At 45.3% G+C, this 72,089-nt stretch overlaps 1 protein-coding gene across 1 annotated transcript; it reads left to right on the forward strand.

The window, feature by feature from the left end:
- Nucleotides 1–491: 491 nt before the first annotated feature.
- Nucleotides 492–48,564, forward strand: LOC122940421 (oocyte zinc finger protein XlCOF7.1-like; the record flags this gene model as incomplete). The annotated part of the gene is made up of 7 exons (XM_044297095.1): nucleotides 492–603; nucleotides 31,762–31,911; nucleotides 32,041–32,211; nucleotides 32,294–32,417; nucleotides 32,501–32,595; nucleotides 38,244–38,346; nucleotides 47,651–48,564. Coding segments are annotated over exons 2-7 (1,485 nt in total), but the record flags the coding sequence as incomplete, so codon positions are not given.
- Between the last annotated feature and the right edge of the window lie 23,525 nt (nucleotides 48,565–72,089).

The raw sequence follows: 72,089 nt of genomic DNA on the forward strand, positions 1-72,089 counted from the left end.
ATGTGATCTCATGACTCCTCCCACACCTGATCACATGGTCATGACATCAACACAGGTCCTGTACCTTCTCCTGCAGCACAGCCTGACTCCTCCCACACATGGTCACATGGTCATGACATCATCACAGGTCCTGTACCTTCTTCTGCAGCACAGCCTGACTCCTCCCACACCTGATCACATGGTCATGACATCATCACAGGTCCTGTACCGTCTCCTGCAGCACAGTCTGACTCCTCCCACACCTGATCACATGGTCATGACATCATCACAGGTCCTGTACCTTCTCATGCAGAACAACCGGACTCCTCCCACACCTGATCACATGGTCATGACATCATCACAGGTCCTGTACCTTCTCATGCAGAACAACCGGACTCCTCCCACACCTGATCACATGGTCATGACATCATCACAGGTCCTCTACCTTCTCCTACAGCACAGCCTGACTCCTCCTACACCTGGTCACATGATCATGACATCACAGGTCCTGTACCTTCTCCTGCAGCACAGCCTGGAGCCCGACTCCTGCACATGGTGGTAGAAATTACAGCCCAGGAGGCTCCATAGTGAAGGGTTGTCAGAGGAGGACACGCCCGCCCCCAGGTAAGTGGAACACTCGTCACATCCACACATATAAGGCTCCTTCCGCCCTTAAAGGGGTTATCCTATTTATATAAATATATGTCCATGTGACTTATAACCTATCTAATAATACTTTTGTAATTTACATTTTATTTCTATAGTACCTGGATTCTGCAGGGCCGATGCGGTTCACGTGACCAGTGACGTCATTCACAAGGTTCCAGTGGTGACGTCTCATGTACAGGCTTCTCCGGCTCTGTACACGAAATGTCAGAGCCTTGTGTGTCCACCCCCCTCTCCCTGTATCTGGTTGCGGCAGGCTCCTGTGAATGATCGAGCATGCGTGATCCTCACCACTCCAGCAGCCTTGTGAAAGCAGCATCTCCCTTATCCAATCTAGTGCTGCCCCCCTCCCGCTGCACGTGGCTGCCGGTGTAGCGTTACATTACCCTACTTCGTGAGATTTCCCTACCTCCTGACTTCCCGTCGCACGGCTAATGACGTGAGGAGGCGTTCCTGAGTTTTGACGATCTGCGCATGCGCAATCCGACAGTTTATGGAGAATCTCAGCGGAGTTCAGCTTTACACCGGGACACTGCCCATGCGCAGGAGAGCCTCAGTAGAGAAATATTACGGCCCAGTGCGCAAGCGCTGCTAACTCCGGCCGGCGCATGCGCAGTGTCCCGGTGTGAAGCTGAACTCTGCTGAGATTTTCCATAAACTGTCGGTTTGCGCATGCGCAGATCGTCAAAACTCAGGAACGCCTCCTCACGTCATTAGCCGTGCGACGGGAAGTCAGGAGATAGGGAAATCTCACGAGGTAGAGTAGTATAACGCTACACCGGCTCCTGCTATCAGTGCAAACCCCAGAGCCCTGACCCACTTTGGACCTCAAAGCCACCCCTCCCCTCCCCCTGGACAACCACATACAAGTAAGCCTCGCCCATGTTTGAAGCTGACAAAGATTAAAGGCACAAGTCTTCAAATGTGACGGAGGTTTGTTTTTAGAGTAGCAGAGCTAAATGTGTCACGTGTAGTACACCGAGTTGTTCCAATGTAGGAAAATGAGAGCAGAAGGGCTGTGTAGCATGGATGTAGCAGTGCTAAATTTGTCAAATGTAGTGGCTTTCGGATCTTTACATGTGGTGCAAAGATGCAGTAGAGTGGACTTTGTCAAATGAGTTTGTCAGCTGAGATGGTCAAATGTAATGTAGGAGAGCTGAGATGTAGCAGACCTGAGTTAGCCAAATGTAGTGATATTCAGTTCTTTACACATAGTACTGAGTTCTACACATGTAGCAGTGCTTGGTTTGTCAGGTGTAGCAGAGATGTAACTAGGCAGAGACCCTCAAATGGGATAATCAGGGGCATAGCTATGGGGGTGCAGAGGTAGCAGTCGCTACTGGGCCCAGGAGCCTGAGGGGGCCCAAAGACCCCTTTGTACCAGAAGACACTGGTATAATAGAAGGTGGGAGGGCTCTGTTATAGATTTTGCACTGGGGCCCAGAATCTTCAAGTTATACCTCTGGCTGGAGGGAAGGGGTTTGGTCAAGAATTTGGCAAGGAAGGGGGGGCGTTTCAGTTTTCGCCTCAGGCAGCAGGAAGGCTATGTGTTTCCCTGCCCCTGGCCACAAAGCACTGAGGGAAGGGGGACCAAGCTGAACTCTTGCACCAGGGCACATAAGCCTTCAGCTACGCCCCTGGGGACAATGCTGGAGTTTTATTTCAAAGTAGCGGAGACAAAATTTGTCACCTGTAGTAAAATGTTTTCTTCCAATGTAGGAGATTGATATTCAGTAGAGCTGGGTTTGTCAGATGTAAGAAAGCTCAGATGTATGAGGGCTGTGTTAAATCAGTTTGACAGCTGAATTTATCAAATGAAGTGTAGGTGAGCTGAGATATAGCAGTGCTGACTTTGTCAAATGTAGCATATATACAGCCAGGTCCATAAATATTGGGACGTCGACACAATTCTAACATTTTTGGCTCTATACACCACCACAATGGATTTGAAATGAAACGAACAAGATGTGCTTTACCTGCAGACTGTCAGCTTTAATTTGAGGGTATTTACAGGTGTAGGAATTACACCAGTTTGCATATGTGCCTCCCACTTGTTAAGGGGCCAAAAGTAATGGGACAATTGGCTTCTCAGCTGTTCCATGGAAAGATGTGTGTTATTCCCTCATTATCCCAATTACAATGAGCAGATAAAAGGTCCAGAGTCCATTTCCAGTCTGCTATTTGCATTTGGAATCTGTTGCCGTCAACTCTCAAGATGAGATCCAAACAGCTGTCACTATCAGTGAAGCCATCATTAGGCTGAAAAAACACAACAAACCCATCAGAGAGATAGCAAAAACATAAGGCCTGGCCAAAACAACTGTTTGGAACATTCTTAAAAAGAAGTAACGCATCGGTGAGCCCAGCAACACCAAAAGACCCGGAAGACCACGGAAAACAACTGTGGTGGATGACTGAAGAATTCTTTCCCTGGTGAAGAAAACACCCTTCACAACAGTTGGCCAGATCAAGAACACTCTCTGGGAGGTAGATATACAGGTCCTTCTAAAAAAATTAGCATATTGTGATAAAGTTCATTATTTTCTGTAATGTACTGATAAACATTAGACTTTCATATATTTTAGATTCATTACACACAACTGAAGTAGTTCAAGCCTTTTATTGTTTTAATATTGATGATTTTGGCATACAGCTCATGAAAACCCAAATTCCTATCTAAAAAAATTAGCATATTTCATCCGACCAATAAAAGAAAAGTGTTTTTAATACAAAAAAAGTCAACCTTCAAATAATTATGTTCAGTTCTGCACTCAATACTTGGTCGGGAATCCTTTTGCAGAAATGACTGCTTCAATGCGGCGTGGCATGGAGGCAATCAGCCTGTGGCACGTGTCAAAGTCAACAATCAAGAGAAGACTTCACCAGAGTGAATACAGAGGGTTCACCACAAGATGTGAACCATTGGTGAGCCTCAAAAACAGGAAGGCCAGATTAGAGTTTGCCAAACGACATCTAAAAAAGCCTTCACAGTTCTGGAACAACATCCTATGGACAGATAAGACCAAGACCAACTTGTACCAGAGTGATGGGAAGAGAAGAGTATGGAAAAGGAAAGGAACTGCTCATGATCCTAAGCATACCACCTCATTAGTGAAGCATGGTGGTGGTAGTGTCATGGCGTGGGCATGTATGGCTGCCAATGGAACTGGTTCTCTTGTATTTATTGATGATGTGACTGCTGACAAAAGCAGCAGGATGAATTCTGAAGTGTTTCGGGCAATATTATCTGCTCATATTCAGCCAAATGCTTCAGAACTCATTGGACGGCACTTCACAGTGCAGATGGACAATGACCCAAAGCATACTGCAAAAGCAACCAAAGAGTTTTTTAAGGGAAAGAAGTGGAATGTTATGCAATGGCCAAGTCAATCCCCGGACCTGAATCCGATTGAGCATGCTTTTCACTTGCTGAAGACAAAACTGAAGGGAAAATGCCCCAAGAACAAGCAGGAACTGAAGACAGTTGCAGTAGAGGCCTGGCAGAGCATCACCAGGGATGAAACCCAGCGTCTGGTGATGTCTATGTGTTCCAGACTTCAGGCTGTAATTGACTGCAAAGGATTTGCAACCAAGTATTAAAAAGTGAAAGTTTGATTTATGATTATTATTATTCTGTCCCATTACTTTTGGTTCCGTAACAAGTGGGAGGCACATATGCAAACTGCTGTAATTCCTACACCGTTCACCTGATTTGGATGTAAATACCCTCAAATTAAACCTGACAGTCTGCAGGTAAAGCACATCTTGTTTGTTTCATTTCAAATCCATTGTGGTGGTGTATAGAGCCAAAAATGTTAGAATTGTGTCGACGTCCCAATATTTATGGACCTGACTGTGTGTGTGTGTGTGTGTGTGTATGTATATAATTATACAGTTGCAAGAAAAAGTATGTGACCCCTTTGGAATTATATGGATTTCTGCACAAATTGGTCATAAAATGTGATCTGATCTTCATCTAAGTCACAACAATAGACAGTCACAGTCTGCTTAAACTAATAACACACAAAGAATTTAATGTTACCATGTTTTTATTGAACACACCATGTAAACATTCACAGTGCAGGTGGAAAAAGTATGTGAACCCCTAGACTGATGACATCTCCAAGAGCTAATTGGAGTGAGTTGTCAGCCAACTGGAGTCCAATCAATGAGATGAGATTGGAGGTGTTGGTTACAGCTGCCCTGCCCTATAAAAACACACACCAGTTCTGGGTTTGCTTTTCACAAGAAGCATTGCCTGATGTGACTGATGCCTCGCACAAAAGAGCTCTCAGAAGATCTACAACAGGCATCCTCAAACTGCGGCCCTCCAGCTGTTGCAAAACTACAACTCCCAGCATGCCCGAACAGCCTACAGGTATCAGCCTGCAGCAGGGCATTGTGGGAGTTGTAGTTTTACAACAGCTGGAGGGCCGCAGTTTGAGGATGCCTGATCTACAATAAAGAATTGTTGACTTGCATAAAGCTGGAAAGGTCATAAAAGTATCTCCAAAAGCCTTGCTGTTCATCAGTCCACGATAAGACAAATGGTCTATAAATGGAGAAAGTTCAGCACTGCTGCTACTCTCCGTAGGAGTGGCCGTCCTGTAAAGATGACTGCAAGAGCACAGTACAGACTGCTCAATGAGGTGAAGAAGAATCCTAGAGTGTCAGCTAAAGACTTACAAAAGTCTCTGGCATATGCTAACATCCCTGCTAGCTAATCTATGATATGTAAAACACTAAACAAGAGTGGATTTCATGGGAGGATACCACAGACGAAGCCACTGCTGTCCCAAAATAATTGCTGCACGTTTACAGTTTGCACATGAGCGCCTGGATGTTCCACAGCAGTACTGGCAAAATATTCTGTGGACAGATGAAACCAATGTTGAGTTGTTTGGAAGAAACACACAACACTATGTGTGGAGAAAAAGAGGCACAGCCCACCAACATCAAAACCTCATCCCAACTGTGAAGTATGGTGGTGGGGGCATCATGGTTTGGGGCTGCTTTGCTGCGTCAGGGCCTGGACGGATTGCTATCATCAAAGAAAAAATTAATTCCCAAGTTTATCAATACATTTTGCAGGATAACTTAAGGCCATCTGACCACCAGATGAAGCTCAACAGAAGATGGGTGTTGCAACAGGACAACGACCCAAAGCATAGAAGTAAATCAACAACAGAATGGCTTAAACAGAAGAAAATATGCCTTCTGGAGTGGCCCAGTCAGAGTCCTGACCTCAACCCGATTGAGATGCTGTGGCATGACCTCAAGAAAGCGATTCACACCAGACATCCCAAGAATATTACTGATACTGAAACAGTTCTGTAAAGAGGAATGGTCAAGAATTTGTCACGACGGGGAGTGGGGGAACCCTCCCCCCATCGCGCAATGCCCTAAGCTAACGGGCCACAATGCAGGGAAAATGGAGCTGGTCACCTCCTAAAGCTTCCCTCAACAGGCCCTAGTCTCCTAGCTGTATGAGCCCCCTTCAAAGGTAAGAGGACTCATACCCACATGCCTAGAGGTCTAGGAATCCCTGCATTGCCCTACAGATGGTGACAGGGCAGAAAATGCCTGTATATCCACGACACGGATGACAGGCGTCTCCAGAGGCCCAGTAGCTGACAGGGTGCAAGACTATGGGTGAAACTGTACGGCAGGTAAGTGACACAGCAACATAACAAATGCTATCCACACTGCCGAGATGGAAGGACGGCTCCAGGCTGGGAAGCCCACAGTCTTGCTTTTGCTTAAACCCCTCCGGGAAAGAAAGCCCCTTTCAGAGCAGGTACGCCACAACACAAACCTTCAAACAAGGACCACACCAAAACAACATACACCAGGTGATAGAGGGATAACAGAAACACACTGGAGGGGACACACAGACAGAGCAAGGGAAACAATATAACAAATAAGGGGGGCTCACACAGACAGGAACATTCAGCCAGGGAGCAAAGCTCCTACACAGACTGACAAGCAAACGCTGGCCTCAGGCTCCAACACACCAACATATAAGGAGGCCAGAGGTCACACCCACCACACCACTAATCATTAACCCTGTGTAAACTAAAATGGGGAAACACCACAACCAAGGAAAAATGCCTCACATGCAAACCACGTTGCCAACGGCAACCGTACGTGCAGACAGAGTCACAACCTTACCAAGGATCGTGACAGAATTACTCCTGACCATTGTGCACGTCTGATCTGCAACTACAGGAAACGTTTGGTTGAAGTTATTGTTGCCAAAGGAGGTTCAACCAGTTATTAAATCCAAGGGTTCACATACTTTTTCCTCCTGCACTGTGAATGTTTACATGGTGTGTTCAATAAAAGCATGGTAACATTAAATTCTTTGTGTGTTATTAGTTTAAAGGGCTTCGGTCACCCCATTAAACCGTTTTTTTTTTCTTTACTAATAATCCCTACACTGCGATCTCATCATACATAAGCTAATTAATGATTTTCGTTCAGTAGAATTTGTTAAAAATCGATTTTTGAAATATGTAAATTACCTTGCTACCAGCAAGTAGGGCGGCTACTTGCTGGTAGCAGCCGCATCCTCCGATGGTAATGACGCCCCCTCTGCTTGTTGATTGACAGGGCCAGCGGACGGGATCTTTCTCTGCTGGCCCTGCCTGTTTTGATTCAATATCTGGCGCCTGCGCCGCAGCCGTACCTCTCTTCAATCTGCGCAGGCGCACTGAGAGGCGGCCACTCGCTCCTCAATGCGCCTGCGCCGGGTGTAGATGTGACGTCATCGGCGCAGGCGCATTGAGGATGGAGCGGCCGAGCGAGTGGCCACCTCTCAGTGCGCCTGCGCAGATTGAAGAGAGGTACGGCTGCGGCGCAGGCGCCAGATATTGAATCAAAACAGGCAGGGCCAGCAGAGAAAGATCCCGTCCGCTGGCCCTGTCAATCAACAAGCAGAGGGGGCGTCATTACCATCGGAGGATGCGGCTGCTACCAGCAAGTAGCCGCCCTACTTGCTGGTAGCAAGGTAATTTACATATTTCAAAAATCGATTTTTAACAAATTCTACTGAACGAAAATCATTAATTAGCTTATGTATGATGAGATCGCAGTGTAGGGATTATTAGTAAAGAAAAAAAAAAATAAAAAAAAAATAAAAAAAACGGTTTAATGGGGTGACCGAAGCCCTTTAAGCAGACTGTGATTGTCTATTGTTGTGACTTAGATGAAGATCAGATCACAAAGCGTTCACATACTTTTTCTTGCAACTGTATCTATATCATCTATATAACAAAACAAAAAACTTTGTAGGTTGATAAAACATGATACACTACACTTTCCCATCCTGCAAAGTACAAAAAAAAGTACTCAATTAGATGAGAAGAACAACAGAAATAAATAGCGCTAGTGTGAATGGGGCCTGAGGTGGGGATTTATGCAGGGAACCATTACTGGTCTAACAGCAGGCAATCATAGCCAAGTGAAAAAAACAGTGGCCTATCCAGAGCCTGGTCTCGGGAGGGGCACTTCCAGATTATTTTCTGTCCACCGCCACAAAGCAATGGTGCTTATAGAACAGACTCCACAGTGTAGCGGTATACTGTGTATTGTGGGGCACAGTGTAGAGGTATACTGTGTATTGTGGGGCACAGTGTAGAGGTATACTGTGTATTGTGGGGCACAGTGTAGAGGTATACTGTGTATTGTGGGGCACAGTGTAGAGGTATACTGTACATTGTGGGGCACAGCGTAGCGGTATACTGTATATTGTGGGGCACAGCGTAGCGGTATACTGTATATTGTGGGGCACAGTGTAGAGGTATACTGTATAGTATGTGGCACAGTATAGAGGTATACTGTATATTGTGGTGCAGTGTAGAGGTATACTGAATATTGTGGGGCACAGTGTAGAGGTATACTGTATATTGTGTGGCACAGTGTAGAGGTATACTGTATATTGTGTGGCACAGTGTAGAGGTATACTGTATATTGTGTGGCACAGTGTAGCGGTATACTGTACATTGTGTGGCACAGTGTAGCGTTATACTGTACATTGTGTGGCACAGTGTAGAGGTATACTGTATATTGTGTGGCACAGTGTAGAGGTATACTGTACATTGTGGGGCACAGTGTAGCGGTATACTGTATATTGTGTGGCACAGTGTAGCGGTATACTGTATATTGTGTGGCACAGTGTAGAGGTATACTGTATAGTATGTGGCACAGTATAGAGGTATACTGTATATTGTGGTGCAGTGTAGAGGTATACTGAATATTGTGGGGCACAGTGTAGAGGTATACTGTATATTGTGTGGCACAGTGTAGAGGTATACTGTACATTGTGTGGCACAGTGTAGCGTTATACTGTACATTGTGTGGCACAGTGTAGCGGTATACTGTACATTGTGTGGCACAGTGTAGAGGTATACTGTACATTGTGGGGCACAGTGTAGCGGTATACTGTATATTGTGTGGCACAGTGTAGCGGTATACTGTACATTGTGGGGCACAGTATAGAGGTATACTGTATATTGTGTGGCACAGTGTAGCGGTATACTGTATATTGTGTGGCACAGTGTAGCGGTATACTGTGTGGCACAGTGTAGAGGTATACTGTACATTGTGGGGCACAGTGTAGAGGTATACTGTACATTGTGGGGCACAGTGTAGCGGTATACTGTACATTGTGGGGCACAGTGTAGCGGTATACTGTACATTGTGGGGCACAGTGAATGCTATATGTGTATAACAAACATATTCCACATGAAAACTTACAGTTACTTGGCTTGGCCCTTGGGGATCTCGGACGCCACTTCACCACTTGGCCGGGGGCTCGGCGGAGCTGATGTGTTTTATCCTAATGAGAAAGATTTCATAATAAGGATTTGGAGAATGGGCAGTGGGGTCACAGAGTAGGGAGAGGCTGGTGCTGCTACTAGGGGTCATACCATGGGGGAGTAATAAAGACCACCATAATGCCCCCCCAGTAGAAATAATTCTCCTTATAATGTGACAGTGCAAAAATACCCCCTTGTAATGCCCCCAGTTGAGCTATTGTCCCCATAGTGCCCCCATAATGTACCCGTATAAAATACCCCTATATAGTGCCCCCAGTAAATGCCCCCATAGTGCCCCAGTCCCCCCTTCCTTCTAGTGCCTTTATAATGTACCAGTATAAAATGCTCCAGTAGATGCCCTCAATGTCCCCCATAATTTGCAAGTATAAAATACCCCTTCTTAGTGCCCCCCGTAGATGAACCCATAGTACTCATCTCCCCCCCTCCCCATAGCACCCACCATAATGTGTCCCAGTATAAAATTGTACTGTACAGAGCCCTCCATATAACATACCCCTTCTTTGTGTCCTCAGTAGATGCCCTTATAGTGCCCCCAATAATGTGCCAGTAACAAGAGCAACCCCCCAATCATGTGCCATTAATAACAGCCCCCAATCACGTGCCAGTAAAAGTATTGTGTATATATATTTTTAAAAAAAACACATACTTACCTCAGTGTCAGCGATGCAATGCAGGCCTCTTCCGGCCTGTGTCCCGCGCTGCACGGCTCAGGCGGGGCGATGACGTCATCCCGCCGCCTGTGCCAGCCTCTGATAGGCTGCAGGTCTAGTGCCATCAGAGGAAGGGAAAGGGACACGCCTCTCCCTCCCCTGCCTCAGCACAGCCATCTGTATCCGCCTTTGGTGTGGGGCAGCGTGTGATGTGTGCGAGGCAGCGTGCAATGTGTGTGCGAGGCAGCGTGCGATGTGTGTGCGAGGCAGCGTGCGATGTGTGTGCGAGGCAGCGTGTGATGTGCTATGTATACATGTGTGTATGTAGTGCAGATCTTCTGCCTGTGTGAACTAGGAGATAACCATGTGACAGACAGTGTATGTATGCAGGCTCGGACTGGCCCGCAGGGGTACAGGTGAATCCCCCCGTTGGGCCCCTGAGCAAGGTGGGCCCCTAGTCTCCAAGGGAGGATCGGCCATAGGCCTTACAAGGAGATTTTCCGGTGGCCGATGCCCAGGGGGCCTCCTGGGCCCTCCTCACGGTGGGCCATTGTAAGTTTTTGGGATAAATTTTGTGCTGCTGGCAGTATTTGGTGATGGACTGCAGTATTTGGCTCTGATGGGGTGGTATAATGTGCCACAATATAGTATTGATGGCCCTGCCTTCCATCAATTGGGACCCAACAATTTTTTCCAGGGCCACTTTTAGTTCCCATTCATCCCCTGCGGCACATAGCACAGTAGACTTACTGCACTACATACATATTGTAAGAAGGAACAAGGAGCCTTCTTTGACGGAAGATACGTGTCACCGAGGTTCCTGGCCTCGGTGAGGTAAGAACCGGGTTTTTTCCTGAAGTGTCAGGTCTGTAGTGCAATCTGACACTTCAACTGTTAGAATGGCTGTAAAGCCAATCCGGGCCGGTTCTTATTGGGAGCAGCCAAAGAGCAGGGTGGGTGGCTGTTCCCCACGGTGCCAGGCCGGGTTTTGGCTGGAATATAAAAAACCCAGCCAGCATGTTCAGGTGGTGGATTATCCTCCATGACAGAGGAGCTGAGGAGTCTGTGGTTTGAGACACTGAGGCATCTGTTTGTGTGAGCCATAGGCTGGGGAAACAGGCCACTAAAGACTGCTGCGGACTCTGGGTGAAAATCATCTGCTGACCAGGTGACGTCTTTTTGCACTGTGAACTTTGTGTGGTGTGAACAGGCACCAAAACTGAACACTTTATTTTGGCTTGTTTTCTTGCTATGTGTGAATAAACACAGAACTTTGATTTAAACCTTGTTTTTTGCCTCTGTACTGCGTCCGCTTACCCTGCCTACCAAAGCGAATCCCCACATTTGGTGGAGAATGCAGGCAAACGCAGTGAGGCAGGCCTGAAGGCCGAAAAGTTTTTGTTTATCCGGGCACAAGTGCATGTCCTACATTAAGCCGGCAAGGTTACGACCCGTATCCCCTGACAAAATGGAGGCGGTCGTAAAGGCCCTCGTGGAGGCTAACTTGCAGCAGCGGGAGGCTAACAAGCAGCAACAAGAAACGAACCAGCTGCTATTGCAACATGTGATGGCGTTGCAGGCGTCAGGAGCGTCCCAGAATGTCCACGATGCCCGGAAAGCTGTCCGCGCGGCGATTCCGAAGATGACTCCCTCGGATGACGTCGAGACCTATGTGGCGGTCTTCGAAAAAGTGGCCGTGAGGGAAAAGTTACCCCGAGACCAGTGGGCTGAGGTCGTTGCTCCGTTCCTAGCGTCCGGTCCCCAGCAAGTATTGTTTGATCTCCCCGATGATCAGGCGGCCGACTACCCGACAGTAAAAGGTGAGATCCTGGCGAGACTCTGGGTGAATGTATTGGTCCGGGCCCAGAGGGTGCATCAGTGGGAATTTAACCCGGCTGAACCCGCTAGACCACAATATTATGATCTGCTGCACCGTTTGCAAAAATGGCTGCAGCCGGACATGTTGACTCCCACTGCTATGTTGGATCGGCTGTTGGCGGATGTGTTTTGGAGGGCTTTGCCGTACCCTCTCCAGCACTGGATCGGCCAGGTGTCTCCGAATAATGCCCTGGAGATGGTCGACCTGGTGGAGCGCTATGAGGCCACCAGAAATCTACAGGGGGGTTCTTTTGGGAGGGGGCCAGTCAAACCCCGGAAAACTCCACCCCAGACCCGGCGGCCGGTGCCAGCTAGACCCACCCGGGATGTACCCCCTGCCGACCTAAACCCGGTGGTCTGCTGGCGTTGTCAGGAGCCTGGACACATAAGGGCGGACTGTCCCCATCGGGGGGAACCCATGGACACCAACTATGGCTTCCGCCACTCATTATATGCCAGGATGTTGTGTGCCACCAGAACTTCAGAGACTATGGACAATAGCCACCTGTGCCAGGTGAAAGTGGGGGGCACTCTGGCGGTGGCTCTGCTGGATTCAGGGAGCCTGGTGTCCCTGGTAAGAGCTGCCATGGTGCGGCCGGCTGAGTATACTGGCCGAAGAGTCGGTGTTGTTTGCATACATGGGGACTTAAAGGAGTATCCCACCGCCCTGGTCTCTCTGTCAATGGTGGCCGGCAGGTGGATGCATGAGGTGGCCGTCGCCACAAAGCTACCATATGAATTGATCATTGGGAGAGACTTCCCCGGGTTCCCGGCACTCTGGCCGGATACGAAAGTTACCCGGGAGACAGATGTACCCCTAGCAGAGTGGCCTGACTCAGGGGGGAGGCCAGAACCTTGGGAACCTGAGTCAGAAGGCCCAGCAGTAGGGGTGACCGCCACTTCGGTGGAAGAGGGGGAGACAACCCCGTTAAGTGTGATGGGAGACGTAGAGGATTTGCCGCCGGGTCCTGAGCTGGCAGACCTCAATGTCTCTAGGGATAATTTCGGTACAGCACAACACCAGGATCCGACTCTATCTCGAGCGTGGGAAAATGTGGTAGAGTGGAGGGTGAGCCGCAACAACCGGGGGCCGAATCTATGTTCCCCCGTTTTGTGGTTCAACAGGAGATGCTGTACCGGGTAAATAAACTACGGGGTGAACATATTGAACAGCTGGTGGTGCCCCAGGCATATCGCAAGCTTGTGTTGAAATTAGCCCACCAACATGTTCTTGGGGGACACCTGGGCCAGCAGAAAACGCAGGACCGGATTTTACAGCGGTTTTACTGGCCCAGTGTGTTCAGAGAGGTAGAAGAGTTTTGCAAGTCTTGCCCAACCTGCCAGATAACCAGCCCCCGGACACATTTCCGTAGTCCTCTGGTCCCTCTCCCGATTATTGAGGTTCCCTTCGAGCGGATCGCTATGGATCTTGTAGGCCCAGTACCGAAGTCAGCTAGAGGGCACCAGCACATCCTGGTCATCCTCGACTACGCCACACGGTACCCGGAGGCGGTGCCACTGCATCATACGTCAGCCAAACTCATAGCTAAGGAGTTAATGGAAATGTTTTCTAGAGTGGGTCTGCCTAAGGAGGTTCTAACTGACCAAGGGACCCCATTTATGTCCAAGGTCATGAGGGAACTCTGTAAGTTGCTCCAAATAAAACAGTTACGGACATCCGTGTATCATCCGCAAACGGATGGCCTGGTAGAGAGGTTTAACCAGACGTTAAAAAATATGCTGAAAAGAGTGGTGTCTAAGGATGGGAGGGACTGGGACCTTCTGCCCTATCTCATGTTCGCAGTGCGAGAAGTGCCCCAGGCCTCTACTGGGTTCTCGCCCTTCGAACTACTATACGGCAGACACCCTCGTGGTTTATTAGACGTCGCCAAAGAGGCGTGGGAACAACAAACCACACCGCACAAAAGTGTTGTTGAGTATGTCACCCAGATGCAGGGACGGATGGAAACAGTGTTACCTCTGGTTAGGGAGCATATGGAGGCAGCGCAGCGAGCCCAGAGTAGGGTCTATAATCGGCAGGACCAGTAGATTACAAAGTACATCAGCCAGGGAGACGAAAGCCGGAGCAGGTGTACCATGTGAATCTGCTCAAGCCGTGGAAGGAAAGGGAAACCTGTACAGAAGACAGCCCACGACCAGGGTTCCTAGGGGAAGCGGTTTTGGCCCCTCAGTCTGAAGCAGGGGAAGCGGCTGTCACAGTGAAAATTGCTGACAGCCTCTCCTCTAAACAGGCTCAGGAAGCCAGGGAGTTCATAAGTCGGAATACGGATGTGTTCTCAGACCTCCCTGGACGCACGTCCGTAATCCGGCATGACATTGTCACTGAGCCTCAGGCGAAAGTCCGGTTAAAACCGTACCGGGTACCCGAGGCTAGGCGACAAGCCATTACGGAGGAAGTGCAGCTAATGCTCCAGCTGGGTGTCATCGAGGAGTCAAAAAGTGAGTGGGCCAGTCCGATAGTATTAATACCCAAGCCAGACGGGACATTGCGGTTTTGTAATGACTTCCGCAAACTTAATGAGGTGTCCAAGTTTGACGCGTATCCCATGCCCCGAGTGGATGAGCTTATTGAAAAGTTGGGCCAAGCCCGGTATTTTTCTGTGTTGGACCTCACCAAAGGGTACTGGCAGGTACCCTTGACTGAGGCTGCCAAAGAAAAAACGGCTTTCGTCACGCCAGAGGGGCTGTATCAGTACAAGGTATTACCCTTTGGTCTACATGGCGCTCCCGCCACGTTTCAAAGGTTAATGGATATTGTACTCCGTCCACATCGTCAATACGCTTCAGCGTACCTGGACGATATCGTTGTCCATAGCACCGACTGGGAAAGTCACTTGCCTAAAGTCCAGGCTGTAGTGGACTCCCTTAGGAAGGCTGGCTTAACCGCTAACCCAAAAAAGTGCTCGATAGGGTTAGAAGAGACCAAGTACCTGGGGTATGTCATTGGGCGCGGAGTGATCAAACCTCAGGTGAACAAAATTGAGGCAATTAGGAATTGGCCCCGACCTGTCTCTACTCGGCAAGTAAAGTCGTTCTTGGGTATGGTGGGGTACTATATGAGGTTTGTCCCCAATTTTGCTACAGTCGCCGCACTATTGACAGGCCTTTTGAAGGGACGCAAGTCAGTGACGGTCCACTGGAATGAGCAGGCGGAAAAGGCTTTCTCCGCTTTGAAGTCGGCTCTGTGTGGGTCCCCGGTTTTGGTGACGCCCGACTTCAAAAGGGAGTTTATAGTGCAGACCGATGCCTCCGAGGTAGGTCTCGGTGCTGTACTATCTCAAGATATTGACGGGGAGGAGCATCCCGTTGTCTTCCTCAGCCGGAAGCTCACCCCAGCCGAGACTAGGTACAGTATAGTGGAGAGAGAGTGCCTGGCCATCAAGTGGGCACTCGAGTCTCTCCGCTACTACCTTTTGGGGAGAAGGTTCCGTCTGGTGACCGACCACTCCCCTCTGAAATGGATGAGCCAGGCCAAAGAGAAGAATGCTCGGGTCACCAGGTGGTTCTTATCTTTGCAAAATTTTAAGTTTTCCGTGGAACACAGGGCAGGCAGGTTACAGGGAAACGCGGATGCCCTATCCCGCGTACACTGTCTGGCAAGTGTTCACCCCCTCAGGGTTGAACAAAGGGGGGAGGTATGTAAGAAGGAACAAGGAGCCGTCTTTGACGGAAGATACGTGTCACCGAGGTTCCTGGCCTCGGTGAGGTAAGAACCGGGTTTTTTCCTGAAGTGTCAGGTCTGTAGTGCAATCTGACACTTCAACTGTTAGAATGGCTGTAAAGCCAATCCGGGCCGGTTCTTATTGGGAGCAGCCAAAGAGCAGGGTGGGTGGCTGTTCCCCACGGTGCCAGGCCGGGTTTTGGCTGGAATATAAAAAACCCAGCCAGCATGTTCAGGTGGTGGATTATCCTCCATGACAGAGGAGCTGAGGAGTCTGTGGTTTGAGACACTGAGGCATCTGTTTGTGTGAGCCATAGGCTGGGGAAACAGGCCACTAAAGACTGCTGCGGACTCTGGGTGAAAATCATCTGCTGACCAGGTGACGTCTTTTTGCACTGTGAACTTTGTGTGGTGTGAACAGGCACCAAAACTGAACACTTTCTTTTGGCTTGTTTTCTTGCTATGTGTGAATAAACACTGAACTTTGATTTAAACCTTGTTTTTTGCCTCTGTACTGCGTCTGCTTACCCTGCCTACCAAAGCGAATCCCCACAATATATTCAATGTACAGCACCTTAACCAGCCTATGTTCACATAAAAAACTTGATAGATTTATTACATTTGAATTTAGTGGTACAGTAGGCCCCAAAATAAATTTTACTGGTGGGCCCAAGGCACCCCAGTCCGACACTGTATGTATGCTAGGTTAGGTTGCAGGGGGTTAGGTTGCAGTGCAGGGGGCGGGGAGGGGCAGATTATTCACACCCACAGGCATTGTTGGTACACGCCCCCTCAGCTTTACTGCAGCATGTAAACAAAGCAAGAATAACAGAACCATGCAAAGGTGTAAGTACGGGTTTTCTCTTAAATGGAGTCTGTCACCACTATATGACCATATACAGCACTTGCATGGCGCTGTAGCACACCTACACATGATTCTAATGGTACCTTTCGTAATTTTCTTTAGACATTCGGACGCAGGAAAAACTATGTTTATTTAATATGCAAATGAGCACTCGCAAATGCCCAGGGGCGGAGTTCCGTGTGTAGGTGTCCAGGCTGCTCTGCCTTTTTAACCGTTACTCCTCCCCCAGCCTCTTCCTTTGCCCACCCTCCTATTCCCTTGTATCATCCCTAGGTCCGGCCGAGATCCCGCGCCTGCGCACTGCTTCGCCGGCTGGCGCATGCGCACTAGTTGAATTGATGCCGTACCCAAAGTGGGCATTGCAGTATGCATGTCCCGACCCGGCGAAGCAGTGCGCAAGCGCGGGATTTCAGTCGGATCTAGCAATGATACAAGGGAATAGGAGGCAAAGGAGTAACGGTACCATTAGAATCATGTATAGGTGTGCTACAGCGCCATGTAAGTGCTGTATATGGTCATATAGTGGTGACAGACTCCCTTTAAGAAATTAAGCGTAACTAATGTATATGTAAGTCCTGATTAGTGATGGACAAACATCGGCCGGGACGGTTCCCAAAAGCATCATCATCTAGCCCAGGGATAGATGTTTTTTGCTTTCCCTCCTGGATTCACGGATGTGCACTGGAACCCCCAGGATTGTGGTAGGACATATGGTTTCTGATTTGGTGCCGCCGAGCACCTGATTTAGTGCCGCCGAGCACTTGTTATTGGCTACCACATCTATGCTTTTTGCTTAACTTTAATAATTTTATTTATTTTCATTTTGAGGGATATCTTTTAGGGTCCATTCACACGTTCGCAAAATGGGTCCACATCCGTTCCACAATTTTGCGGAACGTGTGCAGACCCATTCATTTTCAATGGGGCCGGAATGTGCTGTCTGCATCCGCATTTGCGGATCCGCACTTCCAGATCTGTGCTTCCGTTTCAGCAAAAAAATAGAACATGTCCTATTCTTGTCCGCAATTGCGGACAAGATTAGGCATTTTATATTATAGTGCCGGCGTTGTGTGGTCCGCAAATTGTGGAATGCACATTGCCAGTGTCCGTGTTTTGCGGATCCGCAATATGACACTAGCTAATTTATTCACTGCACTTGCCTCTGTGAAATTGAAGAGAAGCGCGGTAATCTAGCACAGGCGCACTGGCAGAGGCATCGAAGTGCGCATGCACCGTCTTTCTGGCCTCTGCCAGTGCGCCTGTGCTAGATTACGGCGCTTCTCTTCAATTTCACAGAGGCAAGTGCAGTGAATAAATTAGCTAGGAAGCGGCTCAGGGTGGGGAGGAGATCTGTGAATGACACTGAGGGGGGGATCTGTGGATGACACTGAGGGGGGGATCTGTGGATGACACTGAGGGGGGGATCTGTGGATGACACTGAGGGGGGGATCTGTGGATGACACTGAGGGGGGGATCTGTGGATGACACTGAGGGGGGGATCTGTGGATGACACTGAGGGGGGGATCTGTGGATGACACTGAGGGGGGGATCTGTGGATGACACCGAGGGGGGGATCTGTGGATGACACCGAGGGGGGGATCTGTGGATGACACCGAGGGGGGGATCTGTGGATGACACCGAGGGGGGGATCTGTGGATGACACCGAGGGGGGGATCTGTGGATGACACCGAGGGGGGGATCTGTGGATGACACCGAGGGGGGGATCTGTGGATGACACCGAGGGGGGGGATCTGTGGATGACACTTAGAGGAATCTAGGGAGGGGTGTGGGGATGTTGGGGTGGGAGGTCCTGGAGGGGTGTCTGGGTGGGAGCTCTGGAAGGGGTGGGAGGTCCGATAGGTATGTGGGGGTGGGGGATCCGGGAGGGGGGCCCATAAATTATTTTGCTATGGGGCCCAGTCATTTCTAGCTACGCCCCTGATTGGTAAGATTGGGCAGGCACTGGAGCGATAGAGCACCCTGCTGTAGGAGAAGCCAGCGGGAGATGAAAGGAGGAAGGGCCAGCTCCTGGTGGTGTTGGGCACACGGCGCAAACATGGCGGTGGAGGATCTGACTGAAGCCTAAAGACCAGACATCAAGGTAGACCTGCAGAAGAAGGTGACAGCGCAGTATGTGATGTATACATGTGTGTAATGTATGTAGTGCAGTGTGTGATCATCACATACTGCACTACATACATTACACACATGTATACATCACATGCCCCCTCACAGTAATAATGCCAAGATATGTGCCCTCTTCACAGTAGTAATGCTCACACATGCCCCCTCACAGTAGTTATGCCCAGATATGTGCCCCCTCACAATAATAATGCCAAAATATGTGCCCTCTTCACAGACGTAATGCTCACACATGGTCCCTCACAGTAGTTATGCCCAGATATGTGCCCCCTTACAGTAGTTATGCCTAGATATGTGCCCCCTCACAGTAGTTATGCCCAGATATGTGTCCCCTCACAGTAGTTATGCTAGATATGTGCCCTCTTCACAGTAGTAATGCTCACTAGTGCCCCCTCACAGTAGTTATGCCCTGATATGTGCCCTCTTCACAGTAGTTATGCCCTGATATGTGCCCTCTTCACAGTAGTTATGCCTGATATGTGCCCCCTCACAGTAGTTATGCCTGATATGTGCCCCCTCACAGTAGTTATGCCCAGATATGTGCCCCCTCACAGTAGTTATGCCCAGATATGTGCCCCCTCACAGTAGTTATGCCCAGATATGTGCCCCTCACAGTAGTTATGCCCAGATATGTGCCCCCTCACAGTAGTTATGCCCAGATATGTGTCCTCTTCACAGTAGTTATGCCCTGATATGTGTCCTCTTCACAGAAGTTATGCCCTGATATGTGCCCACTTCACAGTAGTTATGCCCTGATATGTGCCCCCTCACAGTAGTTATGCCCAGATATGTGCCCCCTCACAGTAGTTATAACCAGATATATGCCCCCTCACAGTAATAATGCCAAGATATGTGCCCTCTTCACAGACGTAATGCTCACAAATGCCCCCTCACAGTAGTTATGCCCAGATATGTGCCCCCTGACAGTAGTTATGCCAGATATGTGCCCTCTTCACAGTAGTAATGCTCACTAGTGCCCCCTCACAGTAGTTATGCCCAGATATGTGCCCCCTCACAATAGTTATGCCCTGATATGTGCCCTCCTCACAGTAGTTATGCCCTGATATGTGCCCCCTCACAGTAGTTATGCCCAGATATGTGCCTCCTCACAGTAGTTATACCCTAATATGTGCCCGCTTACAGTAGTTATGCCTAGATATGTGCCCTCTCACAGTAGTTATGCCAGATATGTGTCCTCTTCACAGTAGTAATGCTCACACGTGCCCCCTCACAGCGTTTGCATTTCTTTCTGGCAAAGCTACCTGGTTCCGGCTACCTGGTTTCTGGCAAAGCTACCAGTTTTTTTTTTTTAGTTATATACGATGCTTTTTGATAATAAGTAAATGTAGTGGTGCTATAATGTGGACCCCAGACCTCTCTGATGTCCTGCAGGCTGGCGCTGTGGAAGCATACGGTTGGTCAGGCAGCAGAAAGGCTCTGGGGCTGTCATTGTGTGCTCTGGAACTTTTCCCTTCACAGCCACTACTATCTCTCTCTCCTACAGTGCAGACTCTGCAAGAGGCTTTCCGTTTGCTCTCCGTCCTCATAAAAGTCTATGGGAATCAAAACTGATCCATCTGGTTCCCATTATGCAAGACGGAAAACAAAGTCCTGTTGACAGGGACCCAGACGGATCTGTTATGCTTTCTCATAAACTTCTATTAGGACAGAGCAAAACGGAATCCTCTTAAAGGTTTCCGTTTTGCATTCCATCTGGCCATTCCGTTATATTCCATTTGAAACTGAACCTATAACGGAATGGCATAATGCAAATGTGAACTCACCCTTAGGAATAGATTGTTTCTGAATACTCAAGCGTACTGAGGAAGAAAGGAAAACTCTTCAAAGCTTGTCTTAAGTATTAGGTTAGTACAATAAAAATTGACACACTGTTATGGAGGATCTGTGGATATAATATATATTTTTATATATATATATATATATATATATATATATATATACAGGTCCTTCTAAAAAAATTAGCATATTGTGATAAAGTTCATTATTTTCTGTAATGTACTGATAAACATTAGACTTTCATATATTTTAGATTCATTACACACAACTGAAGTAGTTCAAGCCTTTTATTGTTTTAATATTGATGATTTTGGCATACAGCTCATGAAAACCCCAAATTCCTATCTAAAAAATTAGCATATTTCATCCGACCAATAAAAGAAAAGTGTTTTTAATACAAAAAAAGTCAACCTTCAAATAATTATGTTCAGTTATGCCCTCAATACTTGGTCGGGAATCCTTTTGCAGAAATGACTGCTTCAATGCGGCGTGGCATGGAGGCAATCAGCCTGTGGCACTGCTGAGGTGTTATGGAGGCCCAGGATGCTTCGATAGCGGCCTTAAGCTCATCCAGAGTGTTGGGTCTTGCGTCTCTCAACTTTCTCTTCCCAATATCCCACAGATTCTCTATGGGGTTCAGGTCAGGAGAGTTGGCAGGCCAATTGAGCCCAGTAATACCATGGTCAGTAAACCATTTACCAGTGGTTTTGGCACTGTGAGCAGGTGCCAGGTCGTGCTGAAAAATGAAATCTTCATCTCCATAAAGCTTTTCAGCAGATGGAAGCATGAAGTGCTCCAAAATCTCCTGATAGCAAGCTGCATTGACCCTGCCCTTGATAAAACACAGTGGACCAACACCAGCAGCTGACATGGCACCCCAGACCATCACTGACTGTGGGTACTTGACACTGGACTTCAGGCATTTTGGCATTTCCCTCTCCCCAGTCTTCCTCCAGACTCTGGCACCTTGATTTCCGAATGACATGCAAAATTTGCTTTCATCCGAAAAAAGTACTTTGGACCACTGAGCAACAGTCCAGTGCTGCTTCTCTGTAGCCCAGGTCAGGCGCTTCTGCCGCTGTTTCTGGTTCAAAAGTGGCTTGACCTGGGGAATGCGGCACCTGTAGCCCATTTCCTGCACACGCCTGTACACGGTGGCTCTGGATGTTTCTACTCCAGACTCAGTCCACTGCTTCCGCAGGTCCCCCCAGGTCTGGAATCGGTCCTTCTCCACAATCTTCCTCAGGGTCCGGTCACCTCTTCTCGTTGTGCAGCGTTTTCTGCCACACTTTTTCCTTCCCACAGACTTCCCACTGAGGTGCCTTGATACAGCGCTCTGGGAACAGCCTATTCGTTCAGAAATTTCTTTCTGTGTCTTACCCTCTTGCTTGAGGGTGTCAATGATGGCCTTCTGGACAGCAGTCAGGTCGGCAGTCTTACCCATGATTGCGGTTTGGAGTAATGAACCAGACTGGGAGTTTTTAAAAGCCTCAGGAATCTTTTGCAGGTGTTTAGAGTTAATTAGTTGATTCAGATGATTAGGTTAATAGCTCGTTTAGAGAACCTTTTCATGATATGCTAATTTTTTGTGATAGGAATTTTGGCTTTTCATGAGCTGTATGCCAAAATCATCAATATTAAAACAATAAAAGGCTTGAACTACTTCAGTTGGTGTGTAATGAATCTAAAATATATGAAAGTCTAATGTTTATCAGTACATTACAGAAAATAATTAACTTTATCACAATATGCAATTCTTTTTAGAAGGACCTGTATATACATACATACATGCCCGCGGGGTGTGTGTTTGTGCTTTAGGGTGCACACCCTAATGCAATAGGCTGCGCCAGCCTATGGCGGTATTTGGCCGGGCCTAATGCGGCTCTACGAATGGTGAGGCCTGAACGAGTACAGGCGATAGTAGATTGGGTCGCTGACAGTGCCTCCAGTTCCTTCACATTGTCTCCCACTCTGTCTCCTGCTGAAAGATCAGAGTTGGCACCTGCAGCCGATGTCCATCAGTTTTTCACCTCACCCCCTTGCAAATCAGCCAAGCAGTCTGAGTCCCAAGTCATGCATCAGTCTCTTCTGCTTTTTGATGACTCTGTTAGCAGGGTTTCCCAGGGCCATCCACATAGCCCTGCCCCAGAAGTGGAAGAGATTAAGTGCACCGATGCCCAACCACTTATGTTTCAAGATGAGTACATGGGAGGACCATCGCAGCACGGATGATGACGAAACACAGGTGCCAACTGCTGGGGCTTTCAAAAGTGTGCAGCACCGACAAGGAGGGCAGGTGTGAAGACTGGGCGGAAGATGATGTGGAGGACGATGAGGTCCTCGACCCCACATGGAATCAAGGTCATGCGAGTGACCTATGTAGTTCGGAGGAAGAGGCAGTGGTCGCAGAGCCACCAGCACAGCAGAAGAGGGAGCAGGGTGCAAAAGCGGAGCGGCCGTTCCCTAGACAGTACGCTTACTTCTCCCTGTATAGGCTCCGGTATCTTCAGATTTTCGGCTCAACTGGGAGGAGCCTGCCGGCGTCTCCTTTTTCCAGGCTCAGGGCCGTGCCCGGACCCAGTTGCTCCTGGGGGGCCCAAGGCAGCTGCCTCTTGAGCCCTGACTCCGCCCCTTGGGCAGAAAGAAGACAATTCTATCAGGTTATAAAACATCAGTTTACTGTATTTATAAGGTGGACAGGGGGGCTACTTATATGTTTTTATTACACATTAGAAGACCTGTGCAGTCATATATACAGCTAAATATGCTTATTGGGCCTGTCAGTGTCCATTTAACTTAGCGTCCCGTTCAGTTCCTTTTTCCTACTCTACTGCTGCTTTGTGGATGGTACGAAGCATGTAAGGCCTGTCCTACACCCAAAACCTTCATCATCTCCTGCATCACTTCACCTGTGAAGTGAACACCTGTGTCATTTTCAATTATCTAAGGTACCCTATACCTGCACACAACTTCGGCCATAATCTTCTTTACTTCTTTTGGTACGGTTTTGGCCATCCTGAAAACAAGTCATCACATATCAATACATACTCATACATGCCCACCTTGGGTAGTTGAAGGTAGTCTGCAAACGTTGAAACAGATACAAAAAGCAAGACGTGTTTCTTGGGTACCTTAACCACCTTGCCCACGTTGTTCTGGGCACAAATCATTTATCCTTGAGTATGTCTGACTGTTACAGTGCTGAACCCTGGGGCATACCATATGCTACGTACTAAATCACACATAGCAGTTTTTGTCTGGTGCATCACTCCATGGGTTGCCTGTGCCATCGTGGAGTAGAGGGACCTGGGAAGGCAAAGTTTCCCATCTTATTTGTGGTCCCCCCTTTTCCATCCACCAGTCCCTTTCCTCCTTCCCTATCTGGTTCTGTAAGGTCTTAAGAACTTTCGGGAGACAGGAGGAGTTATTTCAGGGACCTGAACTGTGGCCACTTAAGACAGGGGTCTGCTTAGGTAATTTGGCAGCCATTTTTGCCACCTGATCTGCCGTGGCTTTCCCCTTTTGCCTCATCTGCATCGGTTTACAGTGGCCTTTCCTTTCGTTGCTATCATCACCCCTCATGTCAGTGACAAGAGGGCTTCCATCAGAGACCTCACTGCTTCCCCATTTTCGATGGGTTTAACTGAAGCGATCAAGGAGTCTCTGGCTTTCCATATGGGCCCATAGTCATGGGCTATCCCAAAAGAACACCTGGAATCCCAAAAGCAACCTATTACACCTTTTGGAGAGCAACATTGTCAGGCAACAAAATGGAACACTGCATTCTCAAATAACGGGCAACAAAACAATTATTTGGATTGTACGTTCATGAGGATAGATGTAATATCACCATCACTTTGTGGTTCAGAACTATCTCAGAGCTTTAATCAAGCATAGCTAGTACAACTACTACAGCTCTGATGCAGAAAGGGGCACCTCTGGCCATGGGATCAAGTCTGACTGAATAATATGCTACGGGGCGTTATTGCTGGCCATGCAGTTGGGTGAGGACATCTGAGTCATGGCCACTCACTCCATAACAATACAATCTAAATGTAATAATCTGATAGCCCAGTGTGGGGGAACACAAAATTGCCAGCTCTAGGCATAAAAAGCATCTACCACCTCATCTGTGAGGCGGTAGGGACTAAAGGACAAATCAATCACAGTGGAGTGAGTAGGGGTAATGGAAACCTGAGCCGACAAGGTGTGTGTGTGTATTGGGCACGATGTGGGTGTTAGAAACTGTGGCTTCATTAACGGCATGTAGGTCTTGTACCATCCAATGGTGAGTGGTTTTGCTTTTCTCAGCTTTTGGGAGTACTGATATAAACATGGACCAGGGAATTTTATCACTAATGGCCAACAAACAAAGTTCCTGGTCGTTGAGGGCACCTGTAAGCTACACAGTGCCGTCCTCCTAATAAGAGATACCAGCATGTACTTTTGCAAGCAAATCTGCACCCAGGAGGCAACAAGGGGTGTTACCACTGACCAGCAAACGGGCAAATCTAATATGCATGGTTTCTGTTGAAAAGGGAGCGTACTACTTTCCCATCCACTTCTACCCAAAGACTGGTGTCCTTGGAGAGTAAATCAGGGGAGGCCATGTTTGCTGTGCACAACTGTCTTGGCTGCTCCAGTATCAATCAAAAACGGGACTACTTCTTTATCACCCAGAGTGAGGGATATCATTGGGCCAGACTGAATCTGCTAAAAATGTTTAAAAGTAGAGCCGATACTGGATTTCCTGTTTCCTAATCTTGATCTAACTCCCCCCCCCCCCCCCCCCTTACCTGTCTTTGTGTTCTCCTTATGACAAAAAACATGGGTGTCTGTGGGGACGGACAGTGACCCAGGCATGGTCAACATAGAATACAATCCTCTCGTGTGGTGTGGACGAGGAGTACCAAACACAGCACAACACTCTCTCTTCTGGGATCTGGGTCCCACAGACTCTGCAGGCCCATCATAGGGTGGCAGACGTACTTTTTCCTCACTTCAATGAGGCGTTTGACACTATCTATGGTTGGCACCACTGAACCACCCAATGCTGCTTGATGTTACTCTGCATTTTGGCTTACAGAAGTATCCAACTTTTCCTATCGCGGAATTCATAGACTGGAAAATAGACTGGAATTAATAGACTGAGTCATCTAAGTCCACCCCTTACAGTCGGACGCTGTGGTCCTCCTTTTGTCCTTCAGTAGTGTGCCAGCTGTCCATAAGAACAGAGCTCTGATGTGAAGCACAACACTTAACATGTAACACGTAACTTCAAACATTGAAACAAACAGATCTGACAATACAGACATGAACACACAAAGGGCCCATAAGAAACTTTTCATTGACTTCAATAAAAAAATGTACAGCTCAATCAACACTGTTGGCACCAATAAAAAAAATCTTCCAATAAATGTACAGCTCAATCAACACTGTTGGCACCAATAAAAAAACTAAAATCTTCCAATAAAATAAAATTCTTAATGCGCATATTATTTAAAAACAAATATCATACTCCATACGTCTTATAGTGTAGGGCAGGGGTGCACAACCTTTTTTGGTCTGGGGGCTGCATTGTCACATCGCTTTATTTCAAGGGGCCGTAAATTAAAAAATGTTGATCGGCTCATCTGCCTATGACACAAGCCAGTGCAAAGTGACAGGGGAGGAGTGATCGCTGCCACAGTCGTGCTGCAGATAATCGGACATCTTTCATCCTGATAAAATATGCAAATCAGCTGACAAATATGCAATTCCTTGTTCATCGACTGATCAGCTGCACGATTATACTGGCCAGATATAAGATATGAGCGCTCCAAGGAACACTTGTTCCCAGTAATTGTCCCAAATATCGTGCTGCAGCATAACCCCTGAAACCGAAGAGTTATACTTGCTCCCCGCCTCTCTGGTTCTTCGAATTGCCTCCGCTGTTTACACCTGGCAGTGCATGGATATGGTCATACACCACTCCAGACAATGACTGGCTTAGGCGGTGATGTGGCCACAAGCAGCGTGTCACTGCTGAAGCCAGTCAATGACTGGAGCCGTGCAAGTGACCATGGCCATGCACTGACAAGTGTAAACAGAGCAGGAACTGTAAGATGGAGGCAGCGGGGGCAGTGCAGAGGACCAGAGTGGAGTGGAGCAGGTAATTATGAATTTTCAATTTCAGAGGCCATGCTGCAGGAACTTGTTAAAAAAAATTTTTTACCAGAAAAGTGGCGACATTTCCTTCCATCCTGCCTCTTATTTATAAATCAGCATTTTCCTTCACTGCAGAGGACGGAGCTCACTGGTTATTACCATCTCCTGCCAATCCAGTTATAGGCGCCCTGCAGTAACCAGTAAGCACATTACCTTGCTAGTGGGGAAGGTGCCTATTGGTTAACACTTGAATAACCAGGCCCGAAAAGGCCTTAAGGACCAAACACTTTTTTGTGATTTAGCGCGTGCGGTGGTTCAAATGGTTGTAACTATCTTATTTGTTGGACTACCAAAAGAATTTTTGAAACAATTTTTATTTGGGGGAAACTGTACAAAACGTTTTTAAAAAGTATATTTTCTTTCAAACTATAGCTCCTTATTCTTTAAATATGCAAACTGACACCAAAACAAATTATTATAAATAGTTCTCTATTTTGTGTAGGCCTGTTTTGCTATATAATATGAAAAGTTTCACGTGAATGGGGCGGTAATAGTGACGGTTTTGATTGGTGTGGGTGTTTTTTCTTTTATGTATCTTTTTTTTTTTTTACTTAAAGGGAACCTGTCACCGGGATTCTGTGCATAGAGCTGAGGACATGGGTTGCTAGATGGCCGCTAGCACATCCACAATACCCAGTCCCCATAGCTCTGTGTGATTTTATTGTGTAAAAAAACTGATTTGATACATATGCAAATTAACCTGAGATGAGTCCTGTACATGAGATGAGTCAGGGACAGGACTCCTCTCAGGTTAACTTGCATATGTATCAAATAGTTTTTTTACACAATAAAAGCACACAGAGCTATGGGGACTGGGTATTGTGGATGTGCTAGCAGCCATCTAGCAACCCATGTCCTCAGCTCTATACCCAAAATCCCGGTGACAGGTTCCCTTTAATATATTTCTGGTACATAATATGTCCCCCAAGAGGTCATAAAAAGACTTTGGGGCACACTGTCACTTTTTTAAATTTTGCACTTTTTCATAAAAAGACTGTGGTGGGACAGTGAACACTCTTTTTCCTTTTTATAACATTTTTTAATTTATTTAGTTTTCACATTTTCTTGAATCATTTTTTTACTTTTTTTTTATATATATTTTTACCACATAATTTGTCCCCAAGAGGTCACTGAAAGACCTTTGTGAGACAATAAGTGACTTTTTTTGTACTATTACCACTGTAACTGGAGCATCCAAAGGAGCCCCAGTTTTAGGGAAACCAGCCTGCTGCGGAGGCTTTGTACCAGGGCAGCGCTCCTCTGTTCCCGAGACACCCAGCGATCACATGATCGCTGGGTCCACACTGCAGAGTGCTCATAGAGGAGAAGGCAGAAGCGCTAATAAAGCGCTTCTGTCTTCTCCTCGGCTTCCCCGCTCTCACTAATAGACGGGGACCCTTTCTGCTCCTGCTACAGTGCAGGAGCAAAACCTGTGATCCATCTGCTGTGCGGCGCTCTGTGCAGATGCACAGCTGATTGCAGGATCAGCTGTGTTTCTGCCCAGCAGGGCGGGGGCCGCAGGTTGTGCACCCCTGGTGTAGGGGGAATATAATTATATTGTGGTCACTATTACCCAGTGTTTCTCGAACAGTAACATTTCCAACAAGCTCTTCATCATTAGAAATTACCAGATCCAACAGAGCATCGCCCCTAGTGGGAGCTTCTACGAACTGGCGCATAAAGTGGTCCTGCAGCACTTTGAGGAATCTTCTCCCCTTTGCGGTTGAGGCAGAACCATGACCCCAGTCAATGTCTGGGAAGTTAAAATCTCCCATTCTGACCACTGTACCAGCCTGTGCAGCCGCTCTATTTGGTTTTGCAGTTGATTATTATATCCTTTAGGGGGTCTATAGATTACACCAAGTATTATTTTGTCAGTGTTTATATTCCTTTTGAACTTCCACCCATAAGGTTTCCACATCCTCACCATCTAGACCCACAATTGCCACTTTCACACTTGTCTTCAGATCACTCCTCACATACAGGCACACACCACCACCTTTTCTATTGACCCGGTCTTTCCAAAATAGTGTAAAACCCCTAATATTAACAGCCCAGTCATGTGAAGAGTCCAACCATGTCTCAGCCACACCAACTACATCTATGTGTTCTTCTAGTACCACAGCCTTCAACTCCCCCATTTTGCTAGCTAGGCTTCTGGCACTGGTGAAAATACATTTTAAATTACTATTACCTGTAAAGTGAATACCTGGAATTTTTTGGTTACTTTGGTTGATATTTGTATGTAACAGGGTCTTGTTACCAGCAGCTCTATTTTTCATCGGTGTATAGTTCTGCCCAGTCTTCTCCCTAATTTCCTCACTAACCTCAGCCCCCACTAAATCCCCACTCTATATCTACATTATCTACCCCCTTATTAGTATGACCCCCCCCCCCACCCTCCCCCAGATCCTAGTTTAAAAGCTCCTCCAGCCGTCTAACCATTTTTTTCCCCAGGCAGTTGCAGCCTCCCCATTGAGGTGCAGCCGGTCCCTACTGTAGAGTCTGTAATGACAGAGAAGTCGGCCCAGTAACCCAAACCCTTCTTTCCTGCAGCAGCTTCTGAGCCACTTATTTAAGTCTACTTTCACATTCACGTTTTGTGAGATCCGTTCGGGTCTCTTTCACAAGTGGTCAGTTTGCATTCTGAATAGAAAAGGATCCGCTCAGAATGCATCAGTTTAATCTCCATTCCTCTTTGGACACGGACACCAAAACACTGCTTTTGGTGTCTGTCTGATGAAACTGAGCCAAACAGATCCTGGCACACAATGAAAGTCAATGGGGACGGATCCGTTTTCACTGACCCAATCTGACACAATAGAAAACGGATCCGTCCTCCATTGACTTTCAATGGTGTTCAAGATGGATCCGTCTTGGCTATGTTAAAGATAATGCAGACTGATCCGCACAATACACAAGTCTGAAAGTAGCCTTACTCCCTAAGCTCCCGTTGTCTCTCTGGTGACGCTCGTGGCACTGGAAGTATTTCTGAAAACACTACCTTGGAGGTCCTGGACTTGAGCTTCTCTCCTAGTTCCCTAAAATCATTTTTTAAGGACCTTCCATCTCCCCCTGACTTTGTCATTGTTGCCAATGTGTACCATGACTGCCGGGTCTTCCCCAGCCCCACCCAGCAATCTCTTCATCCGATCCACCATATGCCGAACCCGAGCACCCAGAAGACAACACACTGTTCGTCATTCACAGTCTCGGCGACAGGTGACCCTGCCTGACCTTTGCTGCACTCCTTTTCCCATTCGTCCTGCTCTCCAAGAGTGCCCCCATTAGTAGAAGAGCCCTCCAGTATTAATAATGCCCTCACAGAGCCCTCAGTATTTATACTGCCCCCTACTGTTATAACGCTCTCCCTGAAGTGCCCCCAGTATTTATACTGCCCCTACTGTTATAATGTCGCCTGCAGTGCCCCCAGTAGTTATATTCCTTGCTTTAGTGTTCTTTAGAAATTATAATTCTTCAGCCCCTCCACTATACAGACCCATGTAAATACCATCACCCCCAACCCCAGCCGCCTCCAACATGCAATCTCATGTAAACAACATCACCCCCTGCCCCAGCCACCTCCAACATTCAGTCCCATGTAAATAACATCACTCCGCCCCTCTCCAAAATGCAGTTCCATGTAAATAACATCCATCCCTTCAGCCCTAACAAACAGTCCAAGTAAAATAACCACATCCCCCTCTTTTACTCATTACTCTGGCTCTCACACCAAATTTTTCCCTTCACTTGCCTCTCCTCATGTAGCAGACCTCACCACAGCTTCCCCCAGGACTTCTCTTCACTGCAGAGCGTCATCTTCTCCTGCATTTGTCACATGATGGTTACATCATCGCAGGTCCTCAACCACTCCCTTCAGCACTAATCACATGGACTGGGATGTCATCACATTTCCTTCAGCTCTTCCAATTTATTAGATTCAATTGTATTGCTGTCCAGTTGTATCTATCTGGCAGGCAGTACATTTGGGACCTGAGACAAAACATCTAGAGCCCAGGCCCCGAATGTTTTAACCTAGAAATGCCTCTGCCCCTGCCTTTCTATAAGTGTGATTTACTCCTCCTTATCTTTTCTGTGAGGTTCGGAGCTAAAAACATAGTGTGAAGTAAGGAAATAGACATCACAGCATTATAGTGATGGCAGATTTCACAGAAGTGATATGTTCCCTGCTTCTTAGTGAAATGCATCTAGCTGTGCAGCTGAAACAGGGAATAATATGTTCAAAAAATACATTAGAGAAACCCAATAAAGAAGCACAGCGATTATACAAACTTTATTGGAAACATTCTACATTTTTCAAACCAGCACCCGGATCTGAATACTTTCATATTAGCATGTCATACTTTTTTTTTTGTGTTACTGTATATGTATGTATCTGTATAAGCACCACCTGCTGATTGTTCGGAGGTGTTGGGAGTTGGACCTCTACATTGAGCACATATTGAAGACCTATCCTGAGTACATGCCAGAGAAACCCTTTAATGACAGCTGTATTTCGTCATGCTGCTTGTTAAAAATAAATCTATTAAACTACATCTGTGGGTCGCGAGGAGCTTCCAAAAACCAAATCTGCCAACCCAATGTTTGTCTAGATAGAAATAATCTTTATGTATCGCAAACATATTCTGCAGCATTTTACAATTACCCCAATTGAACCTGTAGAATCCTCCACTGCTCCAGCACTGAGGCTCCTGTGGTCTCCTTCAGTCTGTTTACATCGCTGCCCCGACAGTATTGGTTGGAGTTCTAATGGCGGTATGTATGTCACCTGACCATTGAGGTTTATGGATGGTCTATGGTGGTCACGTGCTGTGGCATCACTGGTGACATCTTCTATTGGCTGTAGGGTCATGTGAAGGTGTGACATGCCATGAAACTGCCTTGACCTCACACATGTTTCGATCCATATAAAAAGAGAGTACACAACTTCTACACTTTATTGTCTCCTCCTCCATTTCTCCTCTTATTCTCTCCAATAATTGTATTTTACATGGGATGTTTTAGGGTTTTCCATCATCTCCTCTTTCCATTCAGGTTCCTACAATATAGGATCCTCTCAGTGGAGATCTTCTATATAAAATTCTTCTCCTGATTGACCTCGCAAGGATGGACAGGGACAGGGACAAGATGGCGGAGAGTATACTAAATCTCACACTAGAGATCCTCTTCCGGCTTACTGGAGAGGTGAGAGATTCTGATAATGTCACATTACATCATCTTATCTATGGTACTAACAGATGGACATGACTGGAGAGGTAAGGGACTCTGGAGATGTATTAAGTGATATTTATTACTGTGTCTCTCTATAACCAGGACTACACAGTAGTGCAGAAGACCTCTAGTGAGCGCTGGCAGGATGAAGGATGGGTAAGAACCCTGAGGCCAATCATGGAGCCTCCACCTCACCCCCTGATACATGAGGAAATCAATAGAGAGAAGATCCTAGAACTAACCAACAAGATGATTGAGCTGCTGACTGGAGAGGTGACACGGCTGGGAATGCTGGGACATTATACAGGAACGCTATGAAGGGATCTGGGTGATGACTGTATCATTGTGTTGTCAGGTTCCTATAAGGTGTCAGGATGTCACTGTCTATTTCTCCATGGAGGAGTGGGAGTATTTAGAAGAACACAAATATCAGTATAAGGACATCATGATGGACGCTCACTGGCCTCTCACATCACCAGGTAATAGACATGACTAAACACACACGTCCCCTCATTATCTGTATGTAAGGGATGAATTCAGTCACTGGATGTGTTTCCTACAGTTAAAGAAGAGATAACAACACCAGAGAGCTGTCCCAGTCCTCTTCTTCTACAGGATGGTTCAGAAGAATATCACAATGTCTCACAGGATGATCAGGTAGATAAACATAAGGTCTCATGAAATGTTCCCTATGATCTGTAGAAGGCTGTGAAGATCTTGTGTTCAGTCTTGTTTTATCCACCAGTATTATATGTTTTATCCTTGTATAATGAGAAAGGTGGAGATGGCAGGATTACAGCTGACCATAGACATTACATGTTGCCTGGATCTTGTCACAGTTTTCTGTGAACTGCTGCAGATCTTTTGTGGTTGCACAAGAGTGGCACAGCAGTTTTCTGAGAGGTCCTTGGCCGGGACCATACAACAATACAAATGGTCAACCATAGTTGTGCTCGGATTGTCAGCTTGAACATAAACATCAAGAGATAAATGCATCATTTATCTATAAGGGTTTTGTAGTCTAGGGTGGCAGTACCAAGGCCATATCGCAGATTTCGTTCTAGCACATCTAGATACAAGTCACCCTTCTTACTTGCATAGAGTATAATATAATATTGGCAGTTGATTATTGGAAAAGCTATGTATGATTATTTTCATCAGCACATATAATTCTAACTCGAGAGCAGTTTTCTAACGTTGCCCGCACACACACTCCATCAGGAGGTAGATTCTGTAGGTCTGTTACTTAGCAAGCGCTATCCGGTGCCAGAGGTAGAATAGTGGTTCCCTACCTAAAAAAGATGCCCAGGAGCAAACCCTCCCTACATGTTTCACCAGGGCACTGGCTTCATCAGGGGAGTTTGGGTTGTGCTAAGGGGAAGCTCAAGGACCTGCTACATTTTATTGTAATCCTGCGCCTGCCTTTTGTTTTCCCAGCCAATAGTGAAGCCCCCCAGGGCCAGGGAATCATTGGAAAAGCAGTATCGGATTATTTTCATCAGCACATATAACGCCAACTCACCAGCAATTTTCTAGATGGTCAGATGCATCCGTACATTTTAGACTCTTTAATTATGGACACCTGGCCATGTAATCTCCAGTCTGACCACCAGTCCGAGGCTTGATGACCTGTCAGACAGGAGATCAGTCTGTCCTGTGTGGCTGACGTCCTGTGATCTACAAGATTACAGCATCATTTATCAGATCCCTCTGGAGAGCTCCCTCCCCACCAGCTACTCCTCCTTGTCTTCTGTATGTCCCTAAACATATCATGCTGAAGATATCATTCCTACATTATCCAATAAACTGGGAAAGCACATACTTAAATAAGTCCCTGAAATGATTACCTTCAGAATAAAGATGAGGAAATCAAGTCTAAACTAATCATCTCTCTCCACACCTAGGTTCTGATAGGAGTGTGTATGTGTGATCTGAACGTACCTACTTCCCCTCTCTCCTTCCCCCGCTTAGGGGTGTAAAAAACTAGGAGTAGAAGAGGACACTCTTCTCACCTATGTATGACTGCTCACTAAAGCGAGAATTCACAAAATCAAGTGCTCCTCTGCTATTTTGGAAGAATCCAGTAGGTAACCTGCAGCCAGACCACTAGACCCGGGACATATTGGGTAATTAAGGCTACTTTCACACTGGCGTTTCTGGGTCCGCTTGTGAGATCCGTTTCAGGGCTCTCACAAGCGGCCCAAAACTTATCAGTTCAGCCCCAATGCATTCTGAATGGATAAGGATCTGTTCAGAATGCATCAATTTGGCTGCGTTTGGTCTCCGTCGCGTTTTTTAGACGGTCACTAAAACGCAGCTTGCAGCGTTTTGTTGACCGTCTGACTATGCGGAGCCAAACTGATCCATCTAGACTTAAAATGTTAGTCAATGGGGATGGATCGGTTTTTCACTGACACAATATGGTGCAATTGAAAACTGATCCATCCCCCATTGACTTTCAATGTAGGTCAAGACGGATTCGTTTTGACTTAGACTTATTTTTTAATGAATAATGCAAACGGTTATTAACAGATACAAGGGTTTGCATTATTGGTGCGGATTCGTCTGTGCAAATACAAGACGGATCCGCACGAAACGCGAGTGTGAAAGTAGCCTTAGATACCTATAGATTCACTCTGAAATACTGGTGGATCACCCCCCCATCAGAATTTCATGTGCACTTTGAGCCAACACCTCACACAATATCCTATCAGATGATAGACGTGACAATAGTGACAGCGGGACCCCCATAGTTTTAATGGATCACACTTGTATTTCCTTTTAGCTTAAAGGGAACCTGTCATGTGGATATCTGATTATAATCTAACTAATTATATACAATCATTAACTCCTAAAAAGTACCTTAGATGTATTCGCTTACTGGTGTGACAGATGGTTACCTCATAATATACACACAAAGATGCCGCATGCTAATGAGCTGATTGGAGTCCGGCGTGATGTCATTGAGTCCAGCGTATATTTAATTCAGAGCTATAGCCACTCCCCGCCCACCTGCTGCTGATTCCTATGGAAAATAACTGTCATTCAGCAGCAGGTGGGCGGGGAGAGTCAGGAGCTCATGAATATTCATGACTCATCATTATCAGCTTGAGCTTTTCAATACAAGATGTTGCCAGATTGACTGGGTCGATTAAAGAAAGTGACCCAGCATTTTGCTAAGCGAATCAGTCACTTATTTATGTTGCCCTTAGTTAGGACACCATAAAACTGGTGACAGGTTCCCTTTGGAATGTGACCATAGCAGAGACGAGCGCTCCACGGTAGAGCCACCAACACTAGATTAAAATACGTCTACAGAGTCCTTGGCGACTGAGACAAAATGCATTTAGCAACGGGCAGTGGATGACAAGTTTAGGGACTGGACCACATGATCTTTGTGCAGAATTTACGCAGGGAAGAGAACAGAACCGGTGAATGAAGTATATTAGTGAGTGAATATGAATATAAGGCCCTTCCCATAATGTGCAATTGCTCAGCATAGCAGCAGAATGCTATTTGGGGTGCTGTGCTGGCAATAAGCCGATGTAGCAACTTGAGGTTTTGAGAAAGAAAAGCTGTAAAAACTGAAAAGTTATAACGATGCCCTTACACAGTCCATCTGAGAGAAAGAAAGTTTAGTTGCTCTATAATTGTGCCTCTGTCTTTAAATTACAGAAAACACACTTGCAATTTAGCTAGTACTGTTTAATAATCTGTGTGTACAGAACCCCTGACTATTCAGTTATATGTCTCATAATAAAATGTCTGGAAAATGTAACAAAACGAAAGACCCATGCCTCGTCCTCCCAGAGTAAGGCCTCTTTCACACTTGCGTTGTCCGGATCCGGCGTGTACTCCACTTGCCGGAATTACACGCCGGCAAGTGGAGTACGCAAGTGTACTGAAAGCATTTGAAGACAGATCCGTCTTCAAAATGCTTTCAGTGTTACTATGGCAGCCAGGATGCTATTAAAGTCCTGGTTTCCATAGTAGGAGCGGGGAGCGGGGGAGCGGTATACTTACAGTCCGCGCGGCTCCCGGGCGCTCCAGAGTGACGTCAGGGCGCCCCATGCGCATGGATGACGTGCCATGCGATTGCGTCATCCATGTGCATGAGGCGCCCTGACGTCACTCTGGAGCGCCCCGGGAGCCGCACGGACGGTAAGTATGCTGCTCCCCCACTCCCCACTACCCTTTACCATGGCTGCCAGGACTTTAGCGTCCCGGCAGCCATGGTAACCATTCAGAAAAAGCTAAACGTCGGATCCGGCAATGCGCCGAAACGATGTTTAGCTTAAGGCCGGATCCGGATCAATGCCTTTCAATGGGCATTAATTCCAGATCCGGCCTTGAGGCAAGTCTTCAGGATTTTTGGCCGGAGCAAAAAGCGCAGCATGCTGCAGTATTTTCTCCGGCCAAAAAACGTTCCGGTCCGGAACTGAAGACATCCTGATGCATCCTGAACGGATTTCACTCCATTCAGAATGCATTAGGATAAAACTGATCAGGATTCTTCCGGCATAGAGCCCCGACGACGGAACTCTATGCCGGAAGAAAAGAACGCAAGTGTGAAAGAGCCCTTAGAATGTGGGTGGTAGCAGCAGTATCAATACCGGCCAGGAGTAGTAGTAGTAGCAGTATCAGTCCCGGCCAGGAGTAGTAGTAGTTGGCCACAGTTCTCCCTGGCTCATGAAAAAGTGCTAAATTATTATTGAGGGCAAAGAGGATGGGATTGTGGACTGGGGGTCGGGGAACTATGGGGGACATTACTATTACTGAAGGCACTGTCAGAGGTATTAGTAAAGAGGACCGGTCACCGCTCCTGACATGCCTGTTTTATTAGCTTCATGCATTCCCCATGTAATCACAGTTCTGGAGCATCTGCTCTTATGGCTTTATGATGTGTCATTCCTTTATTATTCCTACTATGTTATAAATGAATTGCTAGCAGTCTGCAGTAAGGGTACAGAGGGGTGGTAACCAGTTGGGGGTGTACCTGCACAGACTGACTCTATCCAATCAGTGCTGCCATTTTCAGACTGTGCAGGTGCACACCCCAAACTGGTGACCGCCCCTCTGTACCCTTACTGAAGGCTAATACCAATTCATTCAGAACGTCTAGCAGGAATAATAAAGGAATGACACAACATAGAGCCATGAGAATAGATTCTCCAGAATTGTTATTACATGGGGAATGCATTAAGCTATTAAAACAGGCATGTCAGGAGCGGTGACAGGTCCTCTTTAATACTGGTAACACAGCCAGGACATTATTATTGCTGGGGACATTTAGCTACTAGGACACTGTAGGGGGCCTTACAGGCTCTTTATAGCTATAGGAGTTTAGACGCTGATCGTTTAGACATGATCAGCGGCAGTGTACTACAACCCATTCAGACATATAATGGAGAGGGTGGGGGCCCTATCTAAAGTTTGTCCTCGGGGCCTTAGAACTCTAGTTACACCACTGTGTCCTTATACTAGAGACAGTAATATTCAGGGTGTTCTAGTGGTGTTAGATAATCCGTTCTTACCTCTCTTGTCCTTATATTATTAACAGTGTTAATCAGGATGATCTAGTGGTGATAGATAATCAGTTCTCACCTCTCCTGTGTTCTCCCCTGTCCTTATACTAGGTACAGTATCTTCATGCCTTAAGTCATCCCAAAACTGATAGATAGACCAGGAAGACAGCATTAAAGGGTTTGTTCAGGAATAAGTAACTTTTTACACGTGCCCGCAGCCTCTACTATGGAAAGAGTCATACGTACCTGCTACCCTCAGCTCCGGTTATGCACGCTGGCTCCATTATGTCCATCTTCCAGTAAATGTTGTTTGCTTCCTCACCGGCACAGGCATGGTCACCTGCTTTACTGCAGCCAATGACTGGCTTCAGTGGTGATGTGTATCTTGTGGACATGTTACCCCTGAATCCAGGCATTGGCTGCAGCAGAGCAGATGATTATGCCCATTACGAGAAGGTAAATGAGCCACGATCGAAAGAACTTTGGCTTACCGGCTTCACAGCCTTGGGACGACCAGCAAGGGCAACAGGTGCACAAACAATGTAATGTTATATACACACAATGTAATGTTAGGGATGGAATATAAGGGCTGCTCTCCCTGCATTGCAAACTGGTTGGAATAACGAAGCAATCAGATTGGATTTATACAGGAGACCTGCAGATATTTGGGTCAGATAACTCCTGCTGTCCGGGCGTTTTTGGTCATTTTTTCAGGTCGTATAAAACCTTCCACACGACTTCTCCAACCGTCTGATGACTTCTACAATATTTCTTTTACAGCTTGTGAATCCGGGTGAATATCTGAACAATTTTAATCCTACAGAGAAATATGTGAGGGACGATGAGCAGAGTACAGAGGACATTCCTACAGATAACCGCCCAGGTGAGTAGTGACCACTAAGTAACGCAGAGAAGACTCACAGATTCTACTCCTTCACTGGATGATACAATTTTATGTTACATTTTTAGGTTCTCTCTTCTGTCAGTTTTTTTCAGCGTTATATTCACTGATTCAGCTAAAATTCTAATTAAATATGGATGGAAATGTGACAGTGTTATAGGTGTATTTAGGTTATATATACAGTATATATATGATATACAGTGGATATAAAAAGTCTACACACCCCTGTTAAAATGTCCGGTTTCTGTGATGTAAAAAAAATTAGACAAAGATAAATCATTTCAGAACTTTTTCCACCTTTAATGTGACCTATAAACTGTACCACTCAATTGAAAAACAAACTGAAATCTTTTAGGCGGAGGGAAGAAAAAACTAAACTTAAATAATGTGGTTGCATAAGTGTACACACCCTCTAATAACTGGGGATGTAGCTGTGTTCAGAATTAATCACATTCAAAATCCTGTTAAATAGGAGTCAGCATACACCTGCCATCATTTAAAGTGCCTCTGATTAACCCCTAAATAAAGTTCTGCTGCTCTAGTTGGTCTTTCCTGAAATTTTCTCAGTCACATCCCACAGCAAAAGCCATGGTCCACAGAGAGCTTCCAAAGCATCAGAGGGATCTCATTGTTAAAAGGTATCAGTCAGGAGAAGGGTACAAAAGAATTTCCAAGGCATTAGATATACCATTAAACACAGTGAAGACAGTCATCATCAAGTGGAGAAAATATGGCACAACAGTAACATTACCAAGAACTGGACGTCCCTCCAAAATTGATGAAAAGACTAGAAAAAAAACTGGTCTGGGAGGCGACCAAGAGGCCTACAGCAACATTAAAGGAGCTGCAGGAATATCTGGCAAGTACTGGCTGTGTGGTACATGTGACAACAATCTCCCGTATTCTTCATATGTCTGGGCTATGGGGTAGAGTGGCAAGATGAAAGCCTTTTCTTACCAAGAAAAACATCCAAGCCAGGCTACATTTTGCAAAAACACATCTGAAGTCTCCAAAAAGCATGTGTGAAAACTTGTTATGGTCTGATGAAACCAAGGTTGAACTTTTTGGCCATAATTCCAAAAGATATGTTTGGCACAAAAACAACACTGCACATCACTAAAAGAACACCATACCCACAGTGAAGCATAGTGGTGGCAGCATCATGCTGTGGGGGTGTTTTTTTTCAGCTGGAACTGGCGCCTTAGTTAAGCTAGAGGGAATTATGAACAGTTCCAAATACCAGTCAATATTGGCACAAAACCTTCAGGCTTCTGCTAGAAAGCTGAACATGGAGAGGAACTTTATCTTTCAGCACGACAACGACCCAAAGCATACATCCAAATCAACAAAGGAATGACTTCACCAGAAGAAGATTAAAGTTTTGGAATGGCCCAGCCAGAGCCCAGACCTGAATCCGATTGACAATCTGTGGGGTGATCTGAAGAGGTCTGTGCACAGGAGATGCCCTCGAAATCTGACAGATGTGGAGTGTTTTTGCAAAGAAGAGTGGGCAAATCTTACCAAGTCAAAATGTGCCATGCTAATAGACTCATACCCAAAAAGAGTGCTGTAATACAATAAAAAGGTGCTTCAACAAAGTATTAGTTTAAGGGTGTGCACACTTATGCAACCATATTATTTAATTTTTATATTTTTTTCTTCCCTCTACCTAAAAGATTTCAGTTTGGTTTTCAATTGAGTTGTACAGTTTACGGTTCAATCAGTATTGAGTTGTACAGTTTATAGGTCACATTAAAGGTGGAAAAAGTTCTGAAATTATTTAACTTTGTCTCATTTTATTACAGCACAGAAACCTGACATTTTAACAGGGGTGTGTAGACTTTTTATATCCACTGTATATAGTCCATCCTCAGGAGAGGTCATTAATATCAGATCGGAGGCGGATTCAACTCCCGGCAGCCTTGTCTGTGAGATGTAAGGAGAGGACACAGTGCTCTGCGCGCTCTTAGGCCTCTTCCTGGCCATGCAATGTGACGTTCATCGGTCATATGGCCTAGGCACAGATTAGTCCCATTCAAGTGAAAGGGTCTGAGCTGCAATGCCAAGCACAGCTACTATTCAACAGACGGCGCTGTGCCCGGTAAGTTGTGAGGGGGCTTTGTATTAACTGGAGCTCCGGTGAGCACTGAGGCTTCCTCAGACAGCTGATTGGTGGGAATGCCGGGTGTTGGACCCCTGCTGATATTGATGACCTATGCTGAGGAAAATCTTGGAGAACCCCTTTCATGATTTGCAAATGATAAAAACAGAAACAAAATATGCAAAACATCTTGCTTTTTTATTGAGTATGAGAGCCACGTGCATAAATACATTCACTTACACGCCTTGGCATCCTACCAATGAGGTTACTAATGATTGTCTGAGGAATGTTCTGCCATGCTGAATGCAATTGGGCAAGCAAATCATCAAGATCTGTTGCTGGTGCCTACAGTATCTCACAAAAGTCAGTCCATTTCTGTAAATATTTTATTCTATCTTTTCGTGGGATGGCACTGAACATCTGACACTTTGAGACAATGTAAAGTAGTCAGTGTACAGCTTGTATAACAGTTATTTTGAGGGCACACCAAATTTACACTCAACACACAGCCACTAATGCCTAAACCACTGGCAACAAACGTGATTACACCCCTAAGTGAGAATGGCCAAATTGTACCCAGTGTCAATATTTTGTGTGGCCACCAATATTTTACTGCACTGCCTTAACTCTCTTGGGCATGGAGTTCACTAGAGCTTCACAGGTTGGCACTTGAATCCTCTTCCACTCCTCCATGAAGACATACGTCTATTTTGAAAACCTCTGGATATGGAGCTGAGCACGTGCACTGAACTTCTCCAATCACAGCGGAGAGCGTCACAGCCAAGAAAAAGGAGACACTCATTGAGAAATTCTGGTGTCTCCTCCTCCCTGTACCGGTGTTCAGTATTAACATACTGAGCGGAAAAACTGCAAGGGGCACAACGGGGCGTAGGAGCGATATTTGGAAGAAAAACAGGCAGGGTGGCAGCATCAGCGGGGGGTACACCCCAAGCAAAGGTATTTATCTAAAATAAAAAAAATAAAAAAACATGAAAGGTCTTCTTTAAAGCTGAGCGAGAGAAGCTACATAGATCAGTTGGTAATTTGCATCCAGCAGCAAGTTTCCTTCTGGAGTTCTCTCCTCCATCTACAACTGGACAACGTGGTTGGTGACAATGGCAGGAACATTGTGGCTGCACTTCATTTGGGGGAAATAACACAAGTTCCCTGCATGGCACACATCATAAATTTAGTGGTGCATACATTTTTGAAAATACAACATGGCTTGCAGATGGTGTTGGTCATGTCCAGGGGACTGTCCAGCCATTCTTATTTGGCTAAAAAAAAGACCCTTCTGAATGTGAAGTGACAAAATGGTCTGCCTTTGTACCATTTGAATTCCACCTTACATATGCTGAAGCGGTGCTATGAGGAGCATAAGAGATTAATGATTTACATGATGCATGAGACCACCACAGCAGAAAGCATGTTATTTTAAGCGCAGGCAGTGCTCATCAAGTCCTTTTGTAGCATACTCAACCCCTTCGAAGAGGCCACCAGAGTTGGGACAAGCAGTAACATGGCATCACCCTGATATTTATATTTGTACTAATGCTCAAGCTGATGCAACAAGGACTAGAGGAAGAACAACCACCTCCACAGCTTTCTAGGGATCCTGTAGCTGATAGGAACCTGGACGGACGAAGTCGCATAAAGGAGGATATGAAGGAGAAGTTTGTGGTGCAGGTGGACATGGAGTTTTCCCAGGCACAGCTAGGGAAGGAGGTTGGCGCTCGGTATGATAGATATGATGATGATGATGACATTTTCCATGACCAGCCATTGCAGTGGGGTCTTAAATATCTAGGTCCTCAGGCATGCGGGTGAGCATGACAAACTGCATGCTTGCTTGCCTACCTCCCGCCCTCTCTGGCGGTGCTACCCTTACAATAAATCGCAGAAGGCACAACAGCAGCAGTTGCTGTGCCAACCTGACGCATATCAGAAAAAGGACAAGCATTGCCTGAACAACCGAGTTCAGTCGTACCTGGACTGTGCCTTTTCTTCTGCACATAGCCTGTCCCCTGACTCCATGGAATTCTGGGAGGGATATTGGAACAGTGGCTGGAACTGGCCCAGTTTGATATGTGTACTATCTTGTCCAGCCTCCAGTGCAGGCTATTCAGTGTGGCAGGTGGAATCGTCACACACCTCCAGCTGATGCCAAGAAGTAGATCTTGCAGAGAGTCATACACAGATTATCAGGCCAATGGGAGGCGATTCAATTCTGGTTGAATTTATTTGTTCTCTCTTCTGACTGATTCTTCAGAATTACACCTGATATGTATTTCAAGAAATTGGTTCATCTCTAGTGATATACTTTTCATAATATTTGGATGGTGTGTACAGTATAGTTGAGTCGCAAGCACTTAATCCCTAAGTGACCACCCATATGCCTTTTTACGGAGGTCACTAAGAAGCCTTAGGCTGGGCTGTCGCTATAATACGGCAGCCCAGTCTAAGCTCTACACGGGTCCCTCGTGCAGTGGGGGCCCGGCTCTCGCATGAGAGCCGCGGTCCTGCTCTAACAGCCCAGACTGGCAAGAGTGGCAATCCGGGCTGTTTAACACTTTACATGCGGCGGACGCCATTGCCCACGGCATGTAAAGTGCTGACAGAGGGAGCGGACTGCTCTGTCTCCCATCAGCACCCTGCAAATGTGATCGCAGGATACTGATGTGTGTGAAGGCTGGCTGGGGTCTCGTTTAGGACCCAGACCAGCCTTGAGTAATTTCCAGCAGGCTACGCCTTTCTAGGGCAGTCTTATGGTCAATGTCAGAATAGCACTGATATTAAAATGCAATGCACTATAGGAATAATGCACTGCATTTTAAAATCAATAAGAATCTTGTCTGTTATAGTCCCCTTGTGGAACTATTAAGTGGTAAAAAAAAATATATATATATATAACATTTATTCAATAATAATAAAAAAAATCTCCCCCATATGTTTGGTATGACCACTTCCGTAACTACCCGGACTACATAAATATCATGTACAGTGGAGGAAAAAAGACAATGCAGCAGCAAATCAGATAAAGTACAACAATGCCATAGTCACAAAACCTATAGTGCTAATGCTACACTTATTTATAAAGTGAGATGCTTGTCCAATGCATTTTGTACAAAACCATCTGAGCCCGTCTGCCGTACGTCAAACAGGAAAAAAAATATATATGTATTTGGTGTCACTGTTATCGTAGTAAGCCAGAGAATAAAGATATTATGTAATTTATACCAAAAAATGAACGCCATAAAATTTATAACCTAAAAAAGCTGTGGCAGTATTGCTGTTTTTACCATCTCCCTCCCAGAAATAATTAATAAAAGTTAATCAGAAATTTATGTGTACCCCAAAATGGTGCCATTATGAACGACAACTTGTCCTGCAAAAAACAAGCCCTCATAAAGCTATATAGACAGAAAAATACAAAAGTTTTAGCTTTTGAAACACGACGATGAAAAAAAGGAAGAAAAACGCTTGGTCTGTAAGGCCCAAAACAGGCTGGTCACTAAGGGGTTACAGGAGATATCTCATCTGAGACAATGGGGGCATATGACTAGGATATCCCCCTTTGTCTGATAGGTGCGGGTCCCAGTGGTTGGTTGGTATATCAAGAACTGAGTGGGCCAAAGTGGTGGCTGGAGGACTCTGGTCCGGCCACCACCAAGCGCTCTTCCCATAGAAGTGAATGGGAGCGCACCGCGCATGATCAGCCACTGTTTCCATTCACTTCTACGGGCCTGACGGAAGTAGCCAAGCCAGTGCTGCGCATTCACAGTGCATCCTCCACCACTTTCGGGGCTTCGTTTAGGAGATAGGTGCGGGTCCCAGCCATGGGACCTGCACCTACCAGACAAAGAGGCATATCCTAGCGAATTGCCCCCATTGTCTCAGATGAGACAACCCCTTTAATATAAATGCACGAAAAAAAGGAAGACGTTATGGCGTGGGCCATGCAGTTTGTTTACTTGACAGTGACAGGACTGAGATTTGTAGAGACCTCGGTGTGCACAGTGTCCTAGCTGCAGTGATGATGTTCGGGTCACAGGATTATTCTTTAGCGCTATATGTAGTTTGTGTAATCTGGAAAGGCTGCAGGATAAGGCTTTCACACAAGTAATGGCACACAGCTGTTTTTAAAATTAATTAAACTCTTGCTATTCACATGGCCATTTTTTTGTTAAGGCGAGTGAATAGCGGTTGTGAAAAATAGGACATGTCCAATTTTTGGCCATTTTCACTGCCAGATGGACCCTATTTAAATTAACAGGACTATTTTTAATGGCCACTAGACAGGAGAGCATCCATGTAATGGCCGTAAAAATTGGTACACTAGTGGAAAATGGCCTTTTAAGGGTTAAAATATATTGCCTTATCCGCTTGCACGCAGAGGCAGTCTTTCCTCTCTTGGTGCTGAAGGACCTGTGCTACCAATGTGATGACATTACCATGCTCTCCCAGTGAGGAATATGGATTATTATCTACTGTCAGCCATGTTCCCACACCAACCATCTGCTGAAAGGTAGCAGAGGTAGAGAGCTCCACAGGGAAGCCCTGCCTCAAAGCCAGCCAGATGGCAGAGAGCCTCTAGCAGTCCACCTTTGTTTACATTTTTCACAAAGGAATTATGAATCTCCCGTCCATCATAGACCTAAACCAGATACACATTTGTGTCCCTGTGGCCTCGATGAACAGGCGCGTGGTCATAGTTTGGTGGTGGGATGCCCAGGAGGGGAGATATACATATATCCCCACAGAAACCAAATAATGGTACCATGCTTGGACTCTACTGGTAGCCGGAACCCAGGAGGATTCATTGGTCCTAGAACCACCTCCCTGCGACATTCTGGTCTGGAGCCAAGACCACTAATCGATTTTGTGGCTCATGTGCTGCCAGCCCAGCAGAGGGTGTGGACCCCTCCCAGAGGCCGGGAGGGGCCGGCAACAGGTTAAAAGGCTTGTGCCAGCAAGCTTGTAGGTCTTTTCTCTGAAGGGAGTTCACATTGTGCCATGTGTTTAGAGGGACCTGCAACCAGCTGACATCACTGCTCCCCATGTGACTACAGCTAAGAACTCATCACAACCAAAAGGACTCCTATACCTGGTAAACTAACTTTTTTGTTCTGCTTAACCCTGTTTATACTACTCCACCTGTATTTGTAACCTCAGACCACTGCATATATTTTCTGTGTGTATAGTGTTATTTCTAGTGAGCCCTTAAGGCGATTAAATAAGTAATTTAATCTCGTGCTGTCTTGTATCTCGATCACAAATCCCCACGTCAGTGTTTCGGCCTAGTAATACGCTACTGCGGGTTGGTTTCTCACTCTATATAATCCTGTTAGCAGACCGGGCTTATATCAAACGAGAAGCTGGTGGTAGTATACCCGGTCTTAGAAAGAGCTGTTTCACTGGTGCAGTGAAAAGGCTCTCTCGGATTGTTGCCTCTCTGTGCCCGTGTGGACAGGAGGTGTCTGTGTAAACTGTATTAAGCTGACCTTACCTGCTCCTCTAGGAGGGCGTAACGTCACGCCTTAGTAACCAGTGACCATACCGTATCTTGCTGGCTCTAGTTGAAGTCCGACGTCAGTCGGGGTACGTTTTTCGTCACACCCAGCATTATTGCTTAGGAGCGCATTGTGACATCATCCCACTTAGAGTGTAGGTCCTTTAGCACAAAAGAAAGAGCGACTTTTCTCTACACGTGCAAGTGGATGAGAGGAATACTATCATGCCCTGCTCAGGCTATGTGCGAAGGTCTGCCAGGTTAGCAGCGCGTATGTAGCCTTTTTGTTTTTATTTTGGAATTGAGCTATATCCGCCTCCCTTCAGGTGCACTGGGTGGGGTCGTTGGTTTAAGTTTAAATTACGCCCACTCCCAGTGTCCTGTGCGGGTTATAGCTTCTGTCTGGCTCAGAGGAAGGAAGGAAGGATTTGCTGTTCCTGCTCAGTAAAAGATAAGTTAGTTTTGTTTTCTTGTGGTTGTCTGTCTAGGCTGTTAGAGAGACGCCTGCCTCCTCCAGGTCCTGAGGGAGCAGGCTGCCTCTTTCCCCCTTTCACCATCTTAGGGATTCTAGGGAATCTTCAGCCCAGGCACGAGGACATGTTATTCCCATCTTCAGGGTCTGAACGTGGGCATAGAAGTCTAGGAAGAGCTGGTAGGGATTTGTCAGGAGGTGACCTCTATCCCCAGCTTCTTGCCTAGACACTTGTTTGTTTATATCCTGTGTATCTTGTATCCTGTCTGCCGTGGCAAGTACTTATTTTTTCCTCCCCATAAAACAAAACCCTGCACATTATAGACATTATTACTAACTGGGGCCACTATGGGGACATTATGTATACTGCAGGGATTGGTAATTAAATAAAAAGCAAATAGAAATTATGTAAATCATCCTCAAATAATGGCTGTTAAAAATGAATGCAAAATGTCCAGACGACCAAGAAAGGGATGCAAAAAATGGTTGAAAAATGGCCATGAAAAACGGAGTGTTTCCATTTTGTATGGCCTTTTTTTCACGAGTGAATGTAGCCTTAAGAGGTCATACAAAAAAGTCTCACCACTGAACACCAGATATTTGCCTGCCGCTCGGAGAAGCATGATGTGCTCGGTATTACTTTAACTTTATTCACAGTACAGGAGCTTCACTGATGTAAAGGGGACACTAAGGGACAGAACTACTTCAGGGGACACACAAAGGGGATATAACTACTGTGTGGGGGCACTTAGGGGGCATAGCTACTGTTTGGAGACCTCAGGAGGACATTCTACGGAGTGGGGGGACTTGGGGAGCATCAGAACTGTGAAAAGGGCACTAACTGGGAATTCCACTGTAAAAGGGACACTGAGAGGAGATAACTATTGTGTGGGGCACTAAGAGGGGATTTGTCACCTTTTGTCCAGTGCTAGTAAATGTTTTATTTATATATCTTTTAAATGACTGATTGGGTGGGGGTTGCAGGGAAGTTGCTCAAGGTGGGAGCCAGCGTTTTCTAGTTATGTCCCTCGGTCTACTATTAGATTGTGGTCTGTTTGGCCACCACTGTTTTAGTCAATTGATACTTGAATTTTGTGCCATGCCTTGTAATTTCTGTGGATTTTTTTTTATTGGAAAAGTTATAAAACTTCAATGCAATTTTAATGTTATTTATCAATAATAAAATGTGTTTTATTCTTGGCAGATGACTGTACCAGGAACTTAGAGAAACATCTGGTATCTTCAGATTTTGAAGTAGATGATTGTGGTATCACAAGAGATACATTTGAAGAGCATGCCAATATGCAAGATATACCCTCATCTAATCACAGCAACAATGCATCATTTAATTATTTTAAACAGGTTCTATCTGATTCATCACAGACTGTGACACAGAATAAAAGTCACAGAAGAGGTGCTAAACATCAAACAGCTCACATAAAAGAAAAGCCATTTTCATGTTCAGAATGTGGTACATGTTTTAATCATAAATCAGAACTTGTTATACATCAGAGAAAACACACAGGAGAGAAGCCATTTTCATGTTCAGAATGTGGGAAATGTTTTAGGGATAAATCAGTTCTTGTTATACATCAGAGAAATCACACAGGAGAGAAGCCATTTTCATGTTCAGAATGTGGGAAATGTTTTAAGCAGAAATCAGGTCTTGTTATACATCAGAGAATTCACACAGGGGAGAAGCCATTTTTATGTTCAGAATGTGGTAAATGTTTTTATCAGAAATCAGAACTTGTTACACATCAGAGAAATCACACAGGACAGAAGCCATTTTTATGTTTAGTATGTGGGAAATGTTTTAATCAGAAATTAGCTCTTGTTGTACATCAGAGAAATCACACAGGAGAGAAGCCATTTTCATGTTTAGAATGTGGGAAATGTTTTAAGGATAAATCAGGTCTTGTTATACATCAGAGAAATCACACAGGAGAGAAGCCATTTTCATGTTCAGAATGTGGAAAATGTTTTAAGGATAAATCAGGTCTTGTTATACATCAGAGAAATCACACAGGAGAGAAGCCATTTTCATGTTCAGAATGTGGGAAATGTTTTAAGCAGAAATCAGGTCTTGTTATACATCAGAGAAGTCACACAGGGGAGAAGCCATTTTCATTTTCAGAATGGGGGAAATGTTTTAATCAAAAATCATATCTTGTTAAACATCAGAATTCCCACATATAAGCCCGTTAGTGACCTCCCATATGTGTTTTTATGGTGGTCACTAACTGGCTTCCTTCCTTCAGATACTCCTTTTTACAGGGACATAAAACAGCACCTTGCTGTCCATCCAGTTCAGCTTGTTATCCTGCAAGTTGATCCAGGGGAAGGCAAAAAATAAAATTGTGAGGTAAAAGCCAATTTTCCCCACTTTAGGGGAAAAATTTGATCCCGACTCTAAACAGGCAATCAGAATAACTCCCTGGATCAACTCTCTAGTAGCTATAGCCTATAATATTATTACACTCCAGAAATACATCCAGGCCCCTCTTGAACTCTTTTAGTGAACTCACCATCACCACCTCCTCAGGTAGACAGTTCCTCCAGACGCAGAGAATGTCCCCTGGTTATAGTCACAGTTCTGGGGATAAATGGATGATGGAAGAGATCTATGTACTGAGCCCTGATATATTTATACATAGTTATTCAATCTCCCCTGAGTCTTTTTTTATTTCAAAGTGAATAACCCTAATTTTGATAATCTTTCAGGGTACTGTAGTCCACCTATTTCAGTTATTACTTTAGATGCCAATCCTCTGAACCCTCTTCAGCTCTGCTATGTCTGCCTTGTTCACAGAAGCCCAGAACTGTACACAGTACTCCATGTGTGGTCTGACTAGTGACTTGTAAAGTGGCAGGACTATGTTCTCATCATGGGCATCTATGCCCCTTTTGATGCAACCCATTATCTAATTGCCCCTGGCAGCAGCTGCTTGACATTGGTTTCTACGGCTTAGTTTGCTGTCCACTAACATTCCTAGGTCCTTTTCCATGTCAGTGTTACCCAATGTTTTACCATTTAGTATGTACGGGTGACTTGCATTATTCCTTCCCATGTGCATAACCTTACATTTGTCAGTGTTTGCACAGTAAAATATATATTTTTGCAGATGACACTAAACTGTGTAAAGTAATTTACATGGAAGAGGACAGTATACTGCAGATAAGTGGCAGATGAGGTTTACCTCATCTGCCACTTATTTGCAGTATACTGTCCTCTTCCATGTCAATTACTTTACAGTTTAGTGTCATCTGCAAAAATGTATATTTTACCGTGCAAGCCTTCTACAAGATCATTAATAAATATATTGAAGAGAATAGGGCCTAATACTGACCCCTGAGGTGCTCCACTAGTGACAGTGACCCAATCTGAGTGTGTACCATTAATAACCACCCTCTGTTTTCTATCACTGAGCCAGTTACTTACCCACATACAGACATTTTCTCCCAGTCCAAGCATTCTCATTTTATATACTAACCTTTTATGTGGTACAATGTCAAATGCTTTGGAGAAGTCCAGATATATGACATCCATTGATTCGCTGCTGTCAAGTCTAGAACTTACCTCTTCATAGAAACTGATTAGATTGGTTTGACATGACCTATCCCTTATAAAGCCATGTTGATATGGTGTTATTTGCTTATTTTCATTGAGGTACTCCAAGATAGCATCTCTTAGAAAACCTTCAAACTGTTTACCCACGACAGATGTTAAACTTACCGGCCTATAGTTTCTGTGCTCTGTTTTTGGACCCTTTTTGAATATTGGCACCACATTTGTTTTGTACCAATCCTGTGGAACACTCCCTGCTAAAGGTGAAAGTCGAAAAATGTGAATATTGTGCGAAGTTCATTTGTTTCAGTAATGCAACTAATATATGAGATAGACTCATTAAATGCAAAGTGAGATATTTCAAGCCTTTATTTGTTTTTAATTTGGATGATTATGGCTTATAGCTTATGAAAACCCCAAAGTCACAATTTCATGTACCCTTTGCTCAGGGGGTATGGATTAATTAGCTGACTAGAGTGTGACACTTTGAGCCTAGAATATTGAACCTATTCACAAAATTCTAATTTTAAGTTGCATTACTGAAATAAATTAACTTTTGCACGATATTCTAATTTTTCGACTTTTACCTGTAGAGTCCTTAAATATCAGAAATACATTTCTGGCTATGACATTACCTAATTCTCTTAGGATATGGTGGTGTATGCAATCTGGTCCCAGCAATTTGTCTATTTTAATATTTTTAAGATGCCGCTGTATTTCTTTGTGGGTCAGACAGGGCACTTTAATGGGGAATTTACCTTTTACATTCTGCATTTCATCTGACAGTTTATTTTCTTTAGGAAATACAGTGAAGAAGAAAATATTATCTTTTTCCTCATCGCTCTCTGCAACTCCCCCCTCATTACTCTGTATAGGGATGACATCTTCATTTTTATACTTTTTACCATTTATATAATTGAAGAAAATTTTAGGGTTAGTTTTACTCTCTTTGGCAAAGAATCTCTCGGTCTCTAGTTTGGATGTATTTATTTGTCTTTTACATATTCAATTTTTTTCCTTGTAGTTTTTTTATGCTTCCTCGCTACCCTCCTGTTTTAGTGATTTAAATGCTTTTTTTTGTCATTTATTGCTTTCTTTCCATTTCTATTAATCCACATTGTTTTTTTATTGTTCGTTAATCTTTTATTCCCATAACGTATGTACCTCTCACAATTAGATTTTAGGATGCTTTTAAAAATATCCCATTTTGTGGCTGTTTTTTTGCTTTTTTGAAGTTTGGTATTTTTGTTCCTCCCTGAAGAAACACTCTTTTGAATGACAATTAGAAGGTTATTACTTTATGATCACTCAGGTGTCCTCCAACCTGCACATCTGTTGTTCTGTCAGGTCTATTGGTTAATACGAAGTCCAGTGTGGCCGTCCCTCTAGTTGGGTCCTGGACCAGTTGAGAAAGGTAATTGTCTTTGGTTATTGCCAAGAACCTGTTTCCTTTATGAGATGTACAGGTTTCAGTTTCCCGGTCTATATCTGGGTAGTTGAAGTCCCCCATAATTACAACCTCATTATGACTTGTCGCCTCGTCTATTTCTTTTAATAGTAGATTTTCTGTAGACTCTGGTATATTAGGTGGCTTATAATAAACTCCTATTAGTATAGAGTTTTTTTTTTCACCATGTATTTCTACTCACAGTGACTCCACATGTTCATGTCGCACACTTATATCTTTTTAGACTTTGGGCTGTAGACAGGACTTTACATGCAGGCAGACCCCTCTCCATTTTTTGTGATCCTTTCTAAACAGACTGTAACACTGTCCATTAACTGCCCAGTCATAGCTATCATCCAGCCATGTCTCAGTTATTCCCACTATGTCATAGTCCTCCTCACACATCACTAAATACAGTTTTCCAGTTTTATTAGTCAGGCTTCTGGCATTAGTATACTGTACGAAGGTGCAGGGGTCCGTCATTGACTGAAGGTACGCGTTACCGAGGTCTCTCTCCTCGGTGAGATAAGAACCAGTAATTTTGTGTGTCAGCGGCAGCTAGTGCTTGCTGACACTGTTTTACTTAGTGTGGTTGTAAAGTCAACCCGGGCCAGTTCTTATTGGGAGCAGCCAAAGAGCAGGGTGGGTGGCTGTTCCCCACGTCCAGGCCAGGTTTTGGGCTGGGGTTTAAAAGCCCAGCCAGCAGCTCAGCTGGGTGTGGAATTAACCTCCAGTTGATAGTGGAGCTCTGTGTTTTGGGAGCTGAGGAGTTCTGCCATACTGCAAGGCTGAGAGCCGCATGAGAGCTGCCAGCTGGAAGCCTGCTGTGGACTGCCAGGTGATGTGTTTTTGAGTTTTGTGGACTTTTGCTCTGTGAATTAACACAAGGATTCCTGCGGTGTGAATTAACACCAGGGCCCTGCTAAGTATTGTGTTTCTTTTCTGCTTTTGTTGTGTGAATAAACACTGACTTGCTTTTCAACAGTGGTTTTGTCTCTGTATTGTGTCCGCTTACCCTGCCTACCAGAGCAAATCCCTACAATACATACAATTAAGAGGTTTATGTATATTTTTTACCCAACACCTTTCCTTCTGAACTGTTCTACTCCCTCCTTCTAGTCCTCCCCCAATTCTATTACCTTGCCCCAGGTCTCTCTCTGCACTATCTTCCCCTCCTATAACGTAATTACCCCCCCAGTCCCTAGTTTAAACACTGCTCCAACCTTCTGTAGTGTCCCACTAGGTAAATGTGGGCACTACACAAGGGTCAATTGGGCCACGTTGTTCCCTACCTTTTGTGGAACAGGGTCATTGTATTTTATATGGTATTTTGTATTGCATTATAGTGTGTATTTTCCTGTTGTCTCCTGTACCAGGCCTGTTAGGGGTAGTTCCTCCTCCTAGACAGTAGAGGGAACTGGGGAACCCCCTAGTATATATGGTCAGGTCCAGTTCAGGAGAAGGGGAGAAGGAGTGTTTTTAGTGAGAAGCCAGTGGACACTTTATCTAGAGGTTAGCTGAAGTGCAGCCTCTAACATGCAGCTAGATAGTCCAGGGTTCTAGCCTGCCTGAGGTTCCTGAGCAAAGAAGCTCAGAAGAAGCATCCAGGGGAAGAAGTTGCCTCCTGAAGTTCCTTTTAAAAGTACAATGCAGAGCCAAGTTTTACCCAGCCAAATAGAGAGCTGAGGGGCAGAAGGATATTCTACAGCAAGGAGACATATGCCAGAGGAATGTTTCCCCACCCAAGGATAAAGCCAACAATAGGACATACGGGCCTTGGAGAAAGCCAGACAGGAACTGAGGAAAATACAGCCTGATCTGTAAGGGTTATTCCCTCTGAGTATCTTGCAAGGACTTTGCCTGCCGTTTTATACAAAGCCTGCCTGTTACAACCTTTTACATGTGGAACTAACTAAAGACTGTAAATAGTTGAACTGTTCAGTAAAAGGAAGTTCTGGTTCATTGCAACTTGTGTTCCTCAATTATTCCTACAACAAATCGATGTGCCACCGTTATTGGCACTGGCGTCACGAACTTATAGGGATCTTGCCACCGGCACACTAATCCTGCAACACCCAGGGCACCTCACCTACCACCCGGCCTGGTCCCTATACACAGAGAGTGCCCCAGAGGATCCATGTGCCAGCCTCTCCATCACTGCTGTACGCCAGCCCAGGGTATATAAAAACTGTGAGTAGCAAGAACACCCTCGGTTTAGTAACTAGCCCTGTGACCTCACCATTCGCTCACCCTGCAGGGCTGCGTACTGCACTTCTAGCCATCTTCACCCCAAAACAGCTGCCCCTTCCCCATTGAGGAGCAGCCCATCCCCACAATAGAGCCCGTAGCCGACAAAGAAGTCGGCCCAAACCCCTCCTTCCTACACCAGTTCTTGAGCCACTTGTTAACCTCCCTAATCTCCTGCTGCCTTTCTTGTGTGGCTCGTGGTACAGGTAGTATTTTGGAAAACACTACTTTTGAGGTCCTTGCCCTAAGCTTGTGACCTAAATCCCTAAACTCATTTTTAAGGACGCTCCACCTACCTCTAACTGAGCATGGGACAGCACAGGGGTAGTAATAGAGAGAGGGGCTACCACTGATAAGAGTAAGCCTCTGTCTGCATGACACATCATAAATCTATGGGAGTAGTGTATCTTTGAACCATACCTGGTGAAGCACAAAACCAGGGCCTGATATAAAAAGAAGGCACTCTGTCTATTCCAGTCCGGTCTGTTCTACCCCTATAAGTATTTGTAAATTTAAAAAACTCTGGTCTTACTGGGCACATTTCATCAGTAATGTGCAAGTTCTCCCAAAAAGTGACCCTGGCTAAAAGGACCCTTGCTAGTATAAGTTATATATCACTGAGGGCAATGTCCTAAAACATACATTTAATTAGAATAGTTCTTAAAAACCAAATACAAAACCTGGATAAAACATCCTAATTTATGTGAAGAAGCTATCAACGGTTATTTCTAAGCGGTGGGAAGCTGAAACATTGGGATACTGGCTTAGGGAGAAATCTGTCCCTATTCTTACCCACCACAATCTGCTCAGCCCAGAGATGCACCTTGATGGTAGATGCAGTCTGTCTGTGTACCTAGGACTAATCTGTCGTTAAAAAAGACCCTATTGGTAACGTAGATCCCAAATGTCACAGATTCCAATGCGTTTCCCCCTCCAGGTAGAAGGAGGGTTAATCAGGGGACTATAATTGTAGGGGTAAAAAAAAGTGTGCAATCACAATGATGAAACCAAAATTAGACTGCCAGCACAATGATACATGGGCAGCAGGAACCAGAGATACACAAAAATACTTGTAGGGTGCAGAGTATGATGACAGGGGGTCAGACAGCAATAATGGTACTTTGAAGCACACTAATCAGAGACATAGTGCCAGATATCCTGAAGGTCTGGCTAATAAAACATTACTGGTAAACAGTTTAAGTGTAAGTGTGACCTGTATTTGCATAGCTGACCATTGTATATAATCTGTGTATATACAGGGAGTGCGGAATTATTAGGCAAGTTGTATTTTTGAGGATTAATTTTATTATTGAACAACAACCATGTTCTCAATGAACCCAAAAAACTCATTAATATCAAAGCTGAATATTTTTGGAAGTAGTTTTTAGTTTGTTTTTAGTTTTAGCTATTTTAGGGGGATATCTGTGTGTGCAGGTGACTATTACTGTACATAATTATTAGGCAACTTAACAAAAAACAAATATATACCCATTTCAATTATTTATTTTTACCAGTGAAACCAATATAACATCTCACCATTCACAAATATACATTTCTGACATTCAAAAACAAAACAAAAACAAATCATTGACCAATATAGCCACCTTTCTTTGCAAGGACACTCAAAAGCCTGCCATCCATGGATTCTGTCAGTGTTTTGATCTGTTCACCATCAACATTGCGTGCAGCAGCAACCACAGCCTCCCAGACACTGTTCAGAGAGGTGTACTGTTTTCCCTCCTTGTAAATCTCACATTTGATGATGGACCACAGGTTCTCAATGGGGTTCAGATCAGGTGAACAAGGAGGCCATGTCATTAGATTTTCTTCTTTTATACCCTTTCTTGCCAGCCACGCTGTGGAGTACTTGGACGCGTGTGATGGAGCATTGTCCTGCATGAAAATCATGTTTTTCTTACCTTGCAGACTTCTTCCTGTACCACTGCTTGAAGAAGGTGTCTTCCAAAAACTGGCAGTAGGACTGGGAGTTGAGCTTGACTCCATCCTCAACCCAAAAAGGCCCCACAAGCTCATCTTTGATGATACCAGCCCAAACCAGTACTCCACCTCCACCTTGCTGGCATCTGAGTCGGACTGGAGCTCTCTGCCCTTTACCAATCCAGCCATCTGGCCCATCAAGACTCACTCTCATTTCATCAGTCCATAAAACCTTAGAAAAATCAGTCTTGAGATATTTCTTGGCCCAGTCTTGACGTTTCAGCTTGTGTGTCTTGTTCAGTGGTGGTCGTCTTTCAGCCTTTCTTACCTTGGCCATGTCTCTGAGTATTGCACACCTTGTGCTTTTGGGCACTCCAGTGATGTTGCAGCTCTGAAATATGGCCAAACTGGTGGCAAGTGGCATCTTGGCAGCTGCACGCTTGACTTTTCTCAGTTCATGGGCAGTTATTTTGCGCCTTGGTTTTTCCACACGCTTCTTGCGACCCTGTTGACTATTTTGAATGAAACGCTTGATTGTTCGATGATCATGCTTCAGAAGCTTTGCAATTTTAAGAGTGCTGCATCCCTCTGCAAGATATCTCACTATTTTTGACTTTTCTGAGCCTGTCAAGTCCTTCTTTTGACCCATTTTGCAAAAGGAAAGGAAGTTGCCTAATAATTATGCACACCTGATATAGGGTGTTGATGTCATTAGACCACACCCCTTCTCATTACAGAGATGCACATCACCTAATATGCTTAATTGGTAGTAGGCTTTCGAGCCTATACAGCTTGGAGTAAGACAACATGCATAAAGAGGTCAAAATACTCATTTGCCTAATAATTCTGCACGTAGTGTAGTGTTAGGGTGGGTTCACACTAGTGTTATGTATTCCGTTAAAACAAGGTTATAACGGAATCCATAAGACGTAATGCAAAACGGAAGCCTTTAAGAGGCATTCTGTTTTGCTCTGTCCTAATGTCACCACCAGACATCTGAGAAGCTCTGACAGACGTTCTTCAGAACCTCCTACTTGAGGTTTCTTTTGTTTTGCTTTCGTTTCCTCATCTCGTTAGTCTCTCATGTAGTTGCACTGATTGCATCCCTTTAAATCCCTTCCCATACTGCATCACTTTGCGGTTTATACAACTTCCTGGAGTGTGTGCATGCTGGATTCTACTACTGAGTCTTCTACAGATAAGTTTGTTAATTCATTTGGGTTTTCCTGTTTGCTGGATCCTAGGTGACCCTGACTCCCTCCATATTAAGTGTAGGGAGCCGGTGGTCGTGTCCCCTCACTATTATAGGGTGTTCAGGTGTCATACAGTCGAGGAACGAGGATATGCAATCCTCTACCATAGAGATTGTTGCATAGGCTGAGCAGTAAGGGAGAGAGCCAGGTCTGTTACAGGGCTTACCCTTTGGTTCCTTAGTTTTGGATCCAGTCAGTCGGATCTTCATTTTGTGTCTTCTAGTTTCTGTACACCTTCCGTGACACCTAATCAAAGTCTATGGGAATCATAACGGATCCGTCTGGTTCCCATTATGCAATACAGAAAACAAAGTTCTGTTGACAGGACTTTTTTTTTTCCATTCTGCATAACGGGAACAGATGGATCCGTTTTGATTCCTATAGACTTTTATCATGTTGGAAAGCAAACTGAATGCGTTTTAAAGGATTCTGTTTTGCATTCCGTCATAATACAAGTCTATGGGCAGCAGAACTGATCCATTCTTCAGTCTTATGGATTCCGTTATTTTCTGTTATAACCATGTTATACCGGAAAGCCATAACAGAATCCATAACTCTAATGTGAACCCACCCTTAGATCTAGTGCGCTCTTAAATGGGTTGTCTCGCTTCAACAAATGGCATTTATCATGTAGAGAAAGTTAATACAAGGCACTTACTAATGTATTATTATTATCTGTATTGCTTCCTTTGCTGGATAGACTCATTTTCCCATCACATTATACATGTCTCGTTTCCATGGTTACGACCACCCTTCAATCCAGGATTGGTGGCCATGTTTGCACACTATAGGAAAAAGTGCTGGCCTATGTGCGTTCCTATGGTCCCGGCCAACAGAGAAGCCAGTGCAAGCACGGCCACCGATGCTGTATTGCAGGGTGGTCATAACCATGGAAACGAGACATGTATAATGTGATGGAAGAATGAGCCTAGCTATGTCTGTGTAAGGAATCATTCATGCTACGTCTGTTTAGTTCAGACTGTCTTGCCCTCAAGTTTTCCCTCAGTTAAGATGGTGGATTGTGTCTCAGCTGGGTGCCATCTTACTTCCTGTTTCATATTTAATCCTCTTAAGGCTCTTACTAATTGCTTGAGTATTGTGTTTTAGCTCCTGCTTGTGCAGTCCTCTTGCCTAGAACTTGCTCTCTGGTTTGTTCCTCCTCCTTGCGGTTTACCCTGCTACTCCGGGAAATTTGCTAACCGCTTGCTGTTTTTTTCCCCTGACCTCTCATCTGTGCAGTGAGCTGGACCTGGGTATGCACTCTGATGCCAAATTATGCAATGCCTGGGTCAGGTGTAGGTGATAGTTTATAGTTTTGTTCATGACGCCAATTGCAGCTTGCGCAGGGTACTGTCGCAGGGCCCTTTAAGGTGTGGTAAATCACGTACCAGGTTAGGAATGCCAGAGTGGTGTAATGTCTCTGTATGGTAGTGGTAATGGTGTCAACGGTGTCTCATACCTGGATACAGCTGGACTCCTGGAACCTGGCTCACTTGCAATATATTGAGTGTGGTGTTAGTAGGAGTAATAGAGTGATTTTGCTGCAGAAATTGAGATCCAGACCTTTGGTGAAGTTCAAACTTGTCTTTACTGAGCGTAGCTTTCAACCAAGCAAGATACAACATTAGTCTTAGGTCCCAGCAGGTATTAGCAATGATTGACAGGGATTTATCTTCTGCTCTCTCCTGTACCTGGAGCTTGCAGGAAAAGATGTCTGCTTTGTAGCTCTAAACTGTGGCAGGAATTTGGCTTCTGCGCTTTCTATCTTCTGCTGTCTCGGGACTGACTAACTGAGGAGGAATATGGCTTCTCCTGGGGTTTCTGGTCTCTGACTCCGTTATCTTCACAGGGTATGTTTTGGCTGCTTGCTTTTCTTCCAGCTGAGGCTGAAGGGCTCAGGCTGGGGATGATGATCAATGTCTCAGCCATGAGACAAGATCCTGGCTTGATTCCCTCTATCTGGGAGCTCCTACACGCACAGCCTTTCCCTAGCAGGGGTGGCTGGCACCCTCACTCTAACTTCCTTCTCCACCCAAGAGGCAGGATGTGGGAGCATCTGCTCAGAGAGGGGGGGAGCATCTGCTCAGAGAGGGGGGAGCTAAACTGGAATGAACTATTCCAGTCTAGACATGATAAATTAAACTTAAGCCCTTGCCAGAACATTGCTGCCCCTTCTGGTGAACATGGAAATTACAGCAATATACATTTAACAAGGTTTATAATGCACATTTGTGAGGATATTATGTGAAATTACATGAGATGACAAGGTTAAGGCTCTTAACAGATTGTAGCGGGGTAAAAGAGTTTAGTAATATAACTATGGGGTGTTACATATGTATTCCTGCCTTCATCTGCATTCCTGCTACCTCCTGTTCAAGACTTTGGTGCCTCCTGTGTTTAGACCTTGTCCCTGCCATTGGATTCCAGCAGTATTCCACTAGTATCATGACATCAGGCTTCACATAGCCTCATGGCCCCTCAGTCCTCCTTGGCTGAGACCACAACGAGCCTCTGCTCCAGGATCACACTCTCCCCCAGACTGACATACTAGGAGGCGCTTTAGTCCGGCCTGATTACAGCAGGCCCCACATGTGATCACCTCAGGTAGAAGGGAATACTCGCGCCTGAAGGGTGTGGATCAGCAGCTCTCACTACAAAGTCTAACTGCTAGTCCAAGTTAAATCCAGCCCAGAATTAATAAACAAAACTGTATCAGCAAACTATGCTTTGCTGAAACTACTGCCATTTTCATGATTTTAGTTGTCTCACCCATCTGAGGTACCTGAGTGCGACAAACAGGCCTTCCAGCACTGTTCACATTACCACGCAATATATTAGTAAATGCTTTGTATTAACTTTCTCTACATGATAAATGTAATTTGCTGAAGTGAGAGGACCCCTTTAAGGCAATTAAATATATAATTTAATCTTGTGCTGTTCTGTTGTCTCGGTCCACGAATCCACACGTCTGTGTCTCTGTATTACATTACATGCTACCTGGGTTTGTTTCTAACCCGATATAACCCTGTTAATGGACTGGGCTTATATCTAACTAGGAATTGGTGGCAGTCTACCGGGCTAGCAGGGCTTTGTTTCACTAAGGCAGTGAAAGGGCTCTCTTAGCCTGTCAGGGTTGTGAGCGAGTGTTATGCCATGCCGAAGGTAGAGTGGGCCACCCTCTCTCACTCCCTGTGCCCGTGTGGACAGGGGGTGTCTGTGTAAAACTGTGCCAAGCTAACCTTACGTACTCCCAGGGAGGGCGTTACAAGGCTTGGTAACCAGTGCAGAAACAGTGCCAGGTGATCCTGACGTACAGTGATGCCAGGCGGGGCTGCGAGGTGCGGTACGTCACTATATATATAATTTTTTTAAATAAAGTTAAGGAATTATTTTCAGTATAATAAAGTACAATATTTGACTAAAACATTGTCAGAATTACTTGGAAGAGCAAAACTAGTTAAGTTTAGTTATTCTCTGCTAAAGTGACACATGACAGATTTGAAAGTATTACTTTAAGTGCCAAAATATGGCTTCATTATGAATGCTCAAACTGGCCACAAAGTGGTTAGAATGGAAGTGATCAGATGTTGTTAGAAGTCCGTACACTCAAATGTGTTATCCAAAATTCAGATCCTATTAGACATCAAATCAATCACACTGGGAAGAAACCCTTTCAACATTTGGGATTTTTTTTTACTCTAAAGTAAACCCTGGCTGACCACCACAGGTGAGAAGCCATGTTCACGTTCAGAATGTGGGAAATTTTTTAGATGGAAAGCATATCTTGGTGACCATTTTTGTTCTACTTTTAAAAAAAAAGTACAATACAATACAAAAATAGAACAGTAGATGCAAAGTAAAGCCACCAGTCATAGAAGAGGAAGGGAAAGACGTTTACAGCACTGATTGATGAGTAAGTTCATTCTCCAGAAAGCTAATATAATCCAGACAACCCCTATGTATTAATCGCTTGAATAGAATATTGCATAATAAATCACAAGAGGGCATAAAAGTGCTTCCCAAACTGATCTATAGAAAGGTTCTCAGAGGCTAATTTTGGGTAGTGTACCTTTTGGTGAGATATCAGTGACTGCTAGACATGCCTCTACGATATACCTGGTTGATAGACTTTCAGAGGAGGTACATCATTGTACTAAGAGAAGCAGGATGGTCATTTTGATGAATTGCCAGCCATCTAGGCTTGTCTGACCTAGCCTTTTCGGAGGTGTTGGGAGTGTTTTGGATATCATTGGGGCCGGGCTTGAATCTGCTAAAGTGTTTAAGGACACAGCCAATACTGGATTGTCTGTTTCCTAATCTTGGTCTAACTTTTCCTCCTCACCTGTCTTTGTGTTGTCCTCACTGCCTCCCCAGCCATCCCTAAAACCATGGGTGTCTGTGGGGACAGTGATCCGGGCATTGTCAACACAGAATACAATCCTCTCATGTGGTGTGGACGAGGAGCACCACACACAGCACAACTCTTTCTATAATCTAGGTTCTGGGTCCATCCCCCAGGACCATTAGAGGGTGGCAGACTTACTTTTTTCTTTCTCTGTTGGGGAGATGGTTTAACATTATCATGATAATATTCATAATAGCACTTCCCACTTCTTCTGTCTCTCTCCACCTCCTCTATATACTTCCCTCGCTACTCGCAGCTGGACTTCTACCTGTTCTGTGAGCTTGTTAGCTTTTAGCCACCCTTTGTTTTACTACTCTGGATTCAGTTTACCAGGAGAGGTGGGGGGGAATCATGTCTACACCTTCTCTTGAACATACATACACTAATACAGCAGGCAACCCAACAAACACAATGCAAACAGCCCATAGATGGAAACAAATCCATACACTCACAAAGTACCCAGACTTTTGTTTTCTTCACACTAGCGGTGCTGGGAGGGCCCTAGAGTTAGTTCTGTCACCATAAACTGCACTGAGCCACACTGAAACTAGGCTTATAGCACTAGCGAACTCTTAGTGGACATTACCTGGGATGAGGGTCGCATGGAAAAGAAGGGACATAGGGTAATGCAAGAATCAAACATACAGTCTTACAGGTAATGGACGAAACTAGTAATTTGATTAGTTATTCATATAAGGCAATACTTCCAGACCATACTAACGGAATTTTAGTAGTTAAGCTTCTCAAGTTTAGCATTCTTCAGCAATATCATATGAAAGACTGAAAGAACAGTCTGGCCTTAAAGCTACAATTTACCACAATTGAGACCATTTCCTTTACAATCCCCTCCTTTTGTTATTTTAGCAGATGGGCAGGACCCCCAGGGCCCAGTACTTCACTTGACTTTGTATCAAATGCAGGACTTGACCAAATATCTTCACCCGATTCCCCTTGACCTGGAGTCCTGAACATCTGCACCAACCACAACAACCTGTTACTAATCAAGATGAAGTTGCCTCTAAGTGCTGACTTAATCCTAGCAAAGGAAAAAACATAGAAGTTAAGACATTTCATCTAATTAAACAATACTACAAGTAACTAATTATAGGTAAATGTACAGTACAGACCAAAAGTTTGGACACACCTCATTCAAAGAGTTTTCTTTATTTTCATGACTATGAAAATTGTAGATTCACACTGAAGGCATCAAAACTATGAATTAACACATGTGGAATTATATACATAACAAAAAAGTGTGAAACAACTGAAAATATGTCATATTCTAGGTTCTTCAAAGTAGCCACCTTTTGCTTTGATTACTGCTTTGCACACTCTTGGCATTCTCTTGATGAGCTTCAAGAGGTAGTCACCTGAAATGGTCTTCCAACAGTCTTGAAGGAGTTCCCAGAGATGCTTAGCACTTGTTGGCCCTTTTGCCTTCACTCTGCAGTCCAGCTCACCCCAAACCATCTCGATTGTGTTCAGGTCCGGTGACTGTGGAGGCCAGGTCATCTGGCGCAGCACCCCATCACTCTCCTTCATGGTCAAATAGCCCTTACACAGCCTGGAGGTGTGTTTGGGGTCATTGTCCTGTTGAAAAATAAATGATGCTCCAACTAAACGCAAACCGGATGGAATAGCATGCCGCTGCAAGATGCTGTGGTAGCCATGCTTGTTCAGTATGCCTTCAATTTTGAATAAATCCCCAACAGTGTCACCAGCAAAGCACCCCCACACCATCACACCTCCTCCTCCATGCTTCACAGTGGGAACCAGGCATGTAGAGTCCATCCGTTCACCTTTTCTGCGTCGCACAAAGAAGCGGTGGTTGGAACCAAAGATCTCAAATTTGGACTCTTTAGACCAAAGAACAGATTTCCACTGGTCTAATGTCCATTCCTTGTGTTCTTTAGCCCAAACAAGTCTCTTCTGCTTGTTGCCTGTCCTTAGCAGTGGTTTCCTAGCAGATATTCTACCATGAAGGCCTGATTCACACAGTCTCCTCTTAACAGTTGTTCTAGAGATGTGTCTGCTGCTAGATCTCTGTGTGGCATTGACCTGGTCTCTAATCTGAGCTGCTGTTAACCTGCGATTTCTGAGGCTGGTGACTCGGATGAACTTATCCTCCGCAGCAGAGGTGACTCTTGGTCTTCCTGTCCTGGGGCGGTCCGCATGTGAGCCAGTTTCTTTGTAGTGCTTGATGGTTTTTGTGACTGCACTTGGGGACACTTTCAAAGTTTTCCCAATTTTTCGGACTGCCTGACCTTCATTTCTTAAAGTAATGATGGCCACTCGTTTTTCTTTACTTAGCTGCTTTTTTCTTGCCATAATACAAATTCTAACCGTCTATTCAGTAGGACTATCAGCTGTGTATCCACCTGACTTCTCCACAACGCAACTGATGGTCCCAACCCCATTTATAAGGCAAAAAATCTCACTTATTAAACCTGACAGGGCACACCTGTGAAGTGAAAACCATTTCAGGTGACTACCACTTGAAGCTCATCAAGAGAATGCCAAGAGTGTGCAAAGCAGTAATCAAAGCAAAAGGTGGCTACTTTGAAGAACCTAGAATATGACATATTTTCAGTTGTTTCACACTTGTTATGTATATAATTCCACATGTGTTAATTCATAGTTTTGATGCCTTCAGTGTGAATCTACAATTTTCATAGTCACGCTTTGAATGAGAAGGTGTGTCCCAACTTTTGGTCTGTACTGTACATCATATGAGCCCTTCCTCATTTTCCGAGGATATCCGCTACAACAACCTATACTCCATCCACTAATATGATTCTCTTTTTCATATGAAAGACATCTATCGGTGTGACAGATATGCGACACCAATAGGAAAATGCATACCAATGTGACAATAGTCTACTGCGGGTAGGACGAGTATATATTTTTAATCATCAACTGTCTAAAGTTGGAACATGTGTAACTATATACATATGTATATTTCCTCTGAATTCCCTGTTGAACCAGAGACAGTTGATAATACAACGTTCTTGGGACAAGGGCTTATGTGGTCTGGTGTCCAGCCATCCCACACACTACACAAAGCGGAGGCACAGAAGGGATATCAGGTAAGATAACTAGTTTTCTTACCTTTCTCGGAGCTGTGCAGTCTCCTCCCTTGTCTGCGTCCGACCCACCAGTGGATGATTTCATGCGGCTGCTCAGTCAGAACAATTTCACCCTTGTCCCACGCTGGGCGCCAACTATTTTGAATGCACACAAGCTGTGCTATCTTATCAACTGTCTGCTCCAAACTGCAAGTTGTTAGTACGTGCATGACGGAGAAAAACCACACTGACACCTCTCAAGGATCAAAGCAAAATTCTCATTTATGAGAGGAAGTTAAGCAGTATATATGCACATCAGAGGGGGCATCCCCCCTGAGGCTCGTGGCAGTGTTCCATTGGTCGTTATACAAAAATACATTTTTGCTTCTGCTCAATTAGCATAGCTTATAAATAAGTGGGGAGTGATCCCGGATGCCAGTGCCATCTTGTAATGGCTTCAGATTTTTCAGTCTCATATCCACAACAGGAGCAGTAGTTCTGCTTATTCCTGAACCTACTTCTGTATTTGTGATCTCGTCTGAAACTGAAGCTAGACGTATGCACAAATTGTTTCTCTCTCCTGTTTCCCTTTAAAAGAGAGTTGTTGATAAGAATAAGCTAGATGATTATGGTGTTCCTTAATCGCTAAATTAAATAGTCACAAAATATGTTAAATCAGCTATATTCTGGCCTGCAGGGAGAGTGTATCTTAGTATACATCAGTGTGCATTGCAGCAACATGCATAGCTAGTCCTTTCTGGTAGTAAAACAGTTGCTGTGCATCAGTATGACAAGCAGGTGACAGGCGTCACTCTTAGGCTCAGTTCACACTTCAATTATTTGTTCAATTACGGGTCGAAAACACAGAACAGGTGAAGATCTTTTCATGATACTTTATCTGAGAGTAGGTTTGGTTCCTGATTTTTGCTCACCATACAGTCAGTGCTGGAATTAACTGACCAAATAACTGAAGTGTGACGGCAGACAGGATACAAGATACACAGGATATAAACAAACAAGTGTCTAGGCAAGAAGCTGGGGATAGAGGTCACCTCCTGACAAATCCCTACCAGCTCTCCCTAGACTTCTATGCCCACGTTCAGACCCTGAAGGTGGGAATAACGTGTCCTCGTGCCTGGGCTGAAGATTCCCTAGAATCCCTAAGATGGTGAAAGGGGGAAAGAGGCAGCCTGCTCCCGCAGGACCTGGAGGGGGCAAGCGTCTCTCTAACAGCCTAGACAGACAACCACAAGAAAACAAAACCAACTTATCTTTTACTGAGCAGGAACAGCAAATCCTTCCTTCCTTCCTTCCTCTGAGCCAGACAGAAGCTATAACCCGCAAAGGACACTGGGAGTGGGCGTAATTTAAACTCAAACCAACGACCCCACCAAGTGCAACTGAAGGGAGGCGGAAATGACTTAATTCCCCAAAAAAACAAAAAGGCTACACACGCGCTGCTAACCTGGCAGACCTCCGCACATAACCTGAGCAGGGCATGACAGTACCCCTCCTTCTACGGGTGACCCCCGGCCCAACTTTATCCAGGTGGGATCTGTGAAAATCCCTCACCAGTCGGCTGGCACTAACATCCACAGCCGGAACCCACATCTTCTCCTCAGGGCCGTATCCCCTCCAGTTTACCAGATACTGAAGGGAACCCCAAAGAACTCTTGAGTCGAGAACCCTGGAGATCTCGAACTCTAAATTTCCATCAACCAGAACAGGGGGAGGCAATGGCGATGGTTCCACCAGTTTCACATATTTATGGAACACATCATGGATCCTCTAAGTCTGCAGAAGATCCAGACGAAACGCTACTGGATTGACCACCGCAGATATTTTGTAAGGTCCAATAAATCTTGGACCCAGTTTCCAAGATGGTACTCTCAGTTTAATATTTTTAGTAGATAACCACACCAGATCACCCACACACAGGTCCGGACCAGTCATACATCTCTTGTCAGCCATTCGCTTATACCTCTCACCCATCTTCTCCAAATTCACCTGGATCCTCTGCCAGATAGAAGACAAGGCAGAAGAAAATCTCTCCTCCTCTGGCATCCCAGAGGAACTAGTCCCAGAAAAGGTACCAAACTGAGGATGAAAACCGTATGCGCCAAAAAATGGCGACTTACCCGTGGACTACTGCCTACGGTTATTCAAAGCAAACTCTGCTAGTGATAAGAATGAGGACCAGTCCTCCTGATTCTCAGCCACAAAGCACCTCAAGTAGGTCTCCAGGTTTTGATTAGTCCTCTCTGTCTGCCCATTCAACTGCGGATGAAAAGCAGAAGAGAACGAAAGTTGAATGCCAAGCCGAGAGCAGAACGCCCTCCAAAACCTGGAGACAAACTGCGTGCCCCTATCAGAAACCACATCCGAGGGAATGCCATGCAATTTCCCGATATTATCAACAAAAATCTGAGCAAGAGTCTTGGCATTGGGCAGACTGGCTAACGATACAAAGTGAGCCATTTTACTAAAACGGTCAACAACCATCAAAATTACTGTTTTCCCTGAGGAACTCGGCAGATCCATAATAAAGTCCATAGACAAGTGTGTCCAAGGACGAGACGGAATAGACAAAGGAAGAAGTGAACCAGCAGGTCGAGTATGAGCAACCTTTGACCATGCACAGGTTTCACAAGCTGCTACATAATCCTCAACACTCTTACGTAACCCGGGCCACCAGAACCTCCGGGACACAAGATCAAAGGTGGACTTACCACCAGGATGTCCAGCAAGGACAGTATAGTGATGTTCCTTGAATACCTTGTATCGCAGTTCATCAGGAACAAACAACCTCCCTGGGGGACAAGAAACAAGAGCCCCCTCCTGGGCTCCCAACACCTCCATCTCCAATTTGGGATACAGAGTGGAGACCACCACCCCATCAGCCAAAATCGGAGCAGGATCCTCTGAATCATATCCCCCAGGAAAACTGCGAGACAACACATCAGCCTTGATGTTTTTAACCCCCGGGCGAAAAGTAACCACAAAATTGAACCTGGTAAAGAACAGTGACCATCTGGCCTGTCTAGGATTCAGACTCTTGGCAGATTGCAGGTAAGCCAAATTCTTATGATCATTATCTACTGTAACGGGATGAGACGCCCCCTCCAACCAGTGACGCAATTCCTCAAAGGCCAATTTGATGGCCAGCAATTCCCTATCTCCTACATCATAATTCCTCTCGGCGACTGAGAGCTTCTTGGAAAAAAAAGCACACGGAACCCATTTGCCAGGGGATGAACCCTGCGACAGCACTGCTCCAACCCCCACCTCTGATGCATCCAACTCCACCACGAATGGCTGAGACACATCGGGCTGTACCAGAATGGGAGCAGACGCAAAACATTCCTTAATAGCCAAAAAGGCCTGCAATGCCTCATCCGACCAGACAGAGACATCGGCGCCCTTCTTAGTCATAATGCTCAGAGGTTTCACAATGGTAGAATAGTTCAAGATACATTTTCTATAATGATTAGTAAACCCCAAAGACCGCATCAAAGCTTTCTGATTCTCCGGTCGGTCCCATTCCAGAACCGCCCGGACCTTTTCGGGATCCATACAAAAACCAGAGTCAGAAAGCAGATATCCCAGAAACGGAAGCTCCTGCACAGAAAACACACATTTCTCCAATTTGGCATATCATTTATTCTCCCAAAGGATCGTCAAAACCTGTCTCACGTGATCCTGATGGGTCTTCAGATCAGGAGAGTAAATTAAAATGTCATCCAAGTAAACTACCACGAACCTCTCCACAAAATGATTTAAAATGTCATTGACGAATCGCTGAAATACCGCTGGCGCGTTAGTTAACCCAAAAGGCTAACCAGATTCTCGAAATGACCCTTGTGCGTGTTGAAGGCCGTTTTACACTTATCCCCTTCCTTGATTCTGATCAGATTGTAGGCCCCTCTTAAATCCAACTTGGAGAACACCTTGGCTCCAACAATCTGATCAAAAAGATCGGAGATCAAAGGAAGGGGATATGGATGACGGACCATAATACGGTTCAATTCCCGGAAATCCAAACAAGGTCTCAGTGATCCATCCTTTTTCTTTCCAAAGAATAAACCCACTGCCACCGGAGACTTAGATGGCCTAATATGAGCTTTTGCCAAACTCTCAGCAATATACTTCCGCATGACCTCTCTTTCAGGTTGAGAAAGATTGTAATGCCGAGACTTTGGCAACTTAGCCCCTGGGATGAGATTAACTGGACAATCATAGTCACGGTGAGGGGGCAATTCCTGAGCCCCACCCTCCGAAAAGACATCCGCGAAATCTGAGAGATACTGAGGTAAATCCGTAGTAGACACACCAAAGATAGATGTGCCAAGACAATTGTCCGAACAAAATTCACTCCAACCAATGATCTGTCTTGCTTGCCAATCTATAATTGGGTTATGTTTTGTCAACCACGGTAACCCTAAGACTATAGGAGCGGGCAAGTCCTTCATGACAAAACAAGACATGATCTTAACATGTGAATCACCCACCCTTAACAGGATACCATGAGCAATATGAGTGAGACTCCTTTGAGAAAGAGGGGAAGAATCAATTGCGAAAACCGGAATCTCTCTTTCTAAAGTGCAAGTACTTAGACCCAAATTTTGAAGAAAAAGAAAATCAATAAGGTTTACCCCAGCACCACAGTCAATGAATACCTCAACAACAAAAAAATCTTGAGTCTAGCGCCACCATAGCTGGAAGGAGAAAACGAGTATTACAGGGAGCTTGCTTACCTGCTTGCTCTACCACCCCATTCACACTACCAAGATTCAAGGAATGTTTCTTTTTTATTCTTTAAGTAAACCTCTTTGTGATTCTTTCTCATCAACATGTGGTTTAACAAAAGGACAAGCACAAATAAAATGACCCCTTTTTCCACAGTAATAACATAGTTTATGCAACCTCCTAAAGTTCCTACTACTAGAACGGATAGATACCTGACCCAGCTGCATGGGTTCCTCCCCTACCCCAGAGTTACATGTCATATCACCCTGGGGAGCAGGTGAGACGAAACCACTCACAGAAGTGATCCCTTGTGCGGAGGGAACCTTACACCTCTCTCTAATACGTCTATCTAACCGTACTGTCAAAGACATAGCATTCTCCAATGTATCCCGGTACTCATGACAAAACTGACTACGTAACGCGGGGTCATTCCACTCTGACTCAGTAGCCCATCTCCTAAACTCAACGCAGTAAGCCTTGGCAGTATGTTCACCTTGTAATAAATTACGCAATTTAGATTCCGCCATCGAGACCCGATCTGGATCATCATAAATTAATCCCAAGGCTTTAAAAAATTCTTCAACCGACCGGGGGACCAGAGAACCGGACGGCAGAGAAAAGGCCCAGGATTGCGCGTCCCCTTTAAGCAGGGAAATGATTATCCCTACCCTCTGACTCTCATCACCAGACGAAGATGGACGCAGCCGAAAATACAACTTGCATGACTCTTTAAAGCGGATAAAGTCATCCACACCCCCTGCAAATCTATCAGAGAGAGCGACTTTAGGCTCCCCATAAATTTGGCTTCCTCCTATTGCACCTGATGCAGAGCATTCTGACACCGTGTGACCGAATTACGCAGATCCGCAACCTCTAGGGAAAATCCCTGCATGGGATCAACTAGCGCATCAATTGACTCCATCTCAAAACAGCTGAGAAATGGCAGTCAAAGTATTGGCGGGTTATAATGTCACGGCAGACAGGATACAAGATACACAGGATATAAACAAACAAATGTCTAGGCAAGAAGCTGGGGATAGAGGTCACCTCCTGACAAATCCCTACCAGCTCTCCCTAGACTTCTATGCCCACGTTCAGACCCTGAAGGTGGGAATAACGTGTCCTCGTGCCTGGGCTGAAGATTCCCTAGAATCCCTAAGAAGGTGAAAGGGGAAAAGAGGCAGCCTGCTCCCTCAGGACCGTAATTTTTGAGTTATGCTGACAGATAAGAAGAAGGGTCAAATACACAGTGATGACAACAAGGCTAAATATGGACACTAGTGGTGAGAGGGTGGCAAAAGCAAGACACGGTAACATAGTGGCCCAGTCACAGAGTGGTGAGGGTGGCAACAGCAAGATTAGGTAACATAGTGGCCCTGTTCTGGTGTGGCAGCACACTGCAGTCAGAATATTACTGCCAGAATGATCTAGTCTGATGCGTCAGGGATCGGTGTGTGGACATCATGGCTGATCCAAGCCTGATTAATCTTTATGAAGGTTAATCTCTCTATATTTTGTGTTGAAATATGAGTTCTCTTTCGGGTAATTCTGCCCCCCACCACACTAAACACCCTCTCTAACGCCACACTGATGGCCAGCTAGGAAAGCTTGTCCAGAGTAAACTCTGCCAGTTGCGGCCATGATTCAAGTTTGGCTCCCCAGTAGTCCAGGGGATGTGGGATTACAGGGTGCAGTCCAAGTATGCTGGTTCCATGTCCTGCTGCTGCTGGGTGGTTTCTTCAGTTAGCGGGTGTAGAAAAGTGCTTAGAGGCTCGAAACTTAAAGGGGTAGGCTATATTATTAGTAAGTGTCAGATAATCTTAAGCAAATTGATCAACAATAACCAGAAAGTGGCCAACCCCTTTAAGTTGCTGCTGATGGAGCTGGTGCTCCTCCTGCCCCCCTTCCCCTCAGCAGTCATGGCAGTGAAGCATGAGCTCAGAGGGTCCCTGGGTCAGACCTTTGTGAGGATGGGCAATGGGGCACATAGGCAGCAACCAACTGACTACATAGGATGTCTCTATAGTAGTTTATCATTCCTCAGCAGGTGTAAAAAAAAAAAAAGGCCCCCATTTTTGTCTTGTAGTGAGGGTCCAACATGGTGGAGAGCCAGTAGTCATCCCTCTTCCGAATGGTGATAATGCAGTTTTCACTACGCAAGCAACTCAGCATGTATCTGGCCATTTGCACAAGGGAATCGGAGGGACTTCCTGCCTCCATCTCCACTGCATACTGCCACTGTCTGTCAGGGTCATCTGCCTGGTCTTCCACATCACCCTCCAGCTCCTCATGCTCCTCCTGTTCCTCTCCTGTCACTTGGGCAGATAAACCACCTATTTCTGTATACAATTCCTGTGCGTTAATGTCCTCATCCTCCTCCTCCACCAGTTCAGCCCCCACAGAGCACAGGTGACCGTAAAATGTAAGCACCACATCTCCTGTCCCCTCGTCAGCCAGATTTATGAGCATCTGCTTCAGGATACCAAGGAGTAAAATGGCATCATTCATCCCATAGTCCTGGCGACTGTCAAATAAAGTGGCCTCCTCAAACGGCAAGTGTCTGTCACGGATGAAGTTAGCAGAAGTCTGGAACTTATAAATAAACGAGCGACTGGCTTGATCCCAAACTAAGGAGCATATAGGTGAGCCCTATAAAACCCTAAGAGCTCTCCCTGGCTGCTATGCCCATGCAAAGGTCTTTATGGTAGACAATTGCATGTCCACGTACCCAAGTCTGTGTGACTGTCTGAAAACCCTATAATAGTGAGGGGACACGACCACCGGCTCCCTGCACTTAATACGGACGGAGTCAGGGTCACCTAGAATGAAGCCAGCAGGGAAACACAATAAAGTAAAGGACTTATCTGAACAAACAGCAGACACAGCCTCCAGCAATGACCACTTCATCCAGGAAGTAATATAAACCGCAAAGTGAGGCTGTATGGGAGGGAATATAAAGGAAAAGGATTAGTCT

The sequence above is a fragment of the Bufo gargarizans genome, chromosome 6 (genome assembly GCF_014858855.1).
Source record: "Bufo gargarizans isolate SCDJY-AF-19 chromosome 6, ASM1485885v1, whole genome shotgun sequence".
Lineage (NCBI taxonomy): Eukaryota > Metazoa > Chordata > Amphibia > Anura > Bufonidae > Bufo > Bufo gargarizans.